Here is a 72089-nt window from a genome sequence, read left to right as displayed (position 1 = left end):
ATACTATGCTACCACTTTAGAATATAGCCTTAATAGTGTGGTTTCTGGAATCTAAATCAAAGTTTCCTTGTGTTTAGAAAACTGATGAGCTATTTATTGATGAGCTATTATAAAGTTCTCAGTTGTATGAAATATACTTATAAAAATTTTTTCTAACAGCACAAATAGAACATAATATCCCATCAATAAATTGATGGGACTAATTGACGACCCTAATCTTCAAATGTACCATCTATGTAGGCACTGGAAGTTTCTTGCTTATATTATGAATCATTATAAAATTTCCACACTAATGCAGACATTTGTTTGAATTAGATTTCCTACAGGAGTAAAGAGTAGAAAACAACTTCAATGAGACTCTAAGATTACTTTTAATTGGTTAGTCATTAGTGTTTGCCACAATTGTCAATTCAAAAAAGATAATTATTCTAGCTATTTATTGGGAAAATCTATTTTTATATTACCTTCACATGTTTGGAGAGTAATACAAATAAAATGATATTTATTAGATGCTTTACTTTTCACTCTCAGTCTTTTAGAAATAAATATTATAAGACTACTGAACTCTCAAGCTTTGTCTTTCCAGTCATTTGTTTGGAGATTTCACCATTCAATCTGCTATCAAATAATCTTTTCTGTTCTCGCTATTCCACTTTGAGCTTATGCTTCAGGAATACTAAATGATCTATGTTCTTCTGAGTGCACCAATCTGTTCATGTCTCCCTGACTTTGTGAAAGTTCCTTCAGCCTTGGAAAGACTTTCTATTACGATCTCTCAAGTTATTTTTTTTCTACTTTTAAAACTTTTTTTTTCTTCTAATCTACCTGCCTACCTCAGATAGAAGTAATCATTTCCTCCTTTTGCTACTGTGTACTCAGTGAATATTCTATTTCAATGACAGTGTAAGATTATTCAGAAAATAGAATCAGCACACAAATCAAACAAGTACCTCAAAGGGAGAAAGATGAAAATGCTGATGTTTATTATATTTAAAAAATGTGAGGGACCTCATTTTATCAACTCTTATTTCTACATTTTTACATATTTAAAATTTAAATATGCTGCAATTTCATTGATACAAAATTTTCTTTGTGGTGTCTGAGATGATAGTATCTTATAATTGATTAAAAAGTTGTGTGTGTTGGGGGCAGATGTTTTCTCAGTCATTCAGTCACATCCAACTCTTTGCAACCTCATGAACTGTAGCCCACCAGGTTCCTCTGTCCACAGAATTTTCCAGGCAAGAGTATTGGAGTAAGTTTCCATTTCCTATTACAGGGGATGAAAGAGTTACTATGATAAATTATAGAAATAGTTTCTGATTTTCTAATTTAATGGCTTCATTTTCTCTATCTCCCTCTGAACCCCTCCCTTCCCCTACCCGCCCCCCCCATTCTAAGGATTATTTCCCCCCTAATTTTATGTTAATGTACACAAAGAGATTTATCTCATTCTATGCTGGTCAGCTTAATAGTGATATGTGATGAGATTGTCTGGTTTATTTCACAGTGCTTACAGAACAAAATCAATCCATATGAATGAGAAGAATTTGGAAAGTTTAAATTTATATGATCATGGCAAGTAAATTTAAAGTATCTTCAGATTTTATATTTTTGTATGAGAGGAATCATCATATGTGTTCACAGAGAGAGCTGAGGCTTGCAGTTAAGAGATAAGAGCTAATGTAATTCAATATACAAAAACAATTCTTAGTAGAGCTTCTCAAACTGTTAGCCTACTCCCCTATAAGACAATGTAATGGAGTTCTCTATGACCAGAAGTCTCTAGATAGATTCACTGACTACTTGTAAAGAAAAAAAAAAAAAAAGCAATTAGGCATAAACTCATTGAAGATGAAATTGAATTCCCTGTTGGAACTCTCAGAATATAAGACAATGTCAGACCCATAATAAACAATCAGTGCTGACTGTAGAACTAAAAAAGCAGAAAAACATTGAGAATTCAAATATCTTTCTTTATGTTGTCCTTCCCCAAACAAAACAAGATCATATGTTAAAAAGTTATAAGCATTTCCTGGAATATTTTACTTTAGGTGGAAGAAAGCCAACTGCCTTCTTTGTTATGTTTCTCTCTGTCATTAGCCTTTCCCAAGTGTTCATGTCCATGATGACAATTAATATACCATAATCTATCCTTTTAGAGAGCAAAATTCCATGATCTTAGTGTACTTACTCAGTTCACAACTATCACTACCATTAACTTTTTTTTTTTTTTTTTTAATCACTGCCCAAAGAAACTTTGTAGCCAACAGGAAACACTCCCCATTCCTGTCACCCTTCCCACCATGGAAACTACTAGTCTACTCTTTTTCCATGGATTGACCTGTTCTGGTTATTTCATATAAATAGTATCATATAAATATGCCTTTTAAGTCTGGCTTCTTTCACCTAGCATGTCTTCAAGATTATCCACAGCATGTATTAATACTTCAGCACTTTTTAATGGATAAAAATATTCTATTATATTAAAAATGCTTTATTTTTATTGTATTTCAGACACTGTTCGAAGCACTTTACTTAGGAGGAAGTCTATGGATTTTTTGACATGATTACTCATGTTGAGAAGATCAATCACAACTGATGAAGAATTCAGATTGGAGTAACAATAAGCACATAGAACCCAAGCAAGCAAACAGGTGAGGCAATTAATGGAGAAAATTTTACTTATAGTATGCTTCATGGCTTTGGCATAATCGCCATTAACTTTAACCATATTAAAGTGCTAAATACTTTTCTTAAAAAAGTTAAGAAGCAACATCGTATGCTATTTAGATATGAGGAGGTAAATGCTAAAAGAGCTAAATAAATTAAATTTTGTTTAGATCATCATTGGCGTATAAACTATTATGGCCAAGTTTTAAGGGAGGAAGGACAAGATGAAGACAGTTATTTTAATTCTCAATGTATTTTATGTATATGCAGAGTGCCCAACAGCATGCTTTAAGATAATAAATTATATATACATTTCTAACAGCTAAATGAGTAGATTCAATCTTTCATTTCCTGAAAGATAAAAAGTCTAGGTAATGCTATTTAATTTTGAGGTGCTAATAGGATTTATTGTCAGTTTTTAATTACATCAATGTTCTAAATCATTACACAATCATCCCAGGTACTTTGTTAAATATTGTTCACCATATGAAATAAAAGAAAAAATGAATATAGCACTATTTCTGAGAAAATTAGTATGATTTAATCAAATTAAAACCCTATGAAAGAGAAGGTATTAAAACGCTATTCCATAGCAAGAGAAAATTAACTATTCTTATAATAGTTGAACAGTCACTGGCTAAGATTTGAATTTCCCTCAACTACACAAATAGGTATGAGGTTCAATTCAATAATCAGTGAATGACTATCATCAAAAAGTCTGCAAATAAATATTCAAGAGGATATGGAAAAAAGGAAAATATCCTACACAGATTTTGGGAATATAAATTGGTACTGGAACAGTAAAAAGCAGTTTGAGGTTTCCTTAAGAAACTAAAAATAGAATTACCATATGATCCAGAAACTCCATTCCTGAGTATATATAAGGAAAAAAAAATGAAAACACATATTCAAAAATGTACATGCACCCCAATGTTCATAGGTGCACTATTTACAATAGTCAAGGCATAGGAACAACCTGAGCACCCAACAGATGATTGGATTAAGATTTGATATACATAAACACACACACACACATACACACACACTGAAATATTACTCAGCCATAAAATCAAATGAAATTCAAATTCCATTTTCAATAAGGTAGATAGACCTAGCGGAGAAGGCAATGGCACCCCTCTCCAGTATTCTTGCCTGGAAAATCCCATGGATGGAGGAGCCTGGAAGGCTGTAGTCCATGGGGTCGCTGAGGGTCGGACACGACTGAGCAACTTCCTTTTCACTTTCATGCATTGGAGAAGGAAATGGCAACCCACTCCAGTGTTCTTGCCTGGAGAATCCCAGGGATGGGGAAGCCTGGTGGGCTGCCGTCTATGGGGTCACACAGAGTCGGACACGACTGAAGCAACTTAGCAGATAGACCTAGAGAATGTTTTGCTTAGTGAAATAAGTTGGAAAGAGAAAGACAAATACTATATAATATTACTTATGTGTGAAATTTAAAAAATAATGCAAACGAGTGTATATGCAAAACAAAACCAACTTAGATACAGAAACAAATTCATGGCTACCGAAGGAGAGAGGAAATAGTGGAGGGACATTTTACCATATGCAAAATAGGTAAGCCACGAGGATTTACTGCATAGTGCAGGAAATTATATCAATTACATTATAATAACCTATAATGGAATATAATCTGCAAAATAATTGAATCACTATGCTATACACCTGAAATCAACACACTCTGTAAATCAACAACACTTCAATTAAGAAAAACAGTGTCACCCACACATCTCTTGTAGATTTCCCCAGTTTGATATGGAATCATTTTCCTTCTTTATACCACATAGGTTATCATAGCAGGAGAAACTATTGAAAGAGTATCAGAACAAATTAAAAAATTCTGTGGTGTCAATCCAGGACAAGTGAAACAGTAGGAAAACCAGAAATAAAAAATCCTAATTTAAATTCAGTGTAGCTAAATTTTGAAACTCAGTTTTTATGAAAGTGTGATCATTTGTTTTATAGTTACCATAATACATTAATGCTTTTTGTCTGAGTTTATGTAATATCTAAAGTATTCGATGTAATCTGACTTAAGAACTTTTAAATTTTGTTTTGATTATTAGAAAATAAGTTGAATATATTGTTAGTCATGTTTAAATATTTAGTGAACAATCATTTTATACTGTTGAGTTTTGCTTCTTGATTGTAATAAACCATCTGTTAATTATTAGAGGCCTGATGAATAATATTTAAACTAATTATATGACATTATAAAGAACAATACATTGTTTTCTTTGAGTAGTTCATTTGCTTCTCTTATATACACAGAATTTATTCTAATATTAAAGAATTTATCATTGTATTTTAAGCACTGAAAGTGTAATAATGTCTTTTACAAATGATGCATTATTTTGGAACCACAGAAAAAGATCTTAAGACAGTTACTTCCCAGTTGCGAGTTCATTCATAAGAATTTAAAGTAAATGTTTAGTTAGTCTTTAAATGCTATTGAGCAAATGATGCAAATAATGAAATAACAATTTCACTGGGAAAAGACAATTTTTTTTCAGGGTAGATTTAGGTAAGGAATGCATGTCATACAGGCAAGTATAAATCATTAATTTTTCTTTATCACTCTTCTATATGGATCATTTTTACAGACTTTTGAGAAATAAAAATAAACAAAACATGCATAATCCCTATATTCATGAAGCTTAAAACTCAGTAAGAGAGAGTTCATATAGTCAAAGCCATGGTTTTTCCAGTAGTCATGTACATATGTGAGAACTGGACCATAAAGAAGGCTGAGCACTGAAGAACTGATGTTTTTCAAATTGTGGTACTGAAGAAGACTCTTGAGAGTCCTTTGGACAACAAGGAGATCAAACCAGTCAATCTTAAGTGAAATCAACCCTGAATATTTACTGGAATGACTGACACTGAAGCTGAATTTTCAATACTTTGGCCACCTGGTGCAAAGAGCTGACTCACTGGAAAAGACTCTGATGCAGGGAAAGATTGAGGATAGGAGGAGAAGTGGGCAATAGAGGATGAGGTGGTAGGATGGCATCATCAACCCAATGGATAAGAGTTTGAGCAGACTCAGGAAGATAGTTGAAGGACAGGGAAATCTAGCATGCTGTAGTCTATGGGGTTACTGAGTCAGACATGATTTGTCAATCAAACAACAACACGATAATGAAACCAAGATTCCTCCCTCTCCAGGACTAAACAGACTAATTTGGTATATGGACCATTTTTGTTTCTAGATAACATTCAGATACCTTTTAGTTAAATAGATCTTCAAGGACATGGGAAGAATACTTTAGACTAAAGGGCAAAAAAAGACAAATCAATTATGAGTGGGTGTTTCATACTAGCATCAGGCTTTTAAACAGGTAAATTGATGCTAATATCGCAAAGTTCAAAGGGAAGAAATAAGCCAAAAGATGCAGTTATTTTCAAATAAAAATCAACTGTGAATTACAAAACTCTTATTTATTGAACAAATATTATTGATGATTAACTGCATCCAATTAAGTCTATCAAAATAAATACTGCCCCAAACAGGAAAATCATCAGCATAAAAGCAGATACTCTCAAATACAGAACATATATTTTATAATGTAAGGTTTAATATTACAGAATAAATTGCAAAGTGATAAACTTTAGCAGATTAAAGTAGTCTATATATAAAAAGTTGGCTTAAAACTCAACATTCAGAAAACTAAGATCATGGCATCTGGTCCCATCACTTCATGGGAAATAGATGGGGAAACAGTGGAAACAGTGTCAGACTTTATTTTGGGGGGCTCCAAAATCACTGCAGATGGTGATTGCAGCCATGAAATTAAAATACGCTTACTCCTAGGAAGGAAAGTTATGACCAACCTAGATAGCATATTCATTCATAGCAGAGACATTACTTTGCCAACAAAAGTCTGTCTAGTCAAGGCTATGGTTTTTCCAGTAGTCGTGTATGGATGTGAGTTGGACGGTGAAGAAAGCTGAGCACCGAAGAATTGATGCTTTTGAACTGTGGTGTTGGAGAAGACTCTTGAGAATCCCTTGGACTGCAAGGAGATCCAACCAGTCCATTCTGGAGGAGATCAGTCCTGGGTGTTTTTTGGAAGGACTGATGCTAAAGCTGAAACTCCAATACTTTGGCCACCTCATGCGGGGAGTTGACTCATTGAAAAAGACTCTAATGCTGGGAGGGATTGAGGGCAGGAGGAGAAGGGGATGACAGAGGATGAGATGGCTGGATGGCATCACTGACTCGGACATGAGTTTGAGTGAACTTCGGGAGCTGATGATGGACAGGGAGGCCTGGCGTGCTGTGGTTCATGGGGTCGCAAAGAGTCGGACATGACTGAGCAACTGAACTGAACTGATATATAAAATATTACAATGTTATTAGTATGTATATCAAATAGTAGAATGGAGGAGAAAATAAGACTAATAATGACTTTATCCTTTACAGCAAAGATTCAATAAAAATAATTTAAGAATGCATGTAGTCAGAAAATAAAAGTATGTCCAAGTGTAATGGCTTTCATAATATTTGGCTTTGTCTAAACCTTTAAAGAAATAATATACTTGGGGTAGAATAATATAATTCCTTAAATGTAGAATCTTTTCTGGTCCACCCCAATTGCATTTTTTCTGATAATTCAAGTACAATTTTTATTGTATATTTTTATTAAATTTACTATTAATTTAATAAAACAGACTTATGGGCATGGGGAGAGGGGAGGAAAGGGTGAGATATATGGAGAGAGCAATATGGAAACTTACATTACCTTTTGTAAAATAAATAGACAATGGGAATGTGCTGTATGTCTCAGGGAACTCAAACAGGGACTCTGTCTCAACCTAGAGGGGTGGGATGAAGAGGGAGATGGGAGGGAGTTTCAAGAGAGAAGGGACATATGTGCACCTATGGCTGATTCATGTTGATGTTTGTCAGAAAACAACAAAATTCTGTAAAGCAATTATCCTTCAATTAAAAATAAATTAATTAAAAATTCATTATGCATACAATTGCAAATGATATGTTGTGTGATTTTCATTACTTTTTTCTGTAGGTACTAATATTACAAGTTGTTTCAATAGCTTTGACATTAAATAAAATTATATAATTATTATTTTTATACTAATTATATGGTAGCAATACTATGATTTTAAAAATTAGTAACAAGATAGTGAATAAAATTCAAAACCATCTTGGTAAATAACATATGTCCAAGTTTGGAGAACATAAGTCCCAGATTCATATATGAATAATAAACTTTACAATGTAAACTGTGATTCAATAAAAAAATGTGAACACAAGGCAAACTGAATATTGCTTCCCCTATGGAAACGTGTAGTTAAAAATCAGACAATTTAATAAGCGCTGAAGTGTCAACAATGCTATAATAAGGAACTAATGGCTGTGTGAGTCAATACCTCTGAATGCACAAGGATAGAAATTGTGTACATAAATACCTTGAAGAATGTAATGTTCTCTCTAAATTTGTCTGAGACATTAAAAATAAAAGTTTAGATTACTACATCAAATTTGATCATGCTCTTCCCGGTCTTTCCATTGATTATTTCATGAGAATGTTTAAAAAGTTGACCTTTTCTAGCCCTAGATGTTTGGAATAGTGATCAGTTAACTCGATGGACATGAGTTTGAGTAAACTCCATGAGTTGGTGATGGACAGGGAAGCCTGGCATGCTGCGATTCATGGGGTCGCAAAGAGTCGGACATGACTGAGCAACTGAACTGAACTGAACTGAACCAGGAAGACCCAAAAGTACTAAATAGGCCCAGGGAAAAGCCAAGAGGTAGGAAGGCAATGCAAAGTGAAAATAAAGGTCACTGAAAGATTTACAAACAAATTAAAGCGTTTTGTACTTTTAATCCTTTATTTTCCTTGTGGTTACACACTCATTCTATAACTATATGCTTTAGCAAAACTACAGAGAGTAAATTCCATGGCAGAGGATTCAGTAGGAAGAGGTTTAAGCTGGGATAGAAGCATAACAGCCATGGTATTAGAATGTTGATGACCATTGTCCACTCTTCATAATAACATGATGAGAGTGAGACCAAGGAATCTTTTCCCCAGATAGTGAATCCACTCAAAAAATGCAAATAAAGGCAGATGGAAACCTGGTTTGCATGAACAAATTGATGACTAATGAAATCATAAATCCACAGGCCCTTTGTGCCTTCTACTTTCTCATCTGCCTCCTCTCCCTTCTCCTTAGCCAAAGTGGACATGGTCAGGCTATTCTGACTATAGTGAAGGTCTGTAGTGATATGCCCCAGAAAGTGCTGGTCTCTCTTACTAAATTTAACAAGATTATTTCCTTCATCCTGGAGATGAATTGACCCAAGTTCCTAGGTCTTAAGACTGTTTAGCAAATGATCCCAAAGGACCTTACATTTCTTTTCATTAAAAACATAAGTCTCCATAGCTCACTACAGGCTGCTCTTCAGCATCAGTGACCTGCTTAGAGTCAATAAAGTTACCAAACATAACTCTCTGTGAAAGATCTCTAGTGAATTTTAGTCCCATCACTTCAGAACAGTAAGCAGTAGCTATAAAATTGTTTCCCTGGCTTTGTTAGAGGCTCTTTGTTGGATCTTTATTTTGAGCCCTTCTCCATTTCAGGGACCCATCCCAGGGGTATTCAATCCTGAATATTCATTGGAGGGACTGATGCTGAGGCTAAAGCTACAATACTTTGGCCACCTGATGTGAAGAGCCAACTCATTAGAAAAGACCCTGATGCTGGGAAAGATTGAAGACAGTAGGCGAAGTGGATGACAGAGGATGAGATAGTTGGATGGTGTCACTGACTCAATGGATATGAGTTTGAGCAAGCTTCAGGAGATGGTGAGGGACAAGAAAGTCTGATGTGCTGCAATCCAAGGGGTCACAAAGAGTTGGACACAACTGAGTGGCTGAACAACAGCCACTCCAGGGAGCACCTCAACTGTATCTCCCTTTGAGAATGCAGTCCATTGGCTATGCACTGAGTCTAGCGTGGTGGTGAGGGTAGGAAACAGCTAGTCCATGTGAGACCCTCCACGTAAAGCCTTCGTAAGTGCCTATGATTAGGCCTGAAAGATCACAAATAGGACCAGAGCTATGCTCAACTGATATTTAAATTACTTATGGCACATGCACTTAATTTTCTTTATTTGAGATACTTCAAGTAAATACTGTATTGATTTTACTGCACTCTTTTATTATTTTTTGCATATAAATATACCATGTAATCATCACAAAGATCAAGGTTAAAAACATTTATGGTATACATGACAGTTTCTTTTTTTTTAATTAGAACTATAGTTGATATACACTACTGCAAATTATACCTTACAAGTATACAGCAAAGTTATTCTTCTTATATATATATATATATATATATATATATATATATATATATATATAAAATTTCTGAGATTATTTTTCATTACAAGATACTGAATATTTCTTATGTTATATGGTAAGTCCTTGTTGCTTATCTATGTTAAATATAGTACTTTACATCTATTAATCCCATATTCCTAGTTTATGCCTTCTCACCTCCCTTTCTCCTTTGGTAACCATAAGTTTGTTTTCATGCCCATGACAGATTCTTTGTGATTCTTCTCAGACAACACCCCTGGAAATACCTAGTATTCTCACTGCTATCACTCAGGATAGTTGACTGTTTTTGTTTTTTGTCATTAAAATGGGTAATAGGGTATGTTGTCTTTTGCAACTAATTCCCTTCATTCAGCATACTGTCTTTGAAATGTACTCATGTTGCAGTTTATTCTTTTTATTATAGAATAATAAAATAGGGCATGAATATAGCACATTTTATGTGTTTATTCTACTATTGTTGAGCACTTGATAGCTTTCAATTTGTGGCTATCAGAATGAAAATGCTACGAACATACTCAGGGCATAAATGATTATACTCATAACTGTCTGTTGGAGGATATAGACATTCATTTCTCTTATGTACATGCAGAGAAGTAGAATTGCTGAAGTGTGGAACAAGTACATAGTTCAGTTTAGGAGATATTGCCATACAGTCCTTGAAAGAAGTTTTACTGCTACCTGCAGTGTATGGGCAAATGGGTTCTATATCCTGAAAAATTTTTGTCAGTCTTTCTCATTGTGAAGCATTTGGTAGATGCATATGATAAATTTTTGTAGATTTAATTTGTGTTTCCATGATGAGTGATTTTTTAAGATGATTATTAGCATATTGAATGATTCTGAGAAGCTCATCAGTAATACACACTGAGCACGTGGTATATTCTCACCTATAACCTTCACTTCAACTGAGTAGAAGCTAAGTGAAATTGTATTGCCATAGGAGAATCTGAATGTGGGACTTGTGCTCATTAGATATAGTGTAGTCCACTGGAAAAGGGAATGGCAAACCAGTTCAGTATTCTTGCCTTGAGAATCCCATGAATAGTATGAAAAGGCAAAATGATAGGATGTAGAAAGAGGAACTCCTCGGATCTGTAGGTGCCTTATATGCTACTGGAGATCAGTGGAGAAATAACTCCAGAAAGAATGAAGGGATGGAGCCAAAGCAAAAAGAATACCCAGTTGTGGATGTGACTGGTGATAGAAGCAAGGTTCGATGCTGTAAAAAGCAATATTGCATAGGCACCTGGAATGTTAGGTCCGTGAATCAAGGCAAATTGGAAGTGGTCAAACAGGAGATGGCAAGAGTGAATATCGACATTCTAGGAATCAATGAACTAAAATGGACTGGAAAGGGTGAATTTAACTCAGATGAGCATTATATCTACTACTGTGGGCAGGTATCCCTTAGAAGAAATGGAGTAGCCATCATGGTCAACAAGGGTCTGAAATACAGTACTTGGATGAAATCTCAAAAATGACAGAATGATCTCTGTTCGTTTCCAAGGAAAACCATTCAGTATGACAGTAATCCAAGTCTATGCCCCAACCAGTAACGCTGAAGAAGCTGAAGTTGAATGGTTCTATGAAGACCTACATGACCTTTCAGAACTAACACCCAAAAAAGATGTCCTTTTCATTATAGGGGACTGGAATGCAAAAGTAGGAAGTCAAGAAACACCAGAGGTGACAGGCAAATTTAGCCTTGGAATACGGAATGAAGCAGGGAAAAGGCTAATAGAGTTTTGCCAAGAAAATGCACTGGTCATAGGAAACACACTCTTCCAACAACACAAGAGAAGACTCTATGCATGGACATCACCAGATGGTCAACACCGAAATCAGATTGATTATATTCTTTGCAGCCAAAGATGGAGTATACAGTCAGATGTATACAGCCAAAGACGATGTATACAGTCAGCAAAAAGAAGACCAGGAGCTGACTGTGGCTCAGATCATGAACTCCTTATTGCCAAATTCAGACTTAAATTGAAGAAAGTAGGGAAAACCACTAGACCATTCAGGTATGACCTAAATCAAATCCCTTATGATTATACAATGGAAGTGAGAAATAGATTTAAGGGACTAGATCTGTTAGATAGAGTGCCTGATGAACTATGGACGGAAGTTCCTGACACTGTACAGGAGACAGGGATTACGACAATCCCCATGGAAAAGAAATGCAAAAACGCAAAATGGCTCTCTGGGGAGGCCTTACAAATAGCTGTGAAAAGAAGAGAAGTGAAAAGCAAAGGAGAAAAGGAAAGATATAAACATCTGAATGCAGAGTTCCAAAGAATAAGTAGGAAAGATAAGAAAGCCTTCCTCAGCGATCAATGCAAAGAAATAGAGGAAGACAACAGAATGGGAAAGACTAGAAATCTCTTCAAGAAAATTAGAGATACCAAGGGGATATTTCATGCAAGGATGGGCTCAATAAAAGACAGAAATGGTATGGACCTAACAGAAGCAGAAGATATTAAGACGAAGGGGAAAGAATACACAGAAGAACTGTACAAAAAAGATCTTCACGACCCAGATAATCACGATGGTGTGATCACTGACCTAGAGCCAGACATCCTAGAATGTGAAGTCAAGAGGGCCTTAGAAAGCATCACTACGAACAAAGCTAGTGGAGGTGATGAAATTCCAGTTGAGCTATTTCAAATCCTGAAAGATGATGCTGTGTAAGTCCTGCACTCAATATGCCAGCAAATTTGGAAAACTCAGCAGTGGCCACTGGACTGGGAGAGGTCAGTTTTCATTCCAATCCCAAAGAAAGGCAATGCCAAAGAATGCTCAAACAACCGTATAATTGTACTCATCTCACACGCTAGTAAAGTAATGCTCAAAATTCTCCAAGCCAGGCTTCAGCAGTACGTGAACCGTGAACTTCCAGAGGTTCAAGCTGGTTTTAGAAAAGGCAGAGGAATCAGAGATCAAATTGCCAATATCTGCTGGATCATTGAAAAAGCAGGAGAGTTCCAGAAAAACATCTATTTCTGCTTTATTGACGATGCCAAAGCCTTTGACTGTGTGGATCACAATAAACTGTGGAAAATCCTGTAAGAGATGGGAATACCACACCACCTGACCTGCCTCTTGAGAAACCTATATGCAGGTCAGGAAGCAACAGATAGAACTGGACATGGAACAACAGACTGGTTCCAAATAGGAAAAGGAGTACATCAAGGCTGTATATTGTACGCTGCTTATTTAACTTATATGCAGAGTACATCATGAGAAATGCTGGGCTGGAAAAAGCACAAGCTAGAATCAAGATTGCTGGGAGAAATATCAATAACTTCAGATATGCAGATGATACCATCCTTATGGCAGAAAGTGAAAAGGAACTTAAAAAACCTCTTGATGAAAATGAAAGAAGAGAGTGAAAAAGTTGGCTTAAAGCTCAACATTCAGAAAACTAAGATCATGGCATCTGATCCCATCACTTCATGGCAAATAGATGGGGAAATAGTGGAAACAGTGTCAGACTTTATTTTTGGGGGCTCCAAAATCACTGCAGATGATGATTGTAGCCATGAAATTAAAAGATGCTTACTCCTTGGAAGGAAAGTTATGACCAACCCAGTTAGCATATTCAAAATCAGAGACATTATTTACCAACAAAGGTCCGCCTAGTTAAGGCTATGGTTTTTCCAGTGGTCATGTATGGATGTAAAAGTTGGACTGTGAAGAAAGCTGAGCACTGAAGAATTAATGCTTTTGAACTGTGGTATTGGAGAAGACTCTTGAGAGTCCCATGGACTGCACGGAGATCCAACCAGTCCATTGGTCCTGGGTGTTCTTTGGAAGGACTGATGCTAAAGCTGAAACTCCAATATTTTGGCCACCTCATGCAAAGAGTTGACTCATTGGAAAAGACTCGGATGCTGGGAGGGATTGAGGGCAGGAGGAGAAGGGGAAAACAGAGGATGAGATGGCTGGATGGCATCACTGACTCAATTGACATGGGTTTGGGTGAACTCAGGAAGTTCGTGTTAGACAGGAAGGCCTGGCGTGCTGCCATTCATGGGGTCACAAAAAGTCAGACACAACTGAGTGACTGAACTGAACTGAATAAACCACAAAGCTAGCAGAAAGCATGGAGCATTAAATCATTTTGTCATTTAATAGAGCTACCCCATGGAATGTTTCCCTTCTCAAGCTTAGATGCTTGCTCCCTAATTTCCCAGAGGCAATTGGAAATTGAAACTAACAAGGACAGTCTGAATTTCAGGGTAATAGATTGAAGTTGAAGGTGGATAATAATGTGCTTTTAGAAGAGGGTGACATTTGGAATCTCACAGTGCCTAAGTGAAAGCTATTTGACATGGTAAAACCCAAAACAAAAACGTGGCCTGCAGCTGGCAAAGATGACCACGTGGGTTAAGTGCCAAGACAGGCTCCTAATAATGGTAGTTCTGTTAATTAGATAGAAAGTTCCCACATAATCTCAGAATGCCAAAACAATGAGAAAAATGCTGCAAAAAAACCCCCACAAATAAACCAAGTCATTCAGCAGTTGCCAGCTATATCATAACTTGACTGTTTTGATGATAGAAAATTAATAAAATATGGTAAAAAAATTCTCAGTAAATAGTATAAATACTGAAAAAATAGATACAGGATTGTAAATTGAAGATAGCATTGTATATGTGAAAATTAAAAGAGGCTAAAATAACCAATATATGTGTGTGTGTATGCACTTCCATACATAAATATTATAACTATATAATAATATAATTTATTAAAATATCTGGACATACATATATATCCATATATCCTATATAATAATTTAAACATTGGAGAAAGCAATGGCCCCCCACTCCAGCACTTTTGCCTGGAAAATCCCATGGACAAAGGAGCCTGATAAGCTGCAGTCCATGGGATCGCGAAGGGTTGGACACAATTGAACAACTTCACTTTCACTTTTTACCCTTATGCGTTAGAGAAGGAAATGGCAACCCACGCCAGTGTTCTTGCCTGGAGAATCCCAGGGACAGGGGAGCCTGGTGGGCTGCCATCTATGGGGTCGCACAGAGTCAGACGTGACTGAAGCAACTTAGCAGCAGTAGTAGCAGCAGCAATATTAACAGAGAAAAATTTCATTTATAATGAAGGAAATAACAATACAATTAATTTTTAATTAATATGAAATATTTTAATGAGTAAAGTAATTTATTTTGTTTAAAGATCATACTGAATAAATGGAGAAGTTGTGTTGCTGCTGCTAAGTCACTTCAGTCGTGTCCGACTCTGCGTGACCCCATACACGGCAGCCCACCAGGCTTCCCCGTCCCTGGAATTCTCCAGGCAAGAACACTGGAGTGGGTTGCCATTTCCTTCTCCAGTGCATGAAAGTGAATAGTGAAAGTGAAGTCGCTCAGTCGTGTCCGACTCAGCGACCCGGTGGACTGCAGCCTACCAGGCTCCTCTGTCCATGGGATTTTCCAGGCAAGAGTACTGGAGTGGGTCGCCATTGCCTTCTCCAAATTGTGTTGCTAGTAATTCTAAATTGCTGTGTAATCAAAATCCAATTTCATTTAGAATTCCAAAGTATTGAGATTTGTTACTAATTTTCTTTTATAATCTTATGAGTTGGACTTGAAGAGAACTTTAGAAATACTTATTGAAAAGCATTTGTAATAAAATTATAAGTTCTATTTGATAGAAAAATACAGTGGTAGATTTTCTGGACCAGATATTAAAATTTACAATAATGTTGCTATATTCAGAAAAGATAGCATTGATTTTAGAAGAGACAAATGAATTAATGTAAAATATTAGAACAAAAGTATGTACAAGAATCTATGCAACTCAATATTCAATTAAAGTAGCATCTTAACTTAGCGGTAATTGGACAGGGCTGTTCAATAAATGGATTGGAGATATTAGAAGATCCTAGGAGGAAAAAATTAATATCACACATGTTTTACCAGGAATAAATTAAAATTTTTTGAAAATCTTAAATTGAGATAATTCTCTCAATAAATCAAATCCCTTATGATTATACAGTGGAAGTGAGAAATAGATTTAAGGGCCTAGATCTGATAGATAGAGTGCCTGATGAGCTATGGAATGAGGTTCGTGACATTGTACAGGAGACAGGGATCAAGACCATCCCCATGGAAAAGAAATGCAAAAAAGCAAAATGGCTGTCTGGGGAGGCCTTACAAATAGCTGTGAAAAGAGAAGTGAAAAGCAGAGGAGCAAAGGAAAGATATAAACATCTGAATGCAGAGTTCCAAAGAATAGCAAGAAGAGATAAGAAAGCCTTCTTCAGCAATCAATACAAAGAAATAGAGGAAGACAACAGAATGGGAAAGACTAGAGATCTCTTCAAGAAAACCAGAGATACCAAAGGAACATTTCATGCAAAGATGGGCTCGATAAAGGACAGAAATGGTATGGACCTAACAGAAGCAGAAGATATTAAGAAGAGATGGCAAGAATACACAGAAGAATTGTACAAAAAAGATCTTCACGACCCAGATAATCACGATGGTGTGATCACCGACCTAGAGCCAGACATCCTAGAATGTGAAGTCAAGTGGGCCTTAGAAAGCATCACTACGAACAAAGCTAGTGGAGGTGATAGAATTCCAGTTGAGCTATTCCAAATCCTGAAAGATGATGCTGTGAAAGTGCTGCACTCAATATTCCAGCAAATTTGGAAAGCTCAGCAGTGGCCACAAGACTGGAAAAGGTCAGTTTTCATTCCAATCCTAAAGAAAGCAATGCCAAAGAATGTTCAAACTACTGTAAAATTAGGCTCATTTCACATGCTAGCAAGGTAATGTTCAAAATCCTTCAAGCTAGGCTTCAACAATATGTGACCCAAGGACTTCCAGATGCAAAAGCTGGATTTAGAAAAGGCAGAGTAACTAGAAATAAAAATTGCCAGAATCCACTAGATAATAGAAAAAAACAAGAGAATTAAAAAAAAAAATCTACTTCTGCTCTTCTGACTATGCTAAAGTCTTTGTGTGGATCACAACAAACTGGAAAATTCTTCAAGAGATACCATACCACCTTACCTGCCTCCTGTGAAACCTGTATGCAGGTCAAGAAGCAACAGTTAGAACCAAACATGGCACGACAGACTAATTCCAAATTGGGAAAGGAGTACATTAAAGTTCTATATTGTCACCCTGCTTATTTAACTTCTATGCAGAGTACGTCATGCGAAATGCCAGGCTTGAAGACTCACAATCTGGAATCAAGATTGCCAGGAGAAATATCAATGACCTCGGATATGCAGATGATATTACTTTAATGGGAGGACTGTATAGGAACTAAAGAGCTTCTTGATGAAGGTGAAAAAGTTGGCTAAAAACTCAACATTCATAAAAGGAAAATTATGGTATCCAATCCCATCACTTCATGGCAAATAGAATGGAAAAAAAGTGGAAACAGTGACAACTTTTATTTACTTGGGCTCTAAAATCACTGCAGATGGTGACTGCAGTCATGAAATTAAGACTCTTGCTCCTCAGAAGAAAAGCTATGACCAACCTAGACAGCATATTAAAAAGCAGAGACATCACTTTGCCACCAAGTTCCATATAGTCAAAGCTATGATTTTTCCAGTAGTCATGTTTGATGTGCTGCTGCTGCTAAATCACTCCAGTCGTGTCCAACTCTGCACGACCCCATAGATGGTAGCCCACCAGGCTCTGCCATCCTCTGGACTCTCCAGGCAAGAACACTGGAGTGGGTTGCCATTTCCTTCTCCAATGCATGAAAGTAAAAAGTAAAAGTGAAGTTGCTCAGTTGTGTCCAACTCATAGCGACCCCATGGACTGTAGCCTACCAGGCTCCTCCATCCATGGGATTCTCCAGGCAAGAGCGCTGGAGTGGGTTGCCATTGCCTTCTCCAGTATGGATATGGGAATTGGACTATAAAGAAAGCTTAGTGCTGAAAAATTTATGCTTTTGAACTGTGGTGCTGGAGAAGACTCCTGAGAGTCTCTTAGACAGCGAGGAAATCAAACAAGTCAACCCTAGATGAAATCAACCCTGAATATTCACTAGAAGGACTGATTATGAAGTTGAACCTCCAATCCTTTGGCCACCTGATGCGAAGAGCCCACTCATTGGAAAAGACCCTGATGCTGGAAAAGATTGAGGGTGGAGGAGAAGGGATCAACAGAGGATGAGATAGTTGGATGGCATCATTGACTGAATGGACATCAGTTTGAGTAAACACTGGGAAATAGTGAAGGCCAGAGAATTCCTGTGTGTTGCAGTTGATGGGGTCACAAAGAGTCAGACATAGTTTAGCGACTGAACAACAATCTTGAAGTAACTCTAGATTTAAAGGAGGCAAAAATGAGAATTAAGAGTTTGGTAGTTAGGTTATTGACATAATTCTGGTATAATGATGACTGGGGTTAACCTTTTCAGAGTATATCAACACAATTGTACCAGCTGTTCACTATTCAACTCCAGAATGTTGTTGCCACACAAACTTCACAAAAAGAGAGTGCCACTCTGATTGGGTGATGGCAGTGTGTACGAAGACAATAAAGATGATAGAACATTTAGAATGTAAAAGCAGTAAAACATATTAAGAGAATGAAAGGGATATGTGTGTGTGTTCAATCATGTCTGACTCTTTGGGACCCCATGCATTGTAGCTCACCAGGCTCCTCTGTCCATCAAGTTTTTCCAGGCAAGAATAGTGGAGTGGGTCACCATTTCCTCCTCCTAGAATTCTTCTGACTCTAGGATAAAACCTGCAACTGTTGTGTCTCCTGCATTGGCAGGCAGATTCTTTAACACTGAGCCACCTAGGGTGCTTAATGTGTAGAGTGAATCGAGGTCATTGCTCAGTATTCCAGCATGTGCAAATCACTGAGAAATTTCTTCAGCTATTAATATTTTCTAAACATGAATGGATTCTGAAATTTAATTCAAATCTGGTTCTCACCTACAAGCATTATACATATAATGATAACTACTTATTCAAAGTCTTCATTTTATTATTTCAAAGACATATTTAATACAGTATGTCTGGGAGAGAATTTATGACCATACTTCTATGTTCAATCTATAGTTTTATCACCATTTCAATGACTATCACATTATTCTTTAAGTTGCTGATTAAAAAATATTCTTTCTCTCCATATATATAATGAGTCTTCCATTAGTTCTCTGCATATTCTTAGCCTTCTGCTTGAATTGTTGCTGCTACTCCCACCATCCTTGTTCATTAAAACTTATTAGCCTATATTTTCACTTCATCCTTTAGAGTTTCTTCTAATGTTTCTTATATTAAACACTAGTTTCTCTGAACCTCTAGTTTGGTTTCTTTTGTTCTCTACATTACATCCTTACAGAGGTATCAATGTTCTACTACTAACCTTATAACAAAGAGTATTAAAACTTTAATGTGCTACTAATTGATATTTGTATTTCCTTCTTGACTAATATTCATGAAATCAAAAGCAACTTACCTTCCACTTACCAGTTTATTATCAAAATCTAGCAATAAACCAACAAATATTTGCTGAGTATGTGAATTAATGAATAATAGTATTTATTGAAATGGGGAAAGACTAATAAACTTTTACCATCAGAAAAAGTCTGACAGGAGGAGTAGGATTAGTAAAATGGGCCAATATTAGAGTTTTTATTCTTCAAAAGTCAATGATATCTATATCTATCCATACTGAAGATATCACTTAGGCTACTGTCTATAAGCACTGTCTGTGTAAAAAGAACGTTTGTGCTGAAGACATGAATCTGGGAGTTTTCTTTTTACAAATAAATCTAGTGCTTAGGGATGTGATGCAGTGTGTCTGGACAAGCTAATAATAGTATGTAGCAAGAAAAAATTTAGGTCTTTATGTAAGCACTGAAGCATTTTTTTTTTTTTTTTGCACTGAAGCATTTTAATTTTCATATGTTGATATGGTAACCTTGCCTTTAAAGGTAGCATGTGATTGGTGGTATGAGGGAAGAAATTCACATCTTGAAAGCAGACCATCTGTAAAATAATCAAATTTTTATTAAAAACTAAAGGGGGACTTTTTTATCTCTATAAATTATACTTCAGTTTTAATATAACAAAGAGCTATAGGAATTTTGATAGCAAAGATAGCAAATCAATGAAATTCAGAAACAGAAAATCCACTACACATATGAAGAAGTTTTGTTTGTTTGTTTATTTTTCCTATTAATTCTTAGGAGTTTTTAACAATATCTACTGCATGTAATCAAAGAAGCCAGTACCAAGTGCCTATAATATTTATGTCATGAATTGTGTTCACACCTACTCTTGTGTGGCTACTTTCACATTCCCAATTTAGAAAGACTGTGTCAATAGTCTACCCTCAAATCTCACTGATACATGTAAGCATATAGACAACCATGGAATGACATAATATTGTACATGGATTACTTTTAATTCTAATGCATGGATGCTAGTCTCTTCAGTCATGTTTTTTCTGTGTGACCCTATGGACTGTAGCCTGCCAGGCTTCTCTGTCCATAAGATTCTCCAGAGAAGAATATTAGAGTGCACTGCCTTGTCCTCCTCCAGGGGATCTTCCTGACCCAGGGATCAAACCTGTGTCTCTTGGGTCTTCTGCATTGGCAGATGAGTTCTTTAATGCTAGCGCCACCTGGGAAACCCTTATAAAAGCTAAATAACAAAGTATTAAGAATAATTATAACCACACTCTAGTATTCTTGCCTGGAGAATCCCATGGACAGAGGAGCCTGGTGGGCTACAGTCCATAGAGTTGTACAGAGTCAGACACGACTGAAGTGACTTAGCACACACATACACAACCACAGAAATGTGCTAATGGATAAATAACATGAAAAGTAAACTCTGAAAAAAGTATGTTTGGGAGACAACTAAAAGTATAGAGTTGTCATCATCTTAAAATAGACTGCTACAACTCTAAGAGGTTTAATGCAAGCCTCATGGTAACCACAAGGATAAAACTCATCATAGACAATATATAAAGAGAAAAGTAAAAAATACCACAACAAAAAATTGCAAAACCACAAAGAGACAGCAAGAGAAGAGAGAAAAAAAGAAGTAAAAAACAGAAAATTGAATTTTATTCATAAAAATGAATACAATAAGCATAGAAAGCTCTTAATAATTACTTCTAATGTAAATGGATGAAACATCAATAAAAGGATGTAGAGTGGGAGTGATATCAGCAATGTGGCTGAATAATGCATCCCTCATCATTTCCCTCCTCAGCAACAACAATTTGGTGTTCATTCATGGACAAAAGTACCTTTGTGGGATCCAGCATCATATGTCAATAGGCCCAGGAGGGATTTGACCCACCTGTGTACTAGGTAATGGGCATAAAGACCTTGGGTTTGTCTGTGAACCTTTCACTTGGCCATGAATAAGCTTCAGGTCCTCTCAGCATTAGTCTGGAAGCTCCTGGAAAAAACCTTCTTTGATATATGTGGAGTTCCTTGTGGAAGTCCAGGTTCTCAGTATAAAAGTTCCAACACAGCACTGAAGCAAGTAAAAACAGAAAACACTGCCACAAGAACAAAAAAAACATGTTTGGACACACTGGAGAGGATAAAATAAATAGATTGTGTTTATACATGTCATCTTTCCCCAGCTCAGTGCTAAGCGAGATCTTCTTAGCCTGCCATTTCTCCTACAGGGGAGAATGAGAGCATATAAGTGAGTACCTGGCTTTCCAAGCTGTGTGGGACACTGTTAAAGAAGCCTATTTCTTTTTTGCCTTATTAAGAGTACTGAGTTGCAAGATGAATGTTTGGAAAAGATGCTAGGAGAGAGTGGCAGATAGGACACTCTGGGGACATTCAAGGGATATGGATCCTACTAACTACCACATGGACTCCATCAAGAAGACCGCCACAAGCTGCTGGAAATGCCTCACTTGTGGGTCCCTCAAAATGGCCCATAAGCACACCCAGTATTCTGAACACTTCATCCAGACACACCCCACCTTAGGTCTGACTATGTTTGTTCAAAATGGTGGTTATAGTGAGCTTTGTCTGTTGAATTGTGAACACACACAGAAAACTAACTTGAATCTGTGGGTCAAGGAGAGACCATAAATTGAGATTTAACTCCACTCTTGAGAAAGCAAAAGAAAAGCTGTCAACACCCAGCCTTGTGCTTTGTAGTATCAAGAGAAGGTATACAAGCTTATGAATTCTGCCACAAATATGGAGCAGGCATACCCATTAGAGGTCTGTGAAAGACTTAGGGGTTGATGAAAGTTATTTCTCTCCCACAGTTAATTAATAAAGGCTAGAAGAAGTGATTGCTAGTGTAACTATTAAGATAGCAATATAAGACTTCAAGGAGGACTTCCCTCATGATGCAGTGGATAAGAATCTGCTTGCCAATGCAGGGGGCATGGATTCAGTCCCTGGTCCAGGAAGATTCTACACGCTGCAGAGAAGCTAAAACTATGCAACACAACTATTGAGCCCAGTCTCTGGAGTCTGAGAACCACAGCTACTGAGCCTACATGCTGCAACCACTGAGGCCTGGGCACCTAGATCCATGCTCTACAACAAGAGAAGCCACTTCAGTGAGAAGCCGAAACACAACAGTGAAGAGTAGAAGAGTAGCCCTCATTCACCACAACTAGAGAAAACCCATGCCAAGCAATGAAGACTCAGTGCAGCCAAAAATTAAAAAAAAAAAAAAAAAGACTTCAAAGAGTTATGAAGAGTCAAGAAAGCATAACACAGCCAAAGTATCACAATAATCTTTCAGTAACCAACCCCCAAAATATGGAGACATGCCATTTGCTCAAGATTCAAAATGACTGTTTAAGGAAGCTCAGTGAGCTACAAAAAGAAACAAAAAAAAAAACACAGAAAGATAATTAAATTCAAGAAAAATGTCACAAATAAAATAAGAAGTTTAACAAAAAAAAATAGAAATCATAAAAATGAATGAAACAAATTCTGGAGAAGAATACAATGAATTAAATGAAAATTTTCAATAGAGAACATCAGTGTAAAAAATGGATCAAGAAAAAGAAAGAAGCTGTGAATTAGAAGACAAGAATTTTGCAACTATCCAGTCAGAGGAGAACATAAAATAATGAAAAAGTGAATAAAATCTGTGTGATCTAGGGGATACCATTAAAAGAGCAGGCAATAAATTTCTGGAAAAGAGAGGGAAAGGGAGCTAAAACTTATTTAAAGAAATAACATCTGAAAACTTTTCAAATCTAGGGTGAGATTTGAATATCCGAGTTTATGAAGCTCACAGGTCATCAAATAAACTCAAAGATATATTTTCCAAGACATATGAAAATAAAACTGTCAAAAAGCAAAGACTTCTGGAAACTTAAATGCAGTAAGAAAAAAGAAGTTTATAACTTACAAGGGAACTCTTAAAAGACCATTGGTAAATTTCTCAGCAGGAAACTTACAGGCCTGAAAAGAGTGAAATAACATTCAAAGTGCTGAAACAACAGGAACTTGATATGAGTACTCTGTCTGGAAAAGAGGATTCACCATTACTTGACCTGACTTATAAGAAACATTAAGACATGCTTCAACTGGACTAAAAATCCATTAATTAGAACATGAAAACATAAGAAAATATACAACATTTTGGTAAAGGTAACAACATAGTCAAATTTAGAAAACTAAAACTGCAATATGGTATTGTGTTAACCACTTATCTCTGGTATAAAGGTTAAAGGAAAAAATATTAAAAATATAAGCAATTAAAAACTGTTAAAGAATCCAAATATATAAAATAAAGTGACATCAAAAACATAAAAGGGTAAATTTTTTGTCTTTGGTCAAAGTTAAGTTGTTATCAGCATAAAATAGATTGTTAATCTTTAAAATGTTTTATGTAAGCTTCCTGGGGCTGGTAAATTAGGAAAACTCAGCAGTGGCCACAGGACAAGAAAAGGTCCATTTTCATTCCAATCCCAAAGAAGGGCAATGCCAAAGAGTGTTCAAACTACTGCACAACTGCATTCATTTCACATGCTATAAAGGCAGTACTCAAAATCCTTCAGTCCAGGCTTCAGCAGTACATGAACTGAGAACTACAGGATGTGCACGAAACAGCAGAGAAATGAGAGACCAAATCACCAAAATCCACTGAATCCTAGAAAAAGCAAGGAATTCCAGAAAAACCTTTATTTCTGCTTTATTGAGTATGCTAAAGCCTTTGACTGTGTGGATCACAACAAACTGGAAAATTCTTCATGAGATGGGAAAATCAGACCACCTTACCTGCCTCTTGAGAAACCTGTGTGCAGGTCAAGAAGCAACACTTAGAACCGGCCATGGAACAACGGACTGGTTCCAAATTGGGAAAGGAGTATGTCGAGGTTTTATACTGTAACCCTGCTTATTTAACTTATTTGCAGAGTAAATCATGTGAAATGCCAGGCTGGATGAAACTCAAGCTAGAATTAAGATTGCTGAGAGAAATATCAACAACTGCAGATATGCAGATAACATATCTAAAAAGCCTCTTGTTGAAGATGAAAGAGGAGAGTGAAAAACCTGGCTTAAAACTCAACATTTAAAAAATAAAGATCATGGCATCTGGTCCCATCATCTCATGGCAAATAGAAGGGGGAAAATGGAAAACAATGAAAGACTTTATTTTTGGGGGCTCCAAAATCACTGTGGATGGTACTGCAGTGATGAAATTAAGTGTTTGCTCTTTGGAAGAAAAGCCATGACAGGCCTAGGCAGCATATTAAAAAGCAGAGACATCAATTTGCCACCAAGTTTCATAAAGTCAAAGCTATGGTTTTTTTCAGTAGTCATGTACAGATGTGAGAGTTGGACCATAAAGAAGGCTGAGTACTAAAGAATTGATTCTTTCAAACTGTGGTGATACAGAAGACTCTTGAGAGTTCTTTGGACAGCAAGCAAATCAAACAGGTTAATACTACAGGGAGTCAACTCTGAATATGCATTAGGAGGACTGATGCTTAAGTTGAAACTCCAATACTTTGGCCACCTAATGTGAAGAGTCCACCCATTGGAAAAGACTCTGGTGCTGGGAAAGATTGAGGGCAGGAGGAGAAGAGGGCGACAGAGGATGAGATGTAAATGTGGCATCATCAACTCAATGGAAGTAAGTCTGAGCAAACTCCAGGAGACAGTGAAGGACAGGGAAACCTGGTGTGCTGCAGTACATGGGGTCACAAAGAGTCAGCCATGACTGAATGACTGACAACAACATGGTAACTACAAAGCAAAAGCCTACAGTATTTACACAAAAAATAAAAATAAATTAATCAAACCATATCACCCTGGAAAATCATCAAGTAATGAAAGAATGCAGCAAGAAAAGGAGAATGTTACAAAAATTATACAAAACAGCCAGAAAACAATGAATAAGATGGCATTATTGTTATTATTAATAATTGCTCTTAATGTAGATGGAATAAATGCTCCAGTCAAAATTTATAGCATAGCCAGATAGATAAAAATGTAAGACCCAACTATAGAGAATTCCCTGGTGGTTCAGTGGTTAAGAATCCATCTTCCAATGCAGAGGACACAGTTTTGATTCCTGGTTTGGGAACAAAGATCCCACAAATCATGGGGTGTTTAAGATCATGCATTGCAACTACTGAGCCAAAAAAAAAAAAACAGAAAAGATAACTATACACCTATTTCACTTTTCAAAATATATTGAAAATTTCACAATCTACAAACATTATCTATTACATAGAATTGTTTATTGATACTTCAACATACTACTGAATAAAAAACTACAACTTGTATTCATACTTATACATGCTATTTCATTTGCAAAACCATGCTAAAAATCAGAGCTATTGTATATTTAAATATAGAAAAAGCCATAATAGTAGTAGAAAATAAATGGGATTTCTAAAAATGATAATAATCTTCAAGCTTTAACAAGTTTTAAACATTACAGGACCCAAAGACTAAATAGAATTCAATGATATATTTGAATTTAACAAATTAATCTGTATAATATTAGAATCCATAAATCACAAAATATTTGACTCATAAATCTGTTAATAAAACATAATTTGAGTACAAGTTAAATGCCAATATGTTTAAAAATATACTAATATCACAACTGAGAGTTAATTTACTTGCCATATAAGCAACTCGCATGGTAGTTGTTCAGTCTTCAAGTTGTGTCTTTGAGACCCATGGACTGCAGCACAACAGGCTTCCCTGTCCCTCACTATCTTCTGGAGTTTGCTCAAATTTATGTTCATTGAGTTAGTGATGCCATACAACCATCTCATGCTATGTAACTCCCTTCTCCTCCTGCCCTCTATCTTTCCCAGCATCAGAATCTTTTCCAATGAGTCAGTTCTTCGTATCAGGTGGCCAAAGTCTTGGAGCTTCAGCTTCAGCATCAATCCTTCCAATGAATATTCAGGGTTGATTTCCTTTAGCATTATTTGGTTTGATCTTTTTGCTATCCAAGGGACTCTCAAGCATCTTCTCCAGGACCACAGTTGAAAAGCACCAGTTCTTCTGTGCTCTGCCTTTCTTATGGTCCAACTCTTATAGCCATGCATGCAAGTTGATAACCAGAACTTTACCAAACCTGAGCAGAATACTAGTATATAACATACATAAGGAGCACACAGAAGAAGAAATAAAAGTTTTAAAAGATAAAGTCCATTTGTTATTTATATGGGTGTAATTCATAGTGTGCCAAACCCTGGTCTTTTGGCAATTTATCTTGTGAGACAATGTCTTTTTTCTTTGTGATCCAAGTGTATGTTAGTTGTGAATTTTCTACTGAAATTATATCAATAAATGTCTTTTCCCTCTTCAGGTTGTTCATTTTGCCCCCTTACATACACCCTTTATGAATACACTACAGTTATATTCATCTTTCTATCATCCATACATAAACAATTATGTAAACACATGTAATTCTGTGTATAATAATTTTTAAACTCTATCTTTACTTTTTTGTTCTAGCTTTCTCAAGCTAGTAATCTGTCCTTAATGTTTTGGGCACTATTTTCCTTTTTAATTGTTTAGAATGTGATAACAATTTTCTTTGGTAGTTTCTCTTGTTTTTTCTTTTTTTTTGGCAAAGTAATGTCTCTGTTTTTTATTTTTTTATTTATTTTTTTAAATTTTATTTTATTTTTAAACTTTACAATATTGTATTAGTTTTGCCAAATATCGAAATGAATCCGCCACAGGTATACCTGTGTTCCCCATCCTGAACCCTCCTCCCTCCTCCCTCCACATACCCTCCCTCTGGGTCATCCCAGTGCACCAGCCCCAAGCATCTAGTATCGTGCATCAAAGCTTCAGATACTATGATATCTCATTCTTGAGCTTTTATATCTCATTTGAGCTTTTGCAAAACTTTGGGGGGGGCAACATTTTTTTATCTACCATTTTTTGGTTTCTATTTCTTTCTTCTTATATTCTTATAGTTTTTTAATGTCTTGTGTAAATTACTTTTTAACTATAAAACACTGTTTAATGACATGAGTTCTTTTCTAACCAGCTGTTTGCAGGAAATATGTGTGGAAATGTGGAGAGGTAGTATTCAAGGCAGAAAATTTAGTGTGTGCAAATGATTTGTTTTAGCTCCTTGTTTTCTCCAAGCTAAGAGGTCTTGCCAACTGCAAAGATGTTCCCAATTATTCCCTAAACAACAGACTCTAGGCATTTGTATATTTCCTCGTTTACCTCCATTATCCCTAACTTTTATGTGTTGCATCAAAAAGGAGTTCATGGAAATTGTTTAACATCAGCCTTTGTAAGTAACTGCTCTTGTGTTAAAGAAGGTTGCTTGTTTATTGTCTCTCTCAGTGAGTGACACTCACTTTGGAGAAATATTCTTGGCTTAGTTTGAGAATAGTTCCTGAAATCATCCTCTTTAGGCATCTTTCCCAGACCTTGTTGGGCATCAGTTGCTTTCTGTAGCCCTCCCTCATGTATAGTGGTGTGGGGTCTCCTGTTTATGCTCAAGGTCAAGTTTTCATTTCCTCTTCTGGTTGCCATTGCAGCATTTATTTGATTTATATGATACAAAAGAGTCATGGTTTTTGAGACACTTATAACATAAAATATTTTTTAATGTTTATCACAAGGCTCATACTTACAATATTAGTGCTTATTACACTGCACTGAGGTACCTAACAGTATGTTACCAGAGTTAGCATATGTTTCAGGGCAATTTTATACAGTATTCAAATTATTTTTTATGTGCTACAGGAACCCTGGTGTAGTTAAAAAGAAGGTCATATTTGTTCTAATTTTATTGACCTTGAGACATCATTTTTTAAACTGTAAAATTTAGAGGCTTTTATAATACTTGCTGCATCTTAAACTTTATGCTGTTAGCTGGTTGTATAGATGTTTTGTTGATTATTAAATCTTTGATAAAGAAAGTGATCTCAGTTACTTCACTCTTGTGTAACTATGCAATCAGCTTTAAAATGATACACTTCAGAGAGTGCTCTGAGGAATCCACGGAGATAAAAATATGAATTGACCATATAATACACATCTTCACCATAGCCTCATTTGAGAATCTAATAAAAGCTAAATGTAATCTACCCACAGGTGAAATTAAAAGTATAAATCACATGTACAAAAATATTTCACTTTTGAATTCACAGGATTTGCTAACTTCCTGAATACTAATCATAGGCAAGGAATTCTTTTATCCAAGATTAAGATCTTTAAAATAAAGTGTGAAGTATATATAAATATGTTCAAAATGAAGTATATTTGTTAGCGACCTTGGAATCTAACAATTGACATCTTATTTAACTCTGGTTTTATGGCTGAAATTAAGTGGAATTCACCCTGTATATCTATTTCCATATGAGGCTTTCAACTAAATTAAATTGTCTTGCCTTACTTTTAATAAGGTGAAATAATTTTAAATGTCAGACAATTTCATTTTTGATAGTTACCATAAAATGAGGCAGTTGCTAAGCAATCTATATTTTTGGCAAAATATCTGTGTTAAAACCACTAGTAAATATCAAAGAGAAAAATTTTGTCTAGATACGATAGAGAATTAAGTTTGAGAAAACAAAGAAGTCAGGAATACAATTGTGCTTAATCACTTAAAGTGAATGTATCCTATTTTACTTCAATCTGCTGTTTTATTTTCTTAATGTTCATATTCATGTAACTTTAATTTATTGAATAATTGTCTGATTATTACTATAGGATCTGTACCACTCCCTCTAATCTTTATATACAAGTACTCTTTATATATTACTCCTTAGTATGTTATACAGAATTTGGTTTTGAGAGCTGTTAATTTATCTAAGATTGCTCTAGGTTAAACATTACATTTTTATCACCATCCAGACAATTTTTTATTTTCTTAAACAGGAATAGAGTTGAGACATTATTTTATTTTCTCCCAAAGCCTGGGGTAAATAAAAACTAATAGATGAATCAATCAACAAAATATTAGATATCATATTTCTTATATCTAAGAATAGGTTAGGCCCACAAAATCATAATCTAGCATAAAATTATTCAGTCTTCAAGTGTGTAACTCTGTTCTGAGTGAACATATGTGTATATTACTTTATAAGCACTTGAACACATATGGGTTTAGCCTATAGTCCTGTCTCTGAACTTGTACAGTTTTTAGGGTTTTATTTTTACATAATTTCACACAAATACAATTTGCATATTAGTACAAAGTATTTCCATGTCCCTTCATACAAAATCGCTAGATGTTGTTTTTCACATTCACTTTTTAAAATTTTCCATATGTCTCTTTCTGAAATGTTGAAATATTTGACAGCACAGTTTCAGGCATGATGCCCCTTTATTTCTAATTGTGTCACTAGGTACACGACAAAAACAAGAACATTTTCTTACCTAAGTACAGTATAATTGTATATGCAGAAAACTCATATATATATACAATGTCATTATTTCTTATCAGCCATTCAAATCGTATTGTTTATGAATTTCTTTTATAGCAGGGAAAATTCCACCCATGGATTCAGCTCATAACATAGGCTGCGTTCAATTGTCCTTAATTTTTTTTTAATTTTATTTTATTTTTAAACTTTACATAATTGTATTAGTTTTGCCAAATATCAAAATGAATCCACCACAGGTATACATGTGTTCCCCATCCTGAACCCTCCTGCCTCCTCCCTCCCCATACCATCCCTCTGGGTCGTCCCAGTGCACTAGCCCCAAACATCCAGTATTGTGCATCGAACCTGGACTGGCAACTCGTTTCATACATGATATTTTACATGTATCAATGCCATTCTCCCAAATCTTCCCACCCTCTCCCTCTCCCACAGAGTCCATAAGACTGTTCTATACATCAGTGTCTCTTTTGCTGTCTCGTACACAGGGTTATTGTTACCATCTTTCTAAATTCCATATATATATGCGTTAGTGTACTGTATTGGTGTTTTTCCTTCTGGCTTACTTCACTCTGTATAATAGGCTCCAGTTTCATCCACTTCATTAGGACTGATTCAAATGTATTCTTTTTAATGGCTGAGTAATACTCCATTGTGTATATGTACCACTGCTTTCTTATCCATTCATCTGCTGATGGACATCTAGGTTGCTTCCATGTCCTGGCTATTATAAACAGTGCTGCGATGAACATTGGGGTACACGTGTCTCTTTCCCTTCTGGTTTCCTCAGTGTGTATGCCCAGCAGTGGGATTGCTGGATCATAAGGCAGTTCTATTTCCAGTTTTCTAAGGAATCTCCACACTGTTCTCCATAGTGGCTGTACTAGTTTGCATTCCCACCAACAGTGTAAGAGGGTTCCCTTTTCTCCACACCCTCTCCAGCATTTATTGCTTGTAGACTTTTGGATCGCAGCCATTCTGACTGGTGTGAAATGGTACCTCATAGTGGTTTTGATTTGCATTTCTCTGATAATGAGTGATGTTGAGCATCTTTTCATGTGTTTGTTAGCCATCTGTATGTCTTCTTTGGATAAATGTCTATTTAGTTTTTTGGCCCATTTTTTGATTGGGTCATTTATTTTTCTGGAGTTGAGCTGTAGGTGTTGCTTGTATATTTTTGAGATTAGTTGTTTGTCAGTTGCTTCATTTGCTATTATTTTCTCCCATCTTAATTTTTAATTTAATCTGAAATGGTCCTTCAGTCTTTCTTTGTGTTTCATAATCTTAACATTTTCTAAGATTCCTGGCCAATAAGGAAGTGGACAAAGAGTGATGAAGACATGTGAAATGAAAGCAGGAGTCAGTCTGAAGTACTCATAGTAGCCAAACTGGGGACTATTTGAGCATTGCACAAATAGTGAGAGTAAGGAATTACAACCCATTAAAAAATAAGAATCTATGAGTCCATACTGATATAAATAAATTAATAAATAAGTGAGATAAGAAAGTAAAACTTCTTACTATGGTATCATTCCAACTAAGTATGCAGGAAGGCAATGCTGGATATAGAAGATCACAATTTGGCAACTGTAGTAGTTACAAAAGATTCTTCTGGCAAAAGTCATCAATGAATGCAAAACTTAGCAGTCAAAAATATGATGAAAAATAAATTTTTTGCAAAGTCTGAATTTATTTCCTGAAGGTATTATTGGTGAAAAACGGTAAAAGAGCTGCTTTACGGTGGAAAATCTTGAGACACTACCTTATCCAAGAGATAAAAGTTAACATCACCAATAATGAGATTTCAGATGTCTCTTAATGTATTGCACTGAGAAGGACACAGAAGCAGTTCTGTGATATTCCAGCCAAAAACAGATTACCAGAATCTAATGATGAAGAAACATAAGATAAAGCCAAGCTAAGGAATATCCTGCAAAATAATAAAACTCTCTCCAAAAATAGTCAGTGTTTTGTTTTGTTCTGTTTTGCCCCTTTCTCTTGTGGTAGAATATTTCTTTATTCCCAGTTTATAGGTTCTTCTGCTTTCCCTTTTCCCCTCTCACTATATAAAACTTCTGCACATAACACAGTGAGGTACTCTACATGTCACTGCATAAAGCACTCCAATCTCATCTCAGTTCAAAAGGTATTGTGTGAACACCCAGAGTACAGACATAATTCATCTTCTCTATCCATAGAACACAATCCTTTGGTCCCATCTATCCTGCTTTGCTTTATAGCATTGTGATTGTGTTGATTAATTTACCTCACTGAATTCTTCCAAGGGACAGTCCGTGGTTCCCTCATCTTCATATACCTAGCAGTTTACATACTCAGTAAGTAAATTCTGCATTGCATCTGCATTTCTCATGTGCACCAAATGGGCCATAGGTCTCTCTACACTTGTAGTTCAGTTCATGTTTCCATATCACCTAAATAGATCTACTTGCAGAGCTCACCATTTCTTTTTAGACATTACAAACTCAGTTCTCTACAGGAAATTTGTCTGTATTTGTCTTTCTAAAGGTAACGGAGACATGTATACAAACACAGGTCAAAGAAGAATCCCAGGTTACTCCTACAACACTGTTGTATACAATATCTTAAAGTGGTATCAGAAATCAAACTGTTTTAAAAACATAGAGAGCCTTACATTTTACAAACTGTCTCTAGAACATGCCCTCACTTGTGAGACACACTTCTGGCTCTAACAGAGTGATATATCTTTAGCCTTTATTCTCCCAAATCTTTTATGTGAAACACTTCTAACAGATGTGTGATTTTTCACTGTTAATTAGTAATCAGATCAATTATGTAGCTAACCAATTTTGGGACTTTTTTGTTTGAGGTAGAATACATTGATTCATATTTCTTCAGTTCAGCTCAGTTCAGTTCAGTCGCTCAGTTGTGTCTGACTCTTTGCGACCCCATGAATCGCAGCACACCAGGCTTCCCTGTCCATCACGAATTCCCGGAGTTTACCCAAACTAATGTCCATAGAGTCGGTGATGCCATCCAGCCATCTCATCCTCTGTCGTCCCCTTCTCCTCCTGCCTCCAATCTTTTCCAATGAGTCAGTTCTTTGCATGAGGTGGCCAAAGTATTGGAGTTTCAGCTTTAGCATCAGTCCTTCCAACGATCACCCACGACTGATCTTTAGGATGAACTGGTTGGATCTCCTTGCAGTCCAAGGGACTCTCAAGAGTCTTCTCCAACACCACAGTTCAAAAGTATCAATTCTGCAGTGCTCAGCTTTCTTCACAGTCCAACATCATATCCATACATGACCACTGGAAAAACCATAGCCTTGACTAGATGGACCTTTGTTGGCAAAGTAATGTCTTTGTTTTCGAATATGCTATCTGGGTTGGTCATAACTTTCCTTCCAAGGAGTAAGTGTCTTTTAATTTCATGGCTGCAATCACCATCTGCAGTGATTTTGAAGCCCCCCAAAATAAAGTCTGACACTGTTTCCACTGTTTCCCCATCTATTTCCCATGAAGTGATGGGACCAGATGCCATGATCTTAGTTTTCTGAATGTTGAGCTTTAAGCCAACTTTTTCACTGTTCTCTTTCACTTTCATGAAGAGGCTTTTTAGTTCCTCTTCACTTTCTGCCACAAGGGTGGTGTCATCTGCACATTTGAGGTTATTGATATTTCTCCCGGCAATCTTGATTCCAGCTTGTGCTTCTTCCAGCCCAGCATTTCTCATGTTTCTTAGAGTGTTAAAAAAAAGTCTAAGAGATTTAGATTTGAGATTTTCTCTTTTTGTGATATTTTTCAATAAGAAAATACATAATTAGGAGAAAAATGGGCTAATATAGATTCTCATGTAATCTTCCATGCTGCTAAGTCACTTCTTGTCCAACTCTGTGTGACCCCATAGATGGCAGCCCACCAGACTCCGCCATCCCTGGGATTCTCCAGGCAAGAACACTGGCGTGGATTGCCATTTCCTTCTCCAATGCATGAAAGTGAAAAGTGAAAGTGAAGTCGCTCAGTTGTGTCCCACTGCCAGCAACCCCATGGACTGCAGCCTACCAGGCTCCTCCATCCATGGGATTTTCCAGGCAAGAGTACTGGAGTGGGGTGCCATTGCCTTCTCTGGTAGTCTTCTATAAGGAAAGATAATTAAGCCCGATATTAGTTCTCTAAAACCAAATTCTTAATAGAAAAGAGACAATTTCTGAAGTACCGCTATTATACTTGAAGATAATAAATCTATGTTCTAATCACTTAAATGCCACTGAGTGGTCTATAACTAGTATTAGACCTTATTATCTGCATTCACATGGTTAGTTGCAATTATCTTTCCTTATTCTCCCTTCAGGCTTAAATAACCAAATAAAACTTTTAAAAGTTCAAAAGTATTCTAATTTTCCCCAGACTTAAACAATATAATAAAATGTGTTGCTTTTTACAGAGATCTATATGAATACAATTGCACAGGGGTTTCATAAAATTAGGAAAATAATATACTGATGCTTCATTTTGTGTAGGAAGTAGCTAACATAGTATCCTCAGAAATAGTTGTCAATAGTGCATGCCCTATTGAATTAAGATGGGTTAATAAGCTATAACCTGTGGACCAAAAGTCCAAATCTGGTCCATAACTTGTTGTTATTAATAAAGCTTTATTAGAAAATAGCTACACTCATCCTCTATGTAAGACTTATGGCTACTTTCATACTACAACAGAGCTGAGGAGTTACTATGTAGACCAATCGGCCACAAAATGCAAACTATTTAAGGGAAAAAGTTTGCTGACTCCTGTGCTACAAGAAAATTTCTAGGCAAAATAGTGTCTGATACTTGAGAATAGGCTATGCGTATTTAGTGATGGTTGACAGTGAAAGTGAAAGTCACTCAGTCATGTCTGTTACTTTGTGACCCTATGGACTGTAGCCTGCCAGGCTCCTCTGTCCATGGAATTCTCCAGGCAAGAATACTGGAATGGGTTGCCATTCCATTCTCCAGGGGATCTTCCCAAACCGGGGATCAAACCCAGGTCTCCTGCATTGCAGGCAGATTCTTTACTATCTGAGCTACCAGGGAAGCAATGGTTAGGGAATACTTGAAATAATTGTTGACCTGACCTTTACTTGCATTTAATAGTGAAAAAGGGAATTTTAGGTTCCATGAAATTTAGAAATGAGTATTAAACTAAATAATTTCCTATTTGACAGTGCAATGTATTCACAAACTGAGCTAAGTAGATAAAGTATTGCCAGATGTGCCCTGTACATTATATATCTTCCAAAGGCTTGACATTTATATATATATATATCTGCCTTATTTTTGTATTATAGAGAGCATGGTTGTTCAAATCACTATAAAAATTCTCTCGTGTACTGCTGTTTCTTTGTATGCTTTTATACAGATTCACCTATATATCTTTTTAATCATTAATATGTGTGCTTATTTAACAAAATCAATTTCCCTTTTTCTTGACAATGAAGAGTGATATTCAGTTTAATATACCACAAAGTTATATTCCTGAAGAAATATTTGAAGCATAAAGTCACAACTGAGAAAATTCCTTTGTAATTTGAACTGGACTTAGACCAATATATTTTTTCAGCTATGGTCATTGATTTTTATACTGAAAGTTAATTAAAGTTATTTTTTCTTTTTGTGTCTATAATGAAACATCTACTTATGAAAAGCAGTATTGAGCATTCCATTGCAGGAATAAAATATTTTCATGCATTGACTATTTTCAGTAGTGGTAGTTGACATGTTAGAAAAGAAATTGAATTTTCTAATTCACTTTTAAATGCAGATGTAACCATTTGTAAATTTCATGTGCCATTTAAAGACATCTCAAATACTTCCATGGAGTCACATTTTAGAAATAGCTAAGCAAACTCAATAGCTTCTTTAAGCAGTCTAGACACTAAAGCTAGAGGATATAAGTGACTTGCTCAACTTTTCCCAAATTATTGCAATGTTTCTTCTTGCATCTTAATCTGCTCCTACTAGCTATATAATATTTGTAAAGATGGTACCTGAAATAGTACTTCCACTTCACTATAAATATTGCTGGAAGTTTCCAAACAATCAAGCTTGTGTGCACTACATGATGGAAAATTATTCAAGAATAGAAAATAGAAGGTCTCCCATCAACTTGGCCCGTTAGTACTAACCGTAAAAACTCACTGCTATTCCATATCATCTTAGTACTTCTAATGTTTAAATTACCACAAGGATTGCTCAAGCATTAGAATAGCAAAAGTGGTTTAGGGTGAGTAATCACAAATTAACTAAGCCAGTTAAATGGATTCACATTCATTAAGCATTGAATCAGTGGTGAGAAGACTCTTGAGAGTCCCTTGGACCATAAGGACTCAAATCCTAAAGGAAATCAACCCTGAATATTCATTAGAAGGACTGATGCTAAAGCTGAAGCTCCGATACTTTGGTCACCTGATGCTAAGAGCTGACTCATTTTAAAGACCCTGACTGGGAAAGGAGAAGAAAAGTGTGACAGAGGATGAGATGGCTGGATAGCATCATTGACTCAATGGACATAAGTCCATTGAGCAAATTCTGGGAGATAGTGAGAGACAGGGAAGCCTAATGAGCTGTGGCCCATGGGGTCACAAAGAGTTGGACTAAACAACAACAAAGGGCTTCCCAGGTGGCTCAGTGGTAAAGAATCTGCCTGCAATGCAGGGGACACAAGTTCCATCCATGGGTTAGGAAGATTACCTGGAGAAGGAAATGGCACCCACTCCAGTATTCTTAGCTGAGAAATCCCAAGGACTAAGGAGCCTGGAGGGCTACACCCGTGGGGTGACAAAAGATTCGGACATGACTTAGCGACTAAACAACAACAAACTGTGTACATATTAGGCATCTTTTAAAAAATCAAGTAGTTTGATTTTTTTTTTTGTTCAATTTAAGTCACAGAATGTGGATGTGTAGTATTATCTATCTCATATGTAAGAATAGCCACATTTTATAAGTAGAAAAATTTGACTCGTAATTAAATCACATGGATTGTTTTTTCTTAGCAGCCCCCTTAGCTTTAAATGAGCTTCCCTGATAGCTCAGCTGGTAAAGAATCTGCCTGCAATGCAGGAGACCTGGGTTTGATTCCTGAGTCAGGAAGATCTGCTGGAGAAGGGATAGGCTATCCACTCTAGTATTCTTGGATTTCCCTTGTGGCTCAGTTGGTAAAGAATCCACCCTCAATGTGGGAGACCTGGGTTCGATCCCTGGGTTGGGAAGATCCCCTGGAGAAAGGAAAGGCTACCCATTCCAGTATTCTGGCCTATAGAATCCCATGGACTGCGGGGGGTCCCAAAAAGTCAGACATGACTGAGTGACTTTCAGTTCACTTAGGTATTAATAAAAGGCCTTGCAGGCAAACACATTAATCTAACTTTTGAATGCTGTTTATTGGCATTTACAACTTCATTTTAGCTTTACATTATTGTTCCATTTCAGCCCTAATATTTTTCTTCCTTAGAGGCATAGTTATCCAATGAAAACTATTTTTATCAGAAAGTAAAAATAAATATAATATTTGCATACACATGAGAAAATATGAAATCAATATATTTATATAAATAATAATTTTAGATTAATTCTATAAAGAACAGCTTTATATATAGAAATTTAGAGAGAAAAAATAAGAATTAATTATTGTTTAAATGTATACAAAATATGAAAATAATTTTAACTGTAGAAAGTTTTTGTTATAATTATCATTATTTTTGTTATCACCCTAAACATTCCTTTTAATTATTTCTTAATACTAATATATTTTTGTCATCAATTTTCTTTTCCTATTTCAGTGATATGAGTTTTTCTAGTCTTATCTCCTACTCATCTCTATTTATTTATTACAATGAACACTGTTTTTTTACTAACTGCTTTAAAATGGAAGTAATTAACTTGAAAAATGTTAATACCTTTCTACATCTTTCCTTCTTCCTGAATTATATCATCTATTCATCTTGTAAACCCTGGAACAAGCAAATCACATTTGGACATTGTAAAGTAGTCAAAGATGAATAGAGAAAAAATAATTCAGTTTGTATTAATGGAAAAACACAATGATTTTTACACATTTTTTTCCATGTGTGTTTTAATTTGATGAACACATAAGGCAACGTGATGGTTAGTTTTATGTGTAAACTTTATTTACCTATGGTGGTCATTTTGATCAAATGATAGTTTAGATATTGCTGTGAGGGCATTTTGTGATTAATATGTATAATAAGTTGATATTAAGCAAAGGAAATTGCCCTTGATAATCCGGTAGGTCTCATCCAATCACTTGAAAGGCCTTCGCCACTGAAACTGGGGTTTCCTTGAAAAGAATGAATTTTGGAACACATAAATCCTTCCCGGTTTCCATTCTGTTCACATAATTATAGTCTGACAACTTTGAAATCTACAGGGCTGGCCAGCTAACTGGAAACCCAGTTGAGAGTTGAAGCAGCAGTCATGAGTCTCAAATTTATAGGATAAGATGGCAGGCTGGAAATTCAGGTGGGAAATCTATGTTAGTTTCATAGTAATTTTTGCAATTGGAAAGAATAAATTTGTCTACTCAGTAATTATCATGATTGCTTTGACTATTACAGTTTACTTGAAGTTGTATTTTAATTTGCGGATTGGCTTATAAATTCTTCAAAGAATCCAACAGGGATTTTGATAATGATAGCACTAAATCTGAGATCATTTGTGGAGCATTATTTATCCAAAAGCTTGAGATGCCTTTTCTTTTATTTAGGTTATCTTTAATGTCTTTATGCAATGTTTTGCAATTTTCAGTGTACAAGTTTTGCAATTCTTTTGTTAAACTTACTCCCAAGTAATTTTCTTTGTTATATTACTGTAAGTAGATTTTTTTCCTAGTATAATTTTTGTATACTTATACCCAGAGAAAAGAAATGCAATTGATTTTTATATATTTATATCATATCCTGCAAACTTGCAGAAACTGTTTATTAGCTCTAACAGGTGCTTGAATTTCTTAGGACTTTTTTAACACATAATATCATGGTGTGTGCAAATAGTTTCTTTCTCTTTCTAACCTGGATGCATTTTATCTCATCTTCTTGCCTAAGTGTCCTCTATAGCATCTGTGGTATAGAAGTGATGAGAGTGAACATCCTTGTTTCAGACATTAATGGGAAAGCATTCAATCTTTCATGATTGAATATTTTGTTAGCAGTGTTTCTTGTAGGTGCTTTTTATCTCTTTGAAAAAAATTTCATCTATTCCTTATCTTTTTATTGTTTCATCAAGAAAAAGCATTGGATTTTGTCTCTCTTTTATGAATCTATTAATACTATAATATCATTTATTCTAGTAATATACTATGTTACATAGAATGATAATTTTATCTTGAGTCAATTTTATATTCCTAGATCAATTCCACAGTCTTAGTGTATAATTCTTAACTGGAGTTCAAATCTGTTTCACTGGATTTGTTTTTGCCAGTATTTTATTGATAACATTACATCCTTAATTTTTTTAATGTGAACCACTTTTTTTTAAGTCTTTATTGAATTTGTTGCAATATTACTTCTGTTCTTTAATGTTTTGTTTTTTTTGGCGATGAGGTATGTGGGATCTTAACTTGCCATCCAGGGATTAAAACTGCATCCCCTAAACTGGAAGGTGAAGTTTTAACCATTGGGTTACCAGGGAAATCCTTTGGGCAAACTCAGGGAGAGGCTGAGGGACAGGAAAACCTGGCGTGCTGTGGTCTGTGGGATTCCAAAGAGTTAGACATGACTTGGTGACTGAACACAATAAAAAACTTTTCACAGTTCTCTTTTATTCATTTTTATTTCTTTCAAGTTTGTGGTCCTGTCCCCACTTTCATTTCCTACTTTAGTAATTTGAATCTTTCTCTTTTTTTTTTTTTGTTTTCATGGTCAGTTTGGCTAAAGTTTTCCAATTTAATTATTAATCTTCTTACAAAGCCAATTTTTGTTTTATTGATTCTCTCTATTGTTTTTCTCAGAGAAGGCAATGGCACCCCACTCCAGTACTCTTGCCTGGAAAATCCCACGGACGGAGGAGCCTGGTAGGCTGCAGTCCATGGGGTGGCTAGAGTCGGACACAATTGAGCGACTTCACTTTCACTTTTCACTTTCATGCACTGGAGAAGGAAATGGCAACCCACTCCAGTGTTCTTGCCTGGAGAATCCCAGGGATGGGGCAGTCTGGTGGGCTGCCGTCTATGGGGTCGCACAGAGTCGGACACGACTGAAGCGACTTAGCAGCAGCAGCAGCATTGTTTTTCTATTATCTATTTGGCTTATCTCTAGTCTACCTTCTTTCAGCTCTGAGTTTGACTTTTCTTTTTCTTTCTGCATCCTCCATAGACTATGGTGTTTTCGTATTTCTTTTTATTTTATTTGTTTCAATCATTCTGGTAGTTGTGTAATAATATCTCATTATGATTTTAATTTACACATCCTTTATGGTTAATAATATGATTGTTTCATATGTTTATTTTCCATCTGTATATAGTTTTCATTGAAATGTCTCTGCACTAATTTTGCCTTTCTTCCATTGCATTTTTTTTCTTTTACTGTTGAATCTTAAGAAGTTTTTATTCTAGATACAAGTCTTTTATTGAATAAGTTGTTTACAAATATTTTCTCACTGATATGTAGCTTTTCTGTCTCTTTTAACTTTTAGCATAGCAATTTTTCTTAATTTTGATGAAGTCTAATTTATCAATTTTTTTGATTGCACTTTTGATATTAAACCTAAACAACTATTTATCTATTTTAGATCCAAATATTTTTTCTAGAAGTTTTATAGTTCAACATTTAAGTCCTTGATGCATTTTGATTTAGTTCTTATATAGATTGTGTGATATTTGGTTTGTAGGTTTAGGTTCTGTTTATTTATCTGCTTTTTTTTTTTTTTTGTGATAGATGCCCAAGTGCACAATTTGTTGAAAAGGCTATCCTGTTCACTTGAATTGCATTTATACCTTTGTCAAAACACAGTTGGGCATATTTATTTGTGTGGATCAATTTCTGGGTTCTCAATTTTGTTCTTTCGACCTATGTATCTATCCCTTTGCCAATACCATACTCTCTTAATTATTGTAGCTATATATTTGGCCACACTAACAGGTAAAGTAATCTACCCACTTTCTTATTACTTTTCAATTTTGTTACAGGTATTCTAAGGTCTATGAATTTTCATATAAAGTTTAGGATAATCTTGTCTATATCCATAAGAAATAAACTTTACTTTGATTTTGGTATGGATTTCATTAAACATTGACACCTTTTTTATGTTAAGTCTTCTAATACTCCATTTATTTAAGGAGTCTTCAACTTATTTCAACAAGTCATTTGTCATCTTCAGTATATAGATTTTGTACATGTTTTGTTATGTTTATACCTAAAATTTCATTTTTTGGAACAATGATAAAAGACACTGACATTTAAATTTTGGTTTCCACATGCTTATTAGTATATAGAAATGTGATTTTTCAGTATAATGATCTTATATTTGTTCATTTCAGTTCCACCATTCAGTCATGTCTGACTCTTTGCGACCCCATGGACTGAAGCATGCCAGGCTTCCCTATCGTTCACTATATCCTGGAGCTTGCTCAAATTTATGTCCATTGAGTCAGTGATACCATCCCTCCATCTCATCCTTTGTCATACCCTTCTCCTCCTGCCTTCAGTCTTTCTCAGCATCAAGGTCTTTTTCCCCCCACAGATATACAAATTATACCACTTTAAAGGGAGAAAGTTAAGAGGAACTAAAGAGACTCTTGATGAAAGTGAAAGAGGAGAGTGAAAAAGCTGGCTTAAAATTCAGCATTCCAAAACTAAGACCATGGCATCTGGTTCCATCAATTCATGCCAAAGTATAAGGGGTGAAAGTATAAGCTGTGACAGATTTTAGTTTCTTGAGCTCAAACATCACTGCAGATGGTGACCAGTGCCAGGAAATTAAAAGATGCTTGCTCTTTGGAAGGAATGCTATGACAATCCTAGACAGCATATTAAAAAGCAGAGACATCACTTTGTTGACAAAGGTCTGTATAGCTAAAGCCTGGTTTTTTCAGTGGTCATGTATGGATAATGGCTGGACCATAAAGATTGCTGAGAACCAAAGAATTGATGCTTTTGAACTGTGGTGCTAGAGAAGATCCTTGAGGGTCCCTTGGACTGCAAGGAAATTAAACCAGTCAATCTTAAAAAAAAAAAGAAAGAAAGAAATCAATCATGAATATTCATTGAAAGGACCTATGTTGTAGCTGAAGCTCCAATATTATGGCCACCTGATGTGAAGAACTGACTAACTGGATAAGACCATGACGCTGTGAAAGGCTGAGGGTAGGAGGAAAAGGGGGTGCCAGAGGATAAAATGGTTAGATATCATTTCTGATGCAATGGACATGAAATTGAGCAGACTGCAGAAGATAGTGGAGGACAGATGAGACCAGCGTGCTACAATCCATGGGGTCCCAAAGAGTGAGACAGGATTTAGCAACTGAACAATAGCACAAAGAAATAAAACAGGAACAGGACTCTGTAGGTTCTTTTGTGTTCTATAAAGATACATGTTTCTTTCTTTGTTTTGCTCTGTTACATTTCAAATTAAACTCTTCATTATACAGAGAGGAGAATTACTGTGTATGTTTAAGCTTCACATATTCATCTTTCCATACCCTTGTATAGGTTTCATTTTAGGAAGCCAGTGAACTCTCAAAGTGACCTGCCTTGGACTTACTTTAACTATCACAACTTATGTAAATGAGTTCTTTCCATATGCCCAAAATGACAATTTGTCTTATATAATTTTCTAAATTTAAATGAACATAGGATTGAATCTCCTACCAAATCATTAGTTTATCTGCACTATTATAATTCTAAAATCCATCTTGTAAAAAGTTCAGTGAAATGATGAAATATAATGTTCTGATAATATATATAAATTTGTAAAATCACAGAATTAAATAAAATGTGCATTGCATTCAATTTTTTGGTCTAAATATAACTGCTCTTAAGAAATTTTCTTTATATTGTATTTCTTGAATATGAAAAGAAAACAGAATTGAAAAGACATGATTTATAAATATATACATTTGTGTGCATGTGTCTATATGCCTATTTTATGTACTCTGTGTGTGTGTGTGCTCAGTTATATCTGACTCTTTGTGATCCCCTGGATTGTATCGCTCTAGGTTCCTCTGTCCATGGGATTTTCCAGGTAAGAACACTGGAGCAGATTACCGTTTCCTACTCCAGGGGAACTTCCTGACCCAGGGATTGAAACTGCATCTCTTGTGTCTTCAGCATTGGCAGGCAGATTCTTTACCACTAGCAGGACTTCAGAAGCCCCTATTTTATGTATTCATAAATCTAAATATAACACTAGTAACTTTAACACTTCATTTTTTATACTTTAATTATTGAGCTATATCCTAAGCAGAATTTTGTTCTCTGTATATCTATGGATTATTTTACAATCAAAACGTTTATATACATGAATTGTCCCTACAATATTAGCAAAAAGTCAAAGATAGTAATGTACTTAGTATCAAAAGAATGTTAAGACAGAAATTATATCATAACGTGGTACAAAGGACTAGGACATTGGCTAAAAAAATGGTTAAAAGTAATGATTTAAAATGTTAAAAGCCACAGAATTACCTTTATGTTTTGTTTAATTTTAACAAAAATATGAAACTATTGTGGAAATATTCTGATGTGATGAGTACCATCTGCTCTTATTTTGTTATATAACAATTTGCATAAAATCTATTAAGTTTGCTGTCTTGCATGCTTCAGGAATTTAATAACCCAGAATTATGGATGATATACAGTACTTGGCAACAAACGTTAATAAACAGAAATTGTAATCCTGCTAGAAATGCATATAGAAACTAGTACGTAATTTTAGGAAAAATGAAGCTACTGCAAATTGTTTTCTTCATTTTTAGTAATTAATTTGTTCTAATTAAGGTATGATTTGTGTTTCTATGCTTCTAATTTTTTAGCCTTAAAGAAAATGAAGTTTTGTCATTAATTTGGTTGCCCATAATGTGTGTTATAAAATTCTTCCCCTTTGTCTCTCTTTTTCTTTCATTCACTTTTTCTTCTTTATAATGAGTTCATATGACATTCTCTATTAGCTGTAAAATGAAAAGATCTGCTCAAAACTTTTGTTATTTATGCAAATATGACGTCTCCAAAGGTCTTGGGTACAAGATAATCACTTTTTGTTCTTTTAGAAAAGTTACTACTCTTCTCCAATCTGAATTATTCCTAAGTTTAGCCTCCTCTGGGGCAAAGACTACTTAAGACTTATTTTTAGATCAAAGCAATTTTTTAGCATACTACCTGTATTTCAGGTATATCCACTGTTTTCCTGTACTCTGCTAAAGAAATTCACTCACTCGTGTCCAAATCTTTGTGACAATGGAATACACAGTCCTTGGAGTTCTCCAGATCAGAATACTGGAGTGGGTAGCCTTTCCCTTCTCCAGGGTATTTTCCAAACCCAAGGATTGAACTGAGATCTCCCACTCTGCAGGCAAATTCTTTACCAGCTGAGCCACAAGGGAAGCTCTACTCTGCTAAAGCCAAGGTTATTACACAATGCAAATATATGCATCCTTTTATTGAGGTCCTCTATTATAAGTTGCGGAAAAGGCAATGGCAACCCACTCCAGTACTCTTGCCTGGAAAATCCCACGGACGGAGGAGCCTGGTAGGCTGCAGCCCATGGGGTCGCTAAGAGTCGGACACAACTGAGCGACTTCACTTTCACTTTTCACTTTCATGCACTGAAGAAGGAAATGGCAACCCACTCCAGTGTTCTTGCCTGGGGAATCCCAGGGACGGGGGAGCCTGGTGGGCTGCAGTCTACGGGGTCGCACAGAGTCGGACACGACTGAAGTGACTTAGCAGCATTATAAGTTGCAAAGATTTAAAGATTCTATGCAGGTTTAGCTGTACCATTAGGACAGTTGTATACAACTACTGCTATAAACATATAAGCTTTATAAATCCCTATACCCAACCAAGTTTGGATTTACCTTATACTAGTTGAGGGACTTTATGCAGAATTATTCTCTAATCATAAGTTTCTTTTCAAGACATCTGGAGATCCAATAGTAATTACTATACAGGATTAATGTGTAGATTAAATGGAATGGAAAATATGTAGTCAGTGCCTGGCTCAGAGAAATAACAAAATAAACACTAGCATTTTAAAAAGCTATTCATTTTGGTGTCTGTTCAAAACCAAGAAGCTGTCCATCTTTGTAAACTATAATTTGTGGAATGAAACAAACAGAAATCTTTACAATATCCCTGACACATTTTACAATTTCGCAACATCTGACAAATTCAATTTGTCAAAAATGGCACAAGTGAGACAGTGTGGGGTATGTGTGTGTGTGTGTGTGTGTGTGTGTGTGTGTGTGTGTGTGTGTATTCTCTCCTTTGCATCTGTCAACTTCATTGGCAATAAATAAAACTTCAGTGACAACAATAAATTGTCTATGGTATATTCTTGTCACCTAAATTCTTTGAACTCATTAACCTTTTCTGATATCGTTATCTTCAGAGAGGGATGAACATAATTTTGCCTTCCTTTTTAAGACTTTCTCTTAATTGCTCGTGCTTTACTCACTTTTGAACAAAATGAGAAAAATGACCTCAGCTAGCTAGCTAACCAACCAACAACTGAATATTGAATGTGTATCATGAACCAGACACAATGATAGGTCTTCAAGAAACAGCAATCAAAAAATCATATTTCCTACATCAAGAAGGTCTCAGTTTAATCAAAGATAGACAACTAAAGTGCAATGAAATATGTTTCACATAACAAGTATAGAAAAGGTTTGAAAGAACAGAGAGAGTGATTGATCCTAATTGCTGGCTTAGCAGAAATATGATAGTCAATATAAATCTTGAAACAATTCTCAAGTATAAGTAAATTCACATTAAGTGACACTTAAGTGAAGGTTACTCAGTCATGTCCGACTCTTTGTGACCCCATGGACTATACAGTCCATGGACTTCTCCAAGCCAGAATATTGGAGTAAGTAGCCTTTCCCTTCTCCAGGGGATCTTCCCAACCCAGGGATCAGACTCAGGTGTCCTGCATTGCAAGGGGATTCTTTACCAGCTGAGCCACCTGGAAAGCCCAAGGATTCTGGAGTGAGTAGCCAATCCCTTCTCCAGTGGCTCTTCCTGACCCAGGAATCTAACCAGGGTCCCCTGAATTACAGGTGGATTCTTTACCAACTGAGCTAAATTCACATTGTTTTGGGGAAAATCCATCATTTTTACAATAACAATTAACACAAAGATCTGATAGGATCAGTTCAGTTCAGTCACTCAGTCATGTCCAACTCCTTGTGACCCCAAGGACTGCAGCATACCAGGCCTCCCTGTCCATCACCAACTCCTGGAGTCCACCCAAACCCATGTCCATTGAGTCGGTGATGCCATCTAACCATTTCATCCCTCTGTTGTCCCCTTCTTCTCCTGTCTTCAATGTTTCCCAGCATCAGGGTCTTTTCAAATGAGTCAGTTCTTCACATAAGGTAGCCAAAGTATTGGAGTTTCAGCTTCAGCATCAGTCCTTCCAATGAATATTCAGAACTGATTTCCTAGAGGATGAACTGGCTGGATCTCCTTGCAGTCCAAGGGACTCTCAAGAGTCTTCTCCAACACCACAGTTCAAAAGCATCAATTCTTCAGTGCTCAGCTTTCTTTATAGTCTCTCACATCCATACGTGACTACTGGACAAACCATAGTTTGACTAGAAGGACCTGTGTTGGCAAAGTAATGTCTCTGCTTTTTAATATGCTGTCTAGTTTGGTCATAGTTTTTCTTCCAAGGAGAAAGCATCTTTTAATTTCATGTCACCATCTGCAGTGATTTTGGAACCCCCAAAAAATAAAGTCTGACACTGTTTCCACTGTTTTTCCATCTATTTCCCATGAAGTGATGGGACTGGCTGCCATGATCTTAGTTTTCTGAATGTTGAGTTTTAAGCCAACTTTTCCACTCTCCTCTTTCATTTTCATCAAGTGGCTCCTTAGTTCTTCTTTGCTTTCTGCCATAAGGGTGGTTTCATCTGCATATATGAGGTTACTGATATTTCTCCTGGCAATCTTGATCCCAGCTTGTGCTTCATCCAGCCTGGCATTTCTCATGATGTACACTGCATATAAGTGAAATAAGCAGAGTGACAATTTACAGCCTTGACATACTCCTTTCCTGATTTGGAACCAGTCTGTTGTTCCATGTCCAGTTCTAACTGTTGCTTCTTGACCTGCATACAGATTTCTCAGGAGGCAGGTCCGGTGATCTGGTATTTTCATCTCTTCAAGAATTTTCCACAATTTGTTGCAATCCACACAGTCAAAGGCTTTGGTATAGTCAATAAAGCAGAAGTAGATGTTTTTCTGAAACTCTCTTGCTCTTTCAATATGTTAAAAGAAAATTATAACTCAATATCTCTATTCAATATTTTTCCAAAATAATTGCATATCCTTCCAATATAAATCAGTATAATGTCATTTAGAATGATTATTTTAAAGCAATCAATTGAAAATAATAAATTATATACAGTAGCTATTACTTTGAAATGCTATAGGAAACTCCCAAATATTGAGAGCCTTCCTTTCATATTTGATAGCATTGCTTCTATTGTTTCCCTAATCTAAATATGCAAACACACTATTATAGAAGAGGATAAAAACTTTGTCTGTGGTCATGTAATTGATAAATGGATGTAGTTGTTTATGAACTATGTGCTTCCCCAGTGGCTCAGTGGTAAAGAACCCACTTGCAGTGCAGAAGACACAGGAGATATGGCTTCAATCCCTGGAGGATAGCATGGCAACCCACTCCAGTATTGTTGTCAGGAGAATCCCATGCACAGAGGAGCCTGGTGTTAGAGTCCATGGAGTTGCAAACACTTGGACACAACTGAAGTGACTGAGCACACATGCAAGTATATGAAGTAACATCCAGCTTACTAAAACTTGTTCATTTTCCTCTAGAATGTACTACTTCTGACTCCTCTCATTTTTAAATCCTTTCATTTTATCCAGTTTTATTTTCATAAGGTAACTAGTTTGGAGGCTTGGAGAGGGCTATTTATCCAAATCACATTCGCCTCACTCAAAACACGAGCAGTGACTGACTATTATTTGCAAAATACTCTCCTAGTCATGAGAAATATAGCAGAAAACTAGATCACTCTTGTCTGAAAACCTGTTCAATGTTTTTAAAATTCATTAGTACAGAGGTAACTGCCTTATATAACCTGAACAAACAAGTCTACCATGTCTGGAGTATAATTAGATGCATTCTTCCTGTTTCTATATTTTAAGTTTAAAATGTTGAACCCACTGTCATAGCAAAAGGTGCCCTGGAAAAAGTTTAATAGTCAAAGAAGACTTTATTCATGGCTATTGCAATAAGAGTGGGGAGACAGGACTCACTATGAACTTAAATCTGAGAAGTGGAGGAATTTTTAAGTACTGGGTTTCCACAGTGGCTCAGCTGTAAAGCATCTATCTGCAATGCAGGAGACACCAGAGATAAGTGTCTGATCCTTGGGTCATGAAGTTCCTCTGGAGTAGGAAATGGCAACCCATTCCAGTATTCTTGCCTGGAAAACTCCATGGACACTGGAGCATGGTGGGCTGCACAACATTAGGTCTCAAGGAGTTGGACAGGTCTGAGCGACTGAGCACAAAGGCAAGTTAGTAGAAAAGTACCAGAGGGCATTAAGAGCAAGTCTGATCTATGGGACAACTCAGGTCCATTCAGTTTTTCCTGAGTTTGTAAGTTCTTCTCTTTGATTAAGGCCATTTCTGTTTGCTAACTGGTGCCCATCACAGTTAGTCTTCTACCTTCTTACAAAGAAAGATAAGAGTGCTATTTTCCTTGATGTTTACATTTCAAAAGGATGGCTCCCATGTTCCTTACAAAGACATTCTTGGTCTGTAAAAGGCTTTTTAGCAGATTATATCTCAAGGGGGCAGAGAAAAAGTTTAAACATTTTCTAGAGTAAATCCTCTAGGTAAACACAGGTCAGATTCTGAAGCCTGTCTAAAACTGAGCAAAGCACTTGGCTTCCCAAGTGGCACTAGCGGTAAAGAACACATGTGCCAGTGCAGGAGACATGAGAGGTGAAGGCTTGATTCCTGGATTGGGAAGACCTTCTGGAAGAGAACATGGAAATCCACCCCAGTAATCTTGCCTGGAGAATCCCATGGACAGAGAGGAGCCTGGTGGGATACAGTATACAGGGTCGCAAAGGATAGAACATGACTGAAGCGACTTAGCATGCACAAGGTAAGCATTAGGCCTCTTTGGTCACAAAACATTTTCCTGTATTATCCAAGACCCTTGGGCACTTTAAATCATGCCCTGGCTACTCATGTAGTAGAAAGTCTTGTATTTTGTTTAGATTGTGTGTGTGCTAATTCACTTCAATCATGTCTGGCTCTGCACTACCCTATGGATTGCAGCCCATCAGGCTTCTCTGTCCATAGGCTTCTCCAGGCTGGAATAGTGTAGTATGTTGAAATTTCCTCCAGGGGATCTTCCCTACCCAGGGATCAAACCCACGTCTCCTGCTTGGCAGGCAGATTCTTTTACACTGAGCCACCTTGGAATCCCTGTTGCTTTTAAAATTAAAATAGACAATATTTTCAATTTAAGATAGCCCATGCTGGTCTCCTGAGAAACGTGGGTGGGCATTAAGAAGCAACAGTTAGAACCCAGTATGAATCAACTGATTGGTTCAGGACTGAGAAGGGAGTACGACAGGACTGTCTTTTGATATTAAAAAAAGAAAACTAAGATCTTGGCATCTGGCCCCATTACTTCATGGCAAATAGAAGGGGAAAATGTGGAAGAATAAATGTAAAAGAATCTGCCTGCCAAGCAGTGACAGATTTCCTCTACCTGGGCTCTAAGATCACTGTGGATGGTGACTGCAGCCATGAAATCAGAAGATGTTTGGTTCTTGGCAGAAAAGCTATGACAAACCTAGAGAGTGTGTTGAAAAGCAGAGACATCACTCTGCTGACAATGGTTCTTATAGTCAAGTCTATGGTCTTCCCAATGGTCATTAAGGTTGTGAGAGCTGGACCGTAAAGAAGGCAGAGTGCCAAAGAATTGATACCTTGGAACTGTGGTGCTAGAGAAGACTCCTGAGATTCCCTTGGACAGCAAAGAGATCAAACCAACCAATCTTAAAGGAAACCCTTAATACTCTTTGGAAGGACTGATGCTGAAGCTGAAGCTCCCATATTTTGGTCACCTGGTGTGAACAGCCAACTCATTGGAAAAAGTCCCTGATTCTGGGAAAGATTGAGGGCAGAAGGAGAAGAGAGCATCAGAGGATGAGATGGCTGGATGTAATCATTGATGCAATGGACATGAACTTGGGCAAACTTCAGGAGATGGTGAGGGATGGGGAGGCCTGGCGTGTTGCTATCCATGGGGTCACAAAGAGTTGGACACAACTGGGTGACTGAACAACAACATAGATTTTAATATGTAGATTTTTTTTTTTTTTTTTTGCTGCCCTTGAAAAATTGGAAAATCTAACTTTATTGAAGATTGGTGTTTGTAACCCTTATTTTATATAATCTAAAGGAAAGTCCTTAAGAAAATCCTGGTCTTTGGTGTCTAATAATTCACTCTTGTTATTTCTGTCACTGATACTGTTCACCACATGGTGTAGCTGTTGGGTATTAATTAGCTATCCTTAAGTGTTCTTTGGCTTTCTCTAAGTCAAATGGTGTGATCTACCCATGAAGACATCTATGATAAAACCTTGTACTTGCATAAGCCACGGGTAATTCACCTTGCACCAATAGACTTACCTATAATCAAGGCACACTGTGTATTTACTACAGATAACCAGATTCCAGATTGCATTTTAAGAGCCCTGTATATAAGAGGTGGTGATGTATACCAAGTCATGCTTTTATTTGGAAGATATTCTCAGTTGAAATATTCTTATATAGTGCACTGGTTTCCAATGTCATGATTATAAATACCAGATCCCCACTTACTTCTCTCTTTATGCTATGCTATTCAATGACTTACATGAAAACATTGAAAGTTTAATTTTACAGTAATGGTAGATGTCCCTAAGTTGTTTGAGATACTAATTTGACTCATTTATGTTGTATTGCATTAAATTTTTTTTGCCAGCATCTCCAGGGCAAAATTTAACACATGTATTTGTAACACAATTTTTGGAAACCAAGCAGTCCACATAAATAAGAGGTCTTGAAATTTTAGTTCATTTGTTTTGTGGCTCTGCTTCCTGATATAGTTAATTATATGATTGATAGCATTCAGCCATGAGGATGAAAAGCAACAGTTCTCTTTTTCAGTTACATTAGTGAAATATTCCAGTAGTGTTGATTCCAGTCTGCAGTCAACATTTTATAAGTGAGAGCTATAGTTTACTTCCCTGGTGGCACAGAGGTAAAAATTCCACCTGCCAAGGTAGGGGGCCCAAGAGACAAAGGATCAATCCTGGGTTGGAAAGATCCGCTGGAGGAGAAAATGTCAGCCCACTTCAGTATTCTTGCTAGGAAAGTTCAAAGGACAAAGGGGCCTGATGGGCTGCAGTCCACTGGGTCACAAAGAGTCAGATGTGACTAAGCACACACATACATGTACATAGTTCACAGTAAATCCAGTTGCTGTATATAATTATTAATCAATAAATGAATTGATATAGACACATCATTATGAGAGTTCTGGAAACATTATGATTCAAAAAAACAAAAACAAAAAAACACAGCTAAAGCTTCTAGTTGCTAATTAGATTATAGGTGCAGAAAATCAGCCTATATTTTTTAAAATGTTCTCCTTAAGATAAATTAAGCACTTCCCTAGAGAATATTATTCTTAATTCACATTTTAATATTCTATACAAAAATATTTTACATCTCAGTACATGTAAACCAATGTTGGGGACCCTGATAATAATTAGGCAAATAAATAAGGTAAATAAGCCATAATAAGTATAATAAGCCATAATATTGAAACCAACTGATTTGTGATCTGACACACAAAAAATTGTCTTAAACACAGGCACTAAATTAAACTGAGACATCTATGATTCAAATTCACATAGATAATCCTAAATATAAATAATCTGTGAGAGTTTTCATATGTAGGACAAAATTCTCCTGTACTGTTTGTATAACAACGATTTTTAAAGCTGTGTCTGCAAAAAATCAATAAGAATAAGATTCAGGAAGTTTTGTAGTTTAATTTTAACCTAGAGCTTATAAGATTTAGTGTAATAAAATTGGCAAAACAAAAAAATTAAGTTTGTAAAATTGATTTTTAAAGAGCAGAGATTTTCTAGAGCTCAGCAGGTATGTGATAGGATTATAATATTTTCATAGCTAAAAATATTCATAAAACAAAGATGTGCTCAACACAAGCATGGGCATTATAATTGTCTAAGGCATCAGGATTTAACTACTATTTCTAAATTATACTTTTAAAAGATGTAATGTGCGATTGTATGTGTTTGTATACTTTAATACAGCAAATGAAGATTAACAGAAGCTATCCAGAGATTAATTTCAATTAAGCTGCACCAAGAAGCAAAACACAAAATGTTTTCAGGATTAGAATCATACTGACTATGGTGAGATTTAAAAGAGAAGACTTACTATTCATTATCATTTCTGTATTCACAGAGTAAATCAATCAAATGGGAGCTTTCATATTCAAAGATCAAAATTTGGGTATAACAAGTTTGTAGAAAACCTATTGAAAATTCTCTGGCTGTCATCAATCTTAGCTCTTCAAAATGTAAATAACAGGACACATGCTGGCTTTAGGGGGAAAAAAAAAAGTATTTGCTTAAGTGTAACTGAAATGTTCCAATGCAGCTACAGATGAATATTCAGATAGTCGAATAAAATGAGCTGAATCTTCCCAGGTTGACTTCCAAAGAAGTCCATCAAGGCTGTATATTGTCACCCTGCTCATTTAACTTATATGCAGAGTACATCATATGACATGTGGGGCTGGCTTAAACTCAAGCTGGAATCAATATTGCCAGGAGAAATATCAATAACCTCAGATATGCAGATAGCACCACCCTTATGGCAGAAAGGAAAAAGGAACTAAAGAATTTCTTAATGAAGGTGAAAGAGGAGAGTGAAAAAGTTGGCTTAAACAACATTTAGAAAACTAAGGGCAGAAAAGAAATGGAAACAGTGACAGACCTTACTTCCTTGGGCTCCAAAATCACTGCAGACAGTGACTGCAGCCCCCAAATTAAAAGGCACTTGCTCCTTGGAAGAGAAGCTATGACTAACATAGATAGCATATTAAAAAGCAGAGGCATCACTTTGCCAACAAAGGTCCATACAATCAAAGCTATGGTTTTCCCAGTAGTCATGCAATGGATGTGACAACTGGACCATAAAGATGGCTGACTACTGAAGAATTGATGCTTTAGAACTGATGCTTTTTAATGCCTTTATTCATGATTTGTATTCATCATTGTCTTTATATATTTCAAATTATGTATTATTTCTTCATTTTTTTATTTGCAGAAAAGTCATGATAAGGAATTTTTATTTATCCATTAGTTGACTGATCCATACTGTCTTATATTTCATGAAATCAGAAGCAAAGCTTATTTTTCATACTCATAACTTGATGCTTAACTTTGTGATTCTGGTACAAGACATTTCCATCTTATAAATAAATATGCTTTAGCATGGATTTCAAAAAGTATACTAGAAATCTGTGGGATGTCATAGGCAATCAAATAAATTCAAATAAATAAATGAGTAGATGTTTTTATTAACTTGGCAGGTCTGAAAATTGGGACTGCAAGAAGATCAAACCAGTCAACCCTAAGGAAGGACTGATGCTGAAGCTAAAGCTCCAGAACTGGCTACCTGATGCAAACAGCTGACTCACTGGATGCTGGGAAAGATTGGGGGCAGGAAGAGAAGGGGTTGGCAAAGGATGAGATGGTTGGATGTCATCACCTACACAATGGACATGAGTTTGAGCAAACTCTGGGAAATAGTGAAGGATAGGGAAGCCTGGCTTGGTTACAAAGAGTCAGACACCACTGAGTGACTGAACAACAATAATCACAAACTTACATTCTACTATTTTGGCAATATCAGTAGACAGAAATTGATTGCATTTACAATAGTTTTAACAACAATCTAGACTATCTTATTGACCTAAGGTTGCATAACCCATATCTGCTAGTCAGATTAGGTGAGGATTGATGCAGTCATAAATACACAGCTGCTTATGGTTATTTAACACAAGAAAATGCTATTTGTTGCTCAAGCCATACCTGATGCAGGTCAAGAGGCTCTCTTCCATCCTATAGTCTTACTTTCTTTAAATCATGCCTTAAGTGTTTCAACAACAGGGGAGGAGACTGAAAACATAGGGAAAGCACTCTGAACTGGCTTGCCAAAAATTCAAACACATGGACCCACCTGAATGAAGGGGAGGCTGGAAAATATATTTTCCTCTATGCCAGAGTATAAGAAAATGAAATAGGATTTATTTCTGTTGCATCTTTTTCTTTTCTAATCATATTTCACAAAGTTTTAAGACTCTAAAGGACCAGGCTGGGGTAACATGAAACTGAAGGTGAAAGTCGCTCAGCTGTGTCTGATTCTTTGTGACCCCATGAACTGTAGTCTGCCAGGCTCCTCTGTCCATGGAATTCTCCAGGCAAGAATACTAGAGTGGGTAGCCATTCCCTTTTCCAGGGGATCTTCCCAGACCAGGGATTGAACCCAGGTCTCCTGAATTGCAGGCAGATTCTTTACTATCTGAGCCACTATATTCACTCCTAAATTTGAAGGAAAATTAGGGAGGTCATCATTCAATTACAGTGAGAATTAGGCTGGGATATTTTCTCAAAAAAATATAAAATTGTTTTTCTATTAATAGTCAAATAAGGAAACGGAGACAGAGATATTAAGTAGATTAAAAAACCAAACTGACCAGAAATATAAACAGTTATTTTATTTATTAATTAATGTATTTATTTTTGGCCATGCTATCCACTCCAGTGTTCTTGCCTGGAGAATCCCAGAGACAGGGGAGCCTGGTGGGCTGCCATCTATGGGGTTGCAGAGTTGGATACTACTGAAGCGACTTAGCAGTGGCAGGTCTTTATGGAAAATAGATGGGGAAACAGTGGAAACAGTGTCAGACTTTATTTTTGGGGGCTCCAAAATCACTGCAGATAGTGATTGCAGCCATGAAATTAAAAGATGCTTACTCCTTGGAAGGAAAGTTATGACCAACCTAGATAGCATATTGAAAAGCAGAGATATTACTTTGCCAACAAAGGTCCGTCTAATCAAAGCTATGGTTTTCCCAGTGGTCATGTTTGGATGTGAGAGTTGGACTGTGAAGAAAGCTGAGCGCCAAAGAATTGATGCTTTTGAACTGTGGTGTTGGAGAAGACTCTTGAGAGTCCCTTGGACTGCAAGGAGATCCATCCAGTCCATTCTGAAGGAGATCAGTCCTGGGTGTTCATTGGAAGGAATGATGCTGAAGCTGAAACTCCAGTACTTTGGCCACCTCATGCAAACAGTTGACTCCCTGGAAAAGGCCCTGATGCTCAGAGGGATTGGGGGCAGGAGAAGAAAGGGACGACAGAGGATGAAATGGCTGGATGGCATCACTGACTCAATGGACATGAGTCTGGGTAAACTCCAGGAGTTGGTGATGGACAGGGAGGCCTGGCGTGCTGCGATTCATGGGGCTACAAAGAGTCAGATGCAACTGAGCGACTGAACTGAACTGAACTGATGTCTTTAGTTGCTGCTTTTCTACAGCTGTGGCCAGCAGGGGCTGCTCTCTGGTTGTGGTGCGCAGGCTTCTCATTGCTGTCACTTCTCTTGTTGCTAAGCAAGTGCTCAAGTGCAAGTTTCAATAGATGTGACTCACAGGCTCTAGGGCACAGGCTCAGTAGTTGTGATGTGTGGACTCAGTTGCTCTGCCGGCATGTGGGATCTTCCCAGATCAGGGCTTGAACCCATGTTTCCTGAATTGGTAGGCAGACCTTTTACCAAGGAGCCACCAGGGAAGATCCAACAAGTTATTCTTTACAAGAAAATAGAGAAATACATTTATTTTACCAAATAATGATGCAGTCATTCACATCTGAGTTACTCAAAAAAAAAAAAATAATAATAATCCTTATCTACCCCAACCAAATATATATGCTGCGCTGTGATAAGTGCCTTCAGTTATGTCTGAGTCTTTGGGACCCTATGGACTGTAACCTGCCAGGCTCCTCTATCCATAGGACTCTCCAGACAAGAAGACTGGAGTGGGTTTCCAGGCCCTCCTCTGGGGGATCTTCCGGACCCAGGGATTGAACCCTCATCTTTTACATCTCCTGCATTGGCAGTGGGTTTTTTTTTTACTACTAGCTCCACCTGGGAAGTCCAACCAAGTATATATAAAGAATTAAATTGCTAGGTGAAATCATCAGTAAAATATGTGATTGTCGACTGAAAGGAATTGCACAACGTGAGAATTGTTAAGTTTTATCTGGGGCCAAATGAAGACTATAGCCCAGGAGATAGCATCTCAGACAGCTCTGGGGGGAGGTCAATATATATATGATTTTAGTGATGGGGGGATACATGCAACTAGAAAAATGCATAAAAGTCATCTAATTCAATAAGAATCTTTTGTACAAATGGCTTACTATGACTCCATGCAACATGTACTGAGTATTTGTTGATTAATCTTTAAGCCATATACTAAAATGTTAATCTTTGGAGAAAGAAATGGCAACCTACTCCAGTATTCTTGCCTGGAAATCTGCATGGACAGAGGAGCTTGATGGGCTACAGTCCATGGAGTCACAAAGAACTGGACACATAAAACATTAATAGCTACCACATTTCATTCATGAAACTATTATCAGAATTTAATAAAAATGAAGCTTCACTCAAAGTTTTAGTGAGATTAATAGAACATTCAGTTCTCACCTAATAGATGTGTTTGTTGTACAGACAGGAAGCAGAGGTTCTAAACAGTATTGCACGCAAACCTGAAACCACTGATTCATTTATGCTAGTCTTATTATCTTGGCATTAATTCTTCAGGTAACAAGTTGAATTGATCTGCTGTCTTTATCAGAAAAAAAATATCATCTCAATGTATTATGTAAATGAATTGCTAATCCATCATTGTCTCATTTAGTTTTTTAAAATACCATACAAAAGGCTTAAAATAAAAACATGTGCAGCTACACTCAGTCTGGACATGCCAAATATTATCACTTTTCCCATGCTTCTGAACAAATTCTGTGTAGAAATGGACTCTTTGGGATCTTGGAAAGGGGGGTATTGTTCAGGGTTACCTCAGAAGAGATTCTGCTGCCCCCACTGTGAGGACATGGCCTAGATGAGGCTGAGTTGCTTTAGTTACCAGAGAACAACAATGTTTATAAGTATTTATTTTAAGAGAAGTGCAGAGATTAGTAGTGTAAATCTTTAAGGAAGATGCTTCAATCTTGAATATAAAAAGATAATGTGGCTGTATTTTCAATTCAAGTCTGCATGTAGAGTGTCCCCAGAGAGGAAGAAGAGGACAAGGAAAGCCCTACTAATTTAAATTCATTTGCTTCTGCTGTGTGTAGTCAAGTACTGCATCCTTGGCTACAAAAAATAAACTCAGAAATAAATAGGTGCTTCGTGTCTCTTCCCACAGATCCATATTCCATCTGAGAATTTTCAAAGAATTTTGAAAAAGTTTCTAACTCCTGTAAGGTAGTTAACACAATATCCCATTCTTGACTTGTTTGAATAATTCAAGATGACCTCACCAGAATTTATCAAGTCTCAAAATCTAACTTCCTGTTCATAGAAAAGTTTTACAATAGAAGGATACATTAAATGACACCATGAGGATTAAATAATCTAAATCAAGAAAGTGGGAAAGTACTAGTGACCATACCTAAATAATGAATAAATTAAAAGTTGCCATGAAAAGATAAACTGATGAAGATGCTGTCATAAAACTTCAAAAGGGACCATATTTAGATCTTGACTCAAATAGCAACAATAGCAAAAAAAAACTAATAAAAAAATAACTAACTATATTTTTTATATTCTGGGGAAAATGAATATAGACTGTTATTACACAGTATGAATAGATTATTTTTAAACTTCTAGCTGTGCTAAAAGCATCATAGTAAAATCCTTATCTGTTAGTACTTGGGATAAATAGTACTGTTATTTATGGGAGGAAAGTGTTACATAGTTTCTCCTCTTAGTGCTAAAGATGAATTTGGGAGAGAATGCTATTTAAATAAGTTTCCTGATATCATTTATGATGATGATATACATGTGGCAGTAGTTAACCAAGAAAGAAATAAAGTTGCACTTAATATATCAGGTAATATCACCACTCTGGCAATCAGAGGGGTTTGATAAGCTAATTACTAGGGACAGTCCTCACTGCTTTTCATACATATGTGCAATGTATGAGATCATCCCTGGGATTTCTTTGGAAGGAATGATGCTAAAGCTGAAACTGCAGTACTTTGGCCACCTCGTGTGAAGAGTTTACTCATTGGAAAAGACTCTGATGCTGGGAGGGATTGGGGGCAGGAGGAGAAGGGGACGACAGAGGATGAGATGGCTGGATGGCATCACTGACTCGATGGACATGAGTCTGAGTGAACTCCGGGAGCTGGTCATGGACAGGGAGGCCTGCCGTGCTGCAATTCATGGGGTCACAAAGAGTCGGACACGACTGAGCGACTGATCTGATCTGATACATACATGCACATAGACATACATATATAATTAGTTCTTCTTATTTTGAACTTGAATATTTTTGAAAATTGAAGAGGAACAAAAATCATGACTATTAAAGAAATTCTAATATTAATCTACTGGGAGAAAACTGAACTTTGGAGTTTGTCCTGCTTAAAAAATTTTAATTCCATAAACTTTGAGAGGGATGTAGGCCACCAAAAATAGAAAAAAAAAAGAAGAAAATGGAATTCTCACAACATTTAAGACTCTTTCATATTTTTATCAAGTCGAATATGTTTTACTTGAGATGTAGTTTTAATGTAACTATTGTCTTGTCAATACCATTAAAATTCCTTCTTAATTGGACAATGAGTACATACACAGTTGCTCAGTTGCTCAGTTGTATCTGACTCTTTGCAACCCCATCCACTAGGCTCTTCTGTCCATGAGATTCTCCAGACAAGAATACTGGTGTGGTTGCCATTCCCTCCTTCAGGGGATCTTCCTGACTCAAAGATCAAACTTGCTTCTCTTGGGGCTCCTGCATTGTCAGGCGGATTCTTTACCACTGAGCCACCTGGGAAGCCCTAGTTGGACAATAAAAAAACAAAATGTTTTTGGTATTTTAATACAAATTCAATAAACCTCTGTATGAGGTACTTTTATAACCCTAACAAGAATTTTAAATAAATGTTTAGACATTATGGGCAAGACTACCAAATGCTGTGATTAATGTTACTAAACAGTTTCTATTATAAACTTCTGTTTTCAGAACATGACATGATTCTGAAAAAGTCTCGGTTTGCACTAAAGTGTCGCATGTTTTGCCTCTTTCCCAAGGTGATTATTTTCTCACATGTGGGAGGAAAATCTGCTCCTTTTTTTCCACAAGTGAGAAAGTGGAAAATATATTTTTTCATTGTAAAAATAATTGGCTACTTATTTGTATTTAAAGTAGTTCAAATGACATACTTATATAACTATTACAAATAATTCTGCACTTTTTATTTTGATTATAAAATTATATACAATCATTATAGAACCATTTTGAAATGAGAAGCATTTAAAGAAATTCTAAAACCTACACACAGAGATCACCACATTTGATGTAGTTACTATTTCTTTGCCACCTTTAAAAAATATACATACTGAATATTTTAAGATTAGAATAATACATAAACACATAGTAGCAAATTCAGTTCAGTTGCTCAGTCATGTCCGACTCTTTGTGACCCCATGAATTGCAGCACGCCAGGCCTCCCTGTCCATCACCAACTCCCGGAGTTCACTCAGACTCACGTCCATCGAGTCAGTGATGCCATCCAGCCATCTCATCCTCTGTCGTCCCCTTGTCCTCCTGCCCCCAATCCCTCCCAGCATCAGAGTCTTTTCCAATGAGTCGACTCTTCGCATGAGGTGGCCAAAGTACTGGAGTTTCAGCTTTAGCATCATTCCTTCCAAAGAACACCCAGGACTGATCTCCTTTAGAATGGACTGGTTGGATCTCCTTGCAATCCAAGGGACTCTCAAGAGTCTTCTCCAACACCACAGTTCAAAAGCATCAATTCTTGGGCGCTCAGCCTTCTTCACAGTCCAACTCTCACATCCATACATGACTACTGGAAAAACCATAGCCTTGACTAGACGGACCTTTGTTGGCAAAGTAATGTGTCTGCTTTTCAATATGCTATCTAGGTTGGTCATAACTTTCCTTCCAAGGAGTGAGCGTCTTTTAATTTCATGGCTGCAGTCACCATCTGCAGTGATTTTGGAACCCAAAAAATAAAGTTTGACACTGTTTCCATTGTTTCCCCATCTATTTGCCATGAAGTGATGGGACCAGATACCATGATCTTAGTTTTCTGAATGTTGAGCTTTACGTAAATATTCTAAATTGTAATTCCAAGTGGCTTTATAATAATGCAAGAGCTATAATCATTTAATCAGTCACTGATATTAGAACCAGCACTTTGTCTCTAATTTCCTGTTATAAAAGTTAGAATATGATACGTAACTTATACATGCGTATTTATGTGACTATTTTTTTCAGAAACTTTCTTGACTTAGAAAAGACTGCTTCCTATCAAGGGATTAGCCTATTTAAAATTTTGCATTAGTTTCAGGTGTGCATTCGTGCTTAGTCCCTCATTTGTGTCCAACTATTTGCAACCCCATGGACTGCAGCCCACCTGGTTCCTCTCGAAATGGGGATTCTCCAGGCAAGGATAATGGAATTTGTCGTCATGCCCTCTTCCAGGGGATCTTCCCAACCCAGGGGTCAAACCCAGGTCTCCAGCATTGCATGCGGATATTTTTTTTTTTTTTTTGCCATCTGAGCCACCAGGGAAGCCCAAGAATAGTTTTGACTGGCTTGGTGACCTTGGAAACATTTGTTGAATGTGAACATCTGCTAAGGCCTTAGCTTCTTAATGTCTATGTGGCAGAAAAGTGTTCTGCAGTCCTGCACACCTGCCCAGGACTGTTACCTGATAAGTAAATTTCTTATTCTTTAAGTTGTTAAATTTTGATGTACCATTTATACCACAATTCTGCCTACCCTAACAGTGTTTTTCCAGAGTTTTATACATATGATCAAACTGCCCTCTGAAAACGTTGTAGTAATTTATAGCTAAAGCGATACTTCTGATACTACCAACTCAGAATTCTTGAAAATATTGCTAACAAATTACCCTACTACTAGGGCGTCCCAGGCGGCATTAGTAGAAAATAACCTGCCTGCCAGCAGAGAAGGCAATGGCACCCCACTCCAGTACTCTTGCCTGGAAAATCCCATGGACGGCAGAGCCTGGTAGGCTGCAATCCATGGGGTCGCTAAGAGTCGGACGCGACTGAGCGACTTCACTTTCACTTTTCACTTTCCTGCATTGGAGAAGGAAATGGCAACCCACTTCAGTGTTCTTGTCTGGAGAATCCCAGGGACGGGGGAGGCTGGTGGGCTGCCGTCTATGGGGTCACACAGAGTCGGACATGACTGAAGCGACTTAGCAGCAGCAATCTGCCTGCCAATGCAGGAAACATAAAGAGATGAGGGTTCAGTCCCTGGGTCTGGAAAATTCCCTGGAGGAGGGCATAGCAACCCAATCCAGTATTCTTGCCTGGAGAATTCCATGGACAGAGGAGCCTTGTGGGCTACAGTCCACGTGGTCGCAAAGAGTCAAATGACTTAGGGTACAGCACACACACGCACCAAATAGAGTAGGAGAGAAATCAAAAGTTTATACTCTTGTAATTTGCTGAGAGTGTATTGAAAAGAATATTTGTAAAGATGTGGACCATGTGTAAGGAAACTATAAGGGGTGGACCATTGGGAATGGTAATAAGAGCTCCACCAGCACCCCAGGCCTGAAAGGTAAAGGGAGGGAGGAATTACCTCAATCTGAGAGAGCAAGCTGTTTTGAGCTAATGCTTGACAGGAAGTCAGAAAGAAGAAACAGCCAATTTTGATTTTGTCCACATAGCCCAGTCCCCTCAGGCACAAAAAAACAAGGTCAGAGCATGGCTCTGAAGAGAAACTGACAGAGTGGGCACAGTGTACCCAGCTTGCCCCTCGGTGTATAATTTTATTCTTTCTGTGCTTTGTCAAAGGCACACAAATTCTTTCGACCTCTCTATGGTTCAGAGTTGGTGAAAATTCAATGGTAGTTACATATGCAACCTGAGAGGTGAGTTTCCAGTGTTCTTTACACAAGATAGGGTATTACAAAGGAAAAACATGCAAATACAACACAGCTGCTTCATTCCTTGCTTCTGTTGTTTTTATTCACTTAGTCATGTCTGACTCTTGTAATCCCAGGGACTGTAGCCTGGCAGGCTTCTCTGTCCATAGGATTTCCCAGGGAAGAATACTGGAGTGGGTTGCTTTTTCTTTCTCCAGAGGACCTTATTGAGCCAGGGACTGACCTGCACCTCCTGCCCTGCAAGAAGATTCTTTACCCCTGAGAGACCAAGGCAGCTCCCCTGCTTCTGTAGCTGTTCCTAAATCCTAGGTCAATGTTTCCCATATGGGCTTCCCAGATGGCTCAGTGATACAGAATCTGCTTGCAGTGCAGGAGATGCAGGTTCAGTCCCTGGGTGGGAATGATCCCCTGGAGAAGGAAATGGCAACCTACTCCAGTATTGTTGCCTTGGAAATCCTATGGACAGAGGAGCCTGCCAGGCTATAGTCCATAGTGTCTCAAAAGAAACAAACATGATTTCGTAACTAAATAAACAATTCTACCTGTACATTGGGCTGGCAGTTTGGTGGCTGGGGATTCTTTGCTTATCCAGGTGAAACTTCACTTTTGTGGCAACTAAATTCTTGGTAATGATGTCTCGTATTGGATTTTGCAATGTATCATTGACCAGAGTTCTACAAAAGTGATAAAAGACATTCCAGTCAGTTTCCTGGGTTCTGAATATATTCATCACTGTTCTGTTTGTATGGCAGCATCCCAATGTACCTGGTAACTTACCCTAGCCAGTAGTGGGCCCACTTATCTGCTAGCTGGTTAAATTATGAATCTAAAAGGAACCAAAGAAAATCTATGTCTGCAGGAAGGGAACTGGGGGAAATAAATAACCTGAATGTCACTCTCTTTCTTGAAAGTGCCAGCAATGCCATGATCCGGCCAAACACCTAAGGCAAAGGTCCACTTAAATATAGACCATATTTGTTAGCATTATTGGACACAAAGAAGAGGGAAGAAGGTGCAGCATAGATCAGAAGGAAGAAATAATGATAGAACTGGCAAAATCATTAATATCTAATTTTAAATGGTACAACATTTATAATTCAACATATATTTCTTAAATTTTCAAGTCACCCAAAGTTTTTCATGCCTTTATTCATCATTTGTATTCATCATTTTCTTTGTATCTTTCAAATTTTTGTATTTTTTCTCCATTTCTTTATTTGCAGAAACATCCTGATTAGGAATTTTGATTTATCCATTAGTTGACTGATCAATATGATCTGATATTTCATTTCATGAACCCAGGAGCAAAGCTTACTCTTCATACTCATCAGTTTTGTTCAGTTCAGTCACTCAGTCGTGTTTTACTCTTTGCAACCCCATGGATTGCAGCACACCAGGCTTCCTTGTCCATCACCAACTTCTGGAACTTGCTCAAACTCATGTCTGTTGACTCAGTGATGCCATCCCACCATCTCATCCTCTGTCACCCTCTTCTCCTCCTGCCTTTAATCGTTCCCAGCATCAGAGTCTTTTCAAATGAGTCAGTTCTTCTCATCGGGTGGCCAAAGTATTGGAGTTTCAGCTTCAGCATCAGTCCTTCCAAAGAACATTCGGGACTGATTTCCCCTAGGATGGACTGGTTGGATCTCCTTGCAGTCCAAGGGACTCTCAAGAGTCTTCTCTAATACCACAGTTCAAAAACATCGATTCATCTGCACTCAGCTCTCTTTATAGTCCAACTCTCACATCCATATATGACTACTGGAAAAACCATAGCTTTGACTAGATGGACCTTTGTTGGCAAAGTAATGTCTCTGCTTTTTAATATGCTATGTTGGTCATAGCTTTTCTTCCAAGGAACAAGCATCTTTTAATATCATGGCTGCAGTCACCATCTGCAGTGATTTTGGAGCCGAAGATAATAAAGTCTGTCACTGTTTCCGTTGTTTCCCCATCTATTTGCCATGAAGTGATAGGACCAGATGCCATGACCTTTGTGTTTTGAATGTTGAGTTTTAAGCCAGCTTTTTCACTCTTCTCTTTCACTTTCATCAAGAAGCTCCTCAGTTCCTCTTCACTTTCTGCCAAAAGGGAGGCATCATCTGCGAATCTGAGGTTATTGATATTTCTCCTGGCAACCTTGAGTCCAGCTTGTACTTCATCCAGCCCAGCATTTTGCATAATGTATTCTGCATATAAGTTAAATAAGCAGGGTGACAATATATAACCTTGACGTACTACTTTCCCAATTTGGAATCAATCTGTTGTTCCATGTCCAGTTCTCTAACTGTCGCTTTTTGACCTGCATACAGATTTCTCAAGAGGCAGGTAAGGTGGTCTGTTATTTCCATCTCTTCAAGAATTTTCCAAAGTTTGCTGTGATCTACACAGTCAAAGGCTTTGGCATAGTCGGTAAAGCAGAAGTAGATATCTTTCTGGAACTCTCTTGTTTTTTCCATGATCCAACAGATGTTGCCAATATGATCTCTGGTTCCTCTGCCTTCTCCAAATCTATCTTGAACATCTAGAAGTGCACAGTTCACACACTGTTGAAGCCTGGCTTGGAGAATTTTGAGCACTACTTTGCTAGCTTGTGAGAAGAGTGCAATTCTGCTATAGATTGAATATTCTTTGGCATTGCCTTTCTTTGGGATTTGAAGGAAAACTGACCTTTTCCAGTCCTATGGCCACTGCTGTGTTTTCCAAATTTGCTGGCATATTGAGTGCAGCACTTTAATTGCATCATCTTTTAGGATTTGAAATAGCTCAACTGGAAATCCATCATCTTCACTAGCTTTGTTCATAGTGATGCTGCCTAAGGCCCACTTGACTTCACATTCTAGGATGTCTGGCTCTAGGTGAGTGATCACACCATTGTGGTTACCTGGGGCATGAAGATCTTTTATATCTTGCTGCTTAACATAGTGTTTCTGGTATGAGATATTTCTGTTCTGTAAATAAATTTGGTTTAGGTTGGTTTTCAGAAATTATACTGGGAATCTTTGGGATGTCATAGGCAATCAAATGAATTCAAAATAAATAAATGAGTAGATGTTTTTAGTAACTTAACAGATCCTAAAATTGGGACCTACAGATTTCCTCCAGCTTAAATAAATGTTCCTTTTTGCCTCTTTCCTCTTTCTACATAGCAGATAAAATATTATTTCCCACTTGCCTACAAACCAACTGAAGCATAAATTATGTTCTTTGAGGATTTCTTTGGTGATCCTGTGGCTAAGATTCTGTGCTCCCAATGCAGGAAGCCTGGGTTTCAGTCCCTGGTCAGGGAAGTAGATCCCATATGCTGCAACTAAGAGTTTGCATGCCACAACTAAGAGTTCTCATCCTGCAACTAAAAGATTATGCAGGCTGCAACCGAGACCCAGCAAAGCCAAATAAATAAATTTATTAATTAATAAAAGATTAAATTATGTTTTAACTTTACCTTTAATCACATGATAGGTGCTGGATATTATTGAATTTTTAACTTAATGTGTAATTTATCATAGTATAATTATAAACATGACTTTATTTCCTAATAGAAGACCTGTAGAGTTCATTGGAGCTAAAAAAGGAGGGGGTCAATATTTTAGAATTTATGAATATGGTTTTAGCACCACACAATGTTCTGATTTTAAGAATAAAATTTGCCTGTCTAGAGAAAAATATGATTAATGTAGAATAGTATTGCTTATTCCCCTTCAATATTTTCAATGGAAAAATCCCTTGAAAAATCTCATTCTAGACCTACTGACTAATAACCTAATTTACAGTTTAACTTCCTGACATACAGAGTGCTTTGAACCAATGATGGGCAAAATTCAGCATTGAGATTCCTGTCATTTTAATTCACTAAACTGATATGTTGGTTTTATATTAGTTTTATATTAATCTTTTTTAAGTGTGCTTAGTGTGATTTTGAATGATATAATCTTGTCACTTTTGTGTAATGTGAGAAGTTGAAGGCGGATGTAAGTTTTTCAAAGCAAGTAGCCTAAAGTAAATTGCATGTGCCCGAGGCTATTAGAAGGAAATTCTAGAAACCTGGGACTACCAATTTTCTCATTCTCCTTTGCATGTTTTGTTTTCTTTATCCTTTTAATTATGCTTTTACTCAATGTTAGTTTACATTTGAATTATTATATTAAATGCCTTTAGTACACCAAAAACTGATTTAAATTTTAGGAGTTAGCTGTAGAATATGATAAAGGCTCTGCTGCTGCTAAGTCGCGTCAGTTGTGTTCTACTCTGTGCGACCTCATAGATGGCAGCCCACCAGGCTCCAGCGTCCCTGGGATTCTCCAGGCAAGAACACTGGAGTGCGTTGCCATTTCCTTCTCCAATGCATGAAAGTGAAAAGTGAAACTGAAGTCTCTCAGTCATGTCTGACTCTTTGCGACCCCATGGACTGTAGCCCACCAAGCTGCTCTGTCCGTGGGATTTTCCAGGAAAGAGTACTGGAGTTGGGGTGCCATTACCTTCTCCAGAAAAAGGCTCAGGGGTTTTGTTTTTGGCTTACTCCGAGAAAGAATATGTTGCTGCTGACCACGTTTTGCAATGACATTACAATCTAAAAGAAAGGGAGCTTGCCTATATAGGATAGATTTAGAATATCAGTTTCCAGCCTTTTTGTCACCAAGGACTGGTTCCATGGAAGGTAATTTGTCTGCGGACTTGGGGGTGAAGGTGGTTTGGGGATGATTCAAGTGCATTACATTTATTGTGTACTTTATTTCTGTTATTGATACATTGTGATATATAGTGAAACAATTATATAGCTCACCACAATTCAGGATCAGTAGGGATTCTGAACTTGTTTTCCTGCAACTAGACAGTCCCATCTAGGGGTGATGGGAGACAGGACAGTGACACCAGAAGTGTGCTGTTTATGTACAGTCTACTCCATAATCTCGCTTTGGTTGCCATCACTGCAGAAAACTCTGTTTCACAAAGATAAGATGTTGGAAGCAAGCTTTTCAGTGCTTTTGTGGCAATCTCAGGAAAATAAATCCTGTTGCCAAATCAAACATGATTCTGCTCACTTTCAAAGTAGAGCCTATCTACTGACACTGAGTTGCTGTGAAAGAAAGTACAGCATTTATTGCAAGGCATCCAACATAGGGCCAAGTATGAAGACTGAGCAGCTCATGCTCAAGAGGCTTGCCTTTCAGGGGTAGGTTTTTAAAGAGAGTGTGAGGGAGTGTCACAGGATATGTGTTCAACTCATGCATAGTTCTTTGATTGGTTGATGGTGAGGTAACAATGGAAACAGTGACAGACTTCATTTTGGGGGGCTCCAAAATCACTGCAGATGGTGATTGCAGCCATAAAATTAAAAGATGCTCGCCCCTTGGAAGAAAAGTTATGACCAATCTAGACAGTATATAAAAAAGCAGAGACACGACATTGCCAACAAAGTCCATCTAGTCAAAGCTATGGTTTTTCCAGTAGTCATGTATGGATGTGTGAGTTGGACTATAAAGAAAGTTGAGCACCGAAGAATTGATGCTTTTGAATTATGGTGTTGGAGAAGACACTTGAGAGTCCCTTGGACTGCAAAGAGATACAACCAGTCTATCCTAAAGGAAACCAGTCCTGAATATTCATTGGAAGGACTGATGCTGAAGCTGAAACTCCAATACTTTGGCCAACTGATGAGAAGAACTGACTCATTTGAAAAGACCCTGATGCTGGGAAAAATTGAAGGTGGGAGGAGAAGGGGAAGACAGAGGATGAGATGGTTGGATGGCATCACTGACTCAATGGACATGAGTTTGAGTAAACTCTGGGAATTGGTGATGGACAGGGAGGCCTGGCACCTGCAGTCCACGGGGTCGCACAGAGTCGGATACGACTGAGGAACTGAACTGAACTGAACTGAGGTAACAGGGTGTTGTTTCCGGAACTTCAATCATCAATCTTCAGGTTCCAACCAGTCTAGGATTTATATGCTGGGGTTTATATCAGCATGAGGTTAACTTCTTAAACCTGGTGAGGATTTAGTAACTGCAAAACAACTCAAGAGTATGGCTTAGGATATTATAGCCCTTAAGCAGGAACTAAAGGTCTTTGATTTTGTTTTATGGCTTAACTATTATTATTTTCCTTTGTTCTGCATTTTCTCCCTTCTGTGATTATATTTGCTCTTTAGAACCCAGGGAAAGCCTAGGAGGCTAAAGCTTTATACAAACAAGAGGTAGAGAACATGGAGTGATTCCCCTGGGAAAGCTCCACAATGACCTGCTCAGTGTCAATCCAATTCTTTTAGAAAATGCTGAGTTTTATTAACACATAGTAGTAAATAAGCATATAAACTGGTTTAAAGCCCTACTGGGTTATATTAGTCAATGAGAGCTGCTGTAATAGAATGATATTAATACTACAGACTGGGTGGCTTAAATAACAGGAATCAATTTTCTCACTGCTCTGCAAGATGGAAATCTAAGATTAACATTCCAGCAGCATTACTTTGGTGAAGACCCCTCTCCTTGGCTTGCAGATGGTCACCTTCTCAATGTGACCTCAAACTGCCTTTTCTTTGTACATACATGTTCCTGGTGTCTCTTTCTCTTCTTATAATGACAACAGTCTTATTGGATTAGGCCCCAATTCTCATGATATCATTTAACGTTGATTACCTTCTTAAAAGCCCTATCTTTAAGTACAATCACTTTAAGAATTAATGCTTCAGCATTTGCTGATGGAGTGGGCAGACACAATTCAGTCAATACTATCAATCAAATCAGCCTTCATTAGTAACCAGATTTTGAAAGCCAGTGACATAGTGATAGTCCTGTCCTTTGGGAATTGATCCAGTGAGCAGTAGCCTCACTCCAGTAACAATGTGACTGAAAGAGAATCAGCAGTATCCAAACTCCAGTAATGCATGCATGCTAAGTTGCTTGAGTAGTGTCCAAATTTGTGCAACCCTATGGACTACAACCTGCTAGGCTCCTCTGTCCATGGGGTTCTCCAGGCAAGATTACTGGAGAGGGTTGCCATGCTCTCCTCCAGGGGATCATCCTGACCCAGGGATCGAACCCATGTCTCTTACATCTACCTGCATTGGCAGGCAGGTTCTTTACCACTAGCATGACCAAACTCCAGGAAACATGCTTCCTCAGCTAAAGCTCAACATCTCTAAACACATCTACTTCTGAAAGAGCACCAATCCATAATTCCGTGTGTCAACTACAAATTGGCACTTTGCAAGAGCTTTTGCCACTGACTGAACACCAACAAGTGCATTCGACATCTGCCTCTGCCAATATTGAACACCATGCTGCTGTAGCTGTTGACCTTCAACATCCCCTGAGGGAATTCAGGGTGGAGTGAGGCACTCTGTGCTCCAGGGAATCCGGTGGGACAGGTTTTTAGACAGTTAGATATTTTTCAGGTATTTCATGATCCCAATGTTCGAATCTCTTATGTCTAAAGAAGCTATAAATCCTTTCATGATGACATTATAACCTTCTTTTCTTCTTGTAAAGTAAGCACTGGTTGGGGCATAGAGTTGGATTACTGTGATATTGAATGGTTTGCCTTGGAAACGAACAGAGATCATTCTGTCATTTTTGAGACTGCATCCAAGTACTGCATTTCGAACTCTTTTGTTGACCATGATGGCTACTCCATTTCTTCTGAGGGATTCCTACCTGCAGTAATAGATATAATAGTCATCTGAGTTAAATTCACCCATTCCATTCCATTTTAGTTCGCTGATACCTAGAATGTCAACGTTCACTCTTGACATTTCTTGTTTGACCATTTCCAATTTTCCATGATTCATGGACCTGACATTCCAGGTCCCTGTGCAATATTGCTCTTTATAGCATCGGACCCTGCTTCTATCACCAGACACATCCACAACTGGGTATTGTTTTTGCTATGGCTCCATCCCTTCATTCTTCCTGGAGTTATTTCTCCACTGATCTCCAGTAGCATATGGGGCACCTACTGACCTGGGGAGTTCCTCGTTCAGTATCCTATCATTTTGCCTTTTCATAGTGTTCATGGGGTTCTCAAGGCAAGAATACTGAAGTGGTTTGCCATTCCCTTCTCCAGTGGACCACATTCTGTCATTTTCATTATAGGGGACTGGAATGCAAAATTGGGAAGTCAAGAAACACCTGGAGTAACAGGCAAATTTGGCCTTGGAATATGGAATGAAACAGGGCAAAGACTAAAAGAGTTTGGCCAAGAAAATGCACTGGTCATAGCAAACACCCTCTTCCAACAACACAAGAGAAGACTCTACACATGTATATCACCAGATGGTCAACACTGAAATCAGATTGATTATGTTCTTTGCAGCCAAAGATGGAGAAGCTCTATACAGTCAACAAAAACAAGACCGGGAGCTGACTGTGGCTCAGATCATGAACTCCTTATTGCCAAATTCAGACTTAAGTTGAAGAAAGTAGGGAAAACCACTAGACCATTCAGGTATGACCTAAATCAAATCCCTTATGATTATACAGTGGAAGTGAGAAATAGATTTAAGGGACTAGATCTGATAGATAGAGTGCCTGATGAACTATGGAATGAGGTTCGTGACATTGTACCAGAAGACAGGAATCAAGACCATCCCCGTGGAAAAGAAATGCAAAAAAGCAAAATGGCTGTCTGGGGAGGCCTTACAAATAGCTGTGAAAAGAAGAGAAGTGAAAAGCAAAGGAGCAAAGGAAAGATATAAACATCTGAATGCAGAGTTCCAAAGAATAGCAAGACGAGATAAGAAAGCCTTTCTCAGCGATCAATGCAAAGAAATAGAGGAAAACAACAGAATGGGAAAGACTAGAGATCTCTTCAAGAAAATTAGAGATGCCAAGGGAATATTTCATGCAAAGATGTGCTCAATAAAGGACAGAAATGGTATGGACCTAACAGAAGCAGAAGATATTAAGAAGAGGTGGCACGAATACACATAAGAACTGTACAAAAAAGATCCTCACAAGCTAGATGATCACTATGGTGTGATCACTGACATAGAGCCAGACATCCTGGAATGTGAAGTCAAGTGGGCCTTAGGAAGCATCACTATGAACAAAGCTAGTGGAGGTGATGGAATTCCAGTTAAGCTATTTCAAATCCTGGAAGATGATGCTGTGAAAGTCATGCACTCAATATGCCAGCAAATTTGGAAAATTCAGCAGTGGCTACAGGACTGAAAAGGTCAGTTTTCATTCCAATCCCAAAGAAAGGCAATGCCAAAGAATGCTCAAACAACCGCATAATTGCATTCATCTCACACGCTAGTAAATTAATGCTCAAAATTCTCCAGGCTTCAGAAATACGTGAACCATGAACTTCCAGATGTTCAAGCCGGTTTTAGAAAAGGCAGAGGAACCAGAGATCAAATTGCCAACATCTGCTGGATCATAGAAAAAGCAAGAGAGTTCCAGAAAATCATCTATTTCTGCTTTCTTGACTATGTCAAAGCCTTTGACTGTGTGGATCACAATAAACTGTGGAAAATTCTGAAAGAGATGGCAATAGCAGACCACCTGACCTACCTCTTGAGAAACCTGTATGCAGGTCAGGAAGCAACAGTTAGAACTGGACATGGAACAACAGACTGGTTCCAAATAGAAAAAGGAGTATGTCAAGGCTGTATATTGTCACCCTGCTTATTTAACTTATATGCAGAGTACATCGTAAGAAA

This window comes from Bos taurus, chromosome 20 (genome assembly GCF_002263795.3).
Source record: "Bos taurus isolate L1 Dominette 01449 registration number 42190680 breed Hereford chromosome 20, ARS-UCD2.0, whole genome shotgun sequence".
Taxonomy (NCBI): domain Eukaryota; kingdom Metazoa; phylum Chordata; class Mammalia; order Artiodactyla; family Bovidae; genus Bos; species Bos taurus.
The sequence above is the reverse complement of the archived record's forward strand: the minus strand, read 5'-3'. Positions refer to the sequence as shown.